The sequence below is a fragment of the Lactuca serriola genome, chromosome 4 (genome assembly GCF_051521515.1).
Source record: "Lactuca serriola cultivar US96UC23 chromosome 4, Lser_US96UC23_V15, whole genome shotgun sequence".
In the NCBI taxonomy this organism is placed as follows: Eukaryota; Viridiplantae; Streptophyta; class Magnoliopsida; order Asterales; family Asteraceae; genus Lactuca; species Lactuca serriola.
Window position 1 is genome coordinate 280,583,373 of NC_136411.1, and position 72,089 is coordinate 280,655,461.

Genomic DNA, 72,089 nt, shown 5'->3' on the forward strand with positions numbered 1-72,089 from the left:
TATCATGTCTTTATGTTAGACATCATGAATCGTGTCCCATATGCTTCGGATATAGGATCGATTACATGTGCTGTAATATCCATCTGTTCTAAATTTTTCAAAATGCCTAGGGCATTAAGAGGGAAAAAGTACTAGAACTGGATATGACTAAAATGATTAAGCAATTGTCGATGACAATCTGAGGTTTACCAAAGATTGGTTGCTCATGGACAATTGGAAGTATAATGTTAGTTTTGGAAGGACCATATTGACATATTCTGAAATAAGGCAACTCTTGTTCAGAAGTGATAGTCAAAATGGGAATGTGGAAATGTTTCCATAGGTGGAAGTTATTCATTAAATCCATGTAAGATTAGAAAAACTTAATGCAAGAAGGATGTTCAAAGGAATGTACTTTGAATGTGAGACTTCATTTCCATGGAATTGCTCTCCATTGGAATAATTTGTAAATTTCTGTTGCCAAGTCTTTGTGACTTTTGTGCATAGTCATTACAAGAGGATCAATGCATATAAGTTTAGAATCTAATAGATTACGGTAAATGGCAAGAATTTTGTATTCTTACATTTACGATAAGGATTTGGGATTGTGAAATGAGCATCCTTGGAATCATGTTTAATTAGTCTATTTCACAAAGTAAGGGTCATAGACAAACATAGTGTGCACACTTGGCGTATGGCATAACTATTGTTTGGACAAACATATTGTGCATGCTTGGAGCATGTCATGACTATTGTTTCGGTTCTGGTATTAAGTTGATTATTCGATGCATTATGCAATGAATAATTTGTAATCAATATGGTGATTAAATAAAAGGTGTTTTATTTATATTCATAAGTTCTGAGAGCATATTGGATTCGATTATTTTTGTGTTTCACTGTGCATGTTTTGACTTCCCGAATAACTAGGTTATTCAAACTCTCCATAGTCAATCATACTTTGGAAGTAGGTATGAATCAAGATTGTCATGAATTGGGCTTGTAGATGTCTAAGGTGTTTAGACATAGCAAAAGTTGATGCAATATTCATGAGTGCTCCTAGAATGAGATTCGAGTATTGGATTCAACCCACGCTCACTTGAATCACTTCATGGATTTTATCACGAGTGATCATGATACGATAATATCTTATATTCTTCAAACGAAGACGTGTGAGTTGTAGTTGCGCGTCAGTTGCACATTGAAATATGTAAATGCAACTAGTAACTTGGTTGTTATAAAACATATAGTTGTGTGTGATTTGATGAGTAAGTACAAGCGAACATTTGGGTCGAAGTTTATCCATTCCTTTTACCCTTGGAAGGATAAAATCTATATCTATGTGCCCCTCAATGATTTAGTGATGACAAACGTAAGTGCTTGACTGAGCTTGGACTGATTTGATTTGTTCAATTAGTCAGTGGTCATAAATTGGAAATCAGGAAACAACAAATGGATAGAGAGAATGATTATAATCCATGTCTCAGTCCATATGATATTGAGAATGGAAAAATATATGATCCATTATCTAATGGCACGTCATTGACTATGTCAGGGTTCGACAACGGCTTTTAAGAGCTATGATTGCTAGTCAGATTTGGGAGTCGTACTTGCAATTATAGTTTTAGACTTATCCGAGTGGGAGACTGTTGGATTAGATGTCTAAGCCCATAAATATTATTGGTATGTACTCGACCTGAGAGTAGCATGGTCCATTTGGGTTGCATAGCACCATGACAATTTGTTAGGATGGACTCTTGAGAGAAAGTTATATATGATTTGTTAATATATTATAAGTATATTAATATGAAATCATATGTTTTAATTAGTATTTATCAAGAATTAATTTGTAATTAATTTAGTGATCAAAAGAGACTAATTAAATCTATGGGGACTAATTATGGTAATTAGTTATATTTATATGTGTTGGGCTTATGATCCATGTTGGACCAAGTTTATGTATGGATACATAAAGAGTTGGGTCACATGAACCATGGATCATAAAACCCATGGGTATGGATTTGGGTTATACCCATGGCCCTTGGAATCCTACATATAAATATGTTCATTCATAGCCAAAAACGCCCAGAGATGTTCTTGGAGTTCATATGGATGGTTTTTGGTGTATGAAGATTCTCTCTCAAATGTCTACCTTTGTCCATGATGTGTTGTGACTTCATTTGAGGCTTCCACACTATTGGGGCTAAGCTCTTAAGGCCAAATACATCAAGACTTCAAGCTACATGAAAGGTATGTTACCCTAAATAGTATCTTATATGGTTTATGTCAAATGCATGCTAGTTATAGGTTTAATGCCTTGGAAACTATTTGCATGCATAATTAGTGAAAACATAGATCCAAGGTATTTAGGGTAGTATGTGCACCATAGGATATTGTAGTATACAAAACCCTTCAGAAACGACTATCAAGATCTGATACAATTGTTAAAGGAACACTGTGAAGTCTTACTACTTCCTTCATGTAAGCATTTGCAAGCTCATCCATAGACCATCTTTCATTGGCTGCTATGAAGTGTGCACTCTTAGTGAACCGATCAACAACCACCCAAACCATGTCGTGACTTTCCTTCATTTTGGGCAGTTTAGTGAAAAAAATACATGGTGATGTCTTCCCATTTATCCATGGGTACATGTAAAGGTTCTAAACTCCCATATGGTTTCTGATGTTGTGCCTTAACTCTCACCCAGGTTACACACTCGGCCACATACTTTGTAACATCGAGCTTCATCATCGGCCACCAGTAGTAGGGTTTCAGATCCCTATACATTTTAGTGATGCTGGGATGAATCGAGTACATGGTCTTGTGAGCTTCTTTCATCAAAAGATCTCTTACTCCTCCCATCTTAGGTACCCAAATCCTATCTGGGAATACGTTAAATCCTTGATTATTCGTACCGAACACGAACATTTTGACCAAACGTTCTTCCTTTCGGTCATATTTCTCTGAAGCTTCTTCTTGAGCTTTCTTGATGCTTTCCACAATCATTAAGAAAAATTCAATTCTTAACGCTCTTGGCCTTCTCCTTTCAAGGCTCACTTTTCGGCTTAGAGCATCAACTACGACATTTGCTTTACCAGGGTGGTAAAGTATATCACAGTCGTAATCTTTGAGTAACTCTATCCAACGTCATTGTCTCATATTCAATTCCTTCTAATTAAGGAGATACTGAAGACTCTTATGATCGGTGAAAATTTTTTACTTAAAGATAATGCCTTCATATCTTTAATGCAAATACCACCGCTACCAACTCCAGATCATGAGTGGGGTAGTTCTTCTCGTGCTCTTTCAGTTGTCTCGATGCATATGCTATCACCTTATCCCTTAGGGTTAGAACACAACCTAAACCAACTCCAGATGCATTGTTATAGACTACAAAATCTTCAACTCTGTCAGGTAAAGAAAGAATCGGTGCTTCACACAACTTCTTCTTTAGCGTCTCAAATGCTTCTTCGTGTTTCTTACTCCAAGTATAAGTAGCTCCTTTATGGGTCAGAGTTGTTAATGGAGCAGCTATCGAAGAAAAGCCTTGGATAAACCTATGGTAATATCCAGCTAATCCCAAAAAGCTTCGAATCTCCGTGGGGATTTTCGGTCGTTCCCACTTCATCACAGCTTCAATCGTTGTTAGATCAACCATTATTCCTTCTTGGTTAACCACATGACCCAAGAATTGGACTTCTCTAATCCAAAAATCACATTTGGAGAACTTTGCATACAACTTGTCCTTCTTCAAAACTTTTAACACTTCTCGCAAGTGCTTGCCATGCTCCTGCTGGCTCTTTGATTAAACCAGAATGTCGTCTATGAACACTATAACGGATTTATCAAGGAATGGTTTACAAATCCTGTTCATCAAATCCATGAATGATGTTGGAGCATTGGTTGGTGCAATTGACATAACCAAGAACTCCTAGTGTCTGTATGTTGTTCTGAATGCGGTTTTCTCAATATCCTGCTCTCTCACCTTCAGCTGATGGTATCCTGACCTAAGATCGATCTTTGAGAAATAGCTCAAACCTTGCAGCTGATCGAATAGGTCATCAATACTTGGCAATGGATATTTGTTCTTCATTGTTGTCTTGTTCAGCTCTCTATAGTCTATGCACATCCTCATGCTTCCATCCTTCTTCTTTACGAATAACACCAGAGCTCACCAGGGTGATGAACTAGGTCTAATGAAACTGTTGTCCACAACTCTTGAAATTGCATCATAAGCTCCTTCGTCTCCGTCAGTGCTAATCGGTATGGTGCTTTTGTTGTCAGTGTCGATTCTGGCAACAAGTCTATTCGAAACTCTACTTGTCTATCCAGGGGCAGTCCAGGAAGATCTTCGAGAAAGACTTTTGGATAGTCACACACCACGAGTATTCTTTGAATCTCCTTCTTCTCCTTCTTAGCATCGATCACAAATGCCAAGTATGATGTTTATCCTTTAGACAAACATTTTCTGGCTTTCATCAGGGAAATGATTCCAGAATTTACCTTGCGTTTGTCTTTGTTCACTATAAGTGACTCTCTTCTGGGTGGGTTTACCCTTACTATCTTCTTCATGCATATAATTTCGTCATCATTGGCGCTAAGCCAATCCATTCCTAGTACGATGTCGAAACCATTCAACTCAATGGGTAATAGCTCCTCATGGAATTTGTTTCCGTTCAAATCGATGACAATATTCTTAATGCAATCGCTCACAGTTATGAATTTTCCACTGATAACTTCTACAACTAGACCGTTATCAAGTTTTTCTATAGGCAACGCTAGTCTTCCATCAAATTTATGTCATATAAAGGAATAATTTTCTCTGTAATCAAACAATACATTGGCAGGCAATCTGTAACGCCCGTAGATCCGGGCTAGTCAATTTAGAGATGATAAGTGTCAAAAATGACTTTTTTATGAACGAGTTTTTAGAATTAATAGTCATAACCAAGTTGTAGTATATGTCACAAGGTTTCCGTGCATATAAAGAACGCCGAAATCCGAGTTATAACGAATAAGTTATGACCCGTCGAAGTTTCACGACAGAATCGACACGACACAGCGCGACGTAAATAGTGAATTTATGTTAGAGCGATATTTGGCCTTAGCGATCTAAATGAAAGTCGTAGAATACGTTAAACCGAGAGCATGCGTAAAAATAACGCCAAAATCTGACTTCGTATGAGGAAGTTATGATTTTCCGAAGTTTCAACTTTGCAGTATGTTGCCCGAATACACGATTTGAGATCGAGTTGTTTTTAGCCGAAACAATCTAAACGAGACTCGAAGATCTCATCATTAGTAGTGCATCGGTAAAAAGACAGACGAAAGCGGATGTCATATGAAGAAGTTATGAATTTATAACAGAGTTTTCCTATCCTGACCTACTAAAATAATATAATAAAAATAAATTCAAAATTAGCCGACGGAGCCTAAACGAAAAGTTGTAGAGCGTAGTCTCACCTACGCGTGGATATAAATAACGTCGAAAACGGAGTTCGTATGAGGAAAATATGAATTTTTGAAGTTTATTAAATAATTAAAATATTAAATTTAATTATAAATTTTGATATTATCCGAAGGTGGGGGGGGGGGGAGTCAGCGGCCTTATCCACACTACGCCCCACGTAGCTAAGCATTACGCCCAACGTAATGCATAGATCCAGCCCCTATAAAAGGGATGTGAGGGCAAACGAGTTCTTTGCTCCTTTTCTCCTCTCTCTCTCTCTCTCTCCTGTTTTACCTCGTTTTTCGTGCAAGAAATATCCCGAAGCCCCGGTATCATTCCCGAGCCCCGAAGCAAGTACAGAATCCCCGAAGATCCCGAGAAGTGAAATTTCCGAGCCAAAGCTCTGCCCGTGAGAAGCCCAGTTTTTGTGAAAATCTCACCGAAGAATACTACTTTTACAAGCCGTAGTGCTGTCCGATCATCTTCTAATCAAGTGAGTGTATAGTCCCTTTCATAAACACGAGTATAATACAATTATTGTTTGAATGTATTATGTATATGTTTGGGTGAGTGTGTAGTTACTTTCTTCTAATGCCTAGATATGGCGTATTTGCTATGAAACACGTGTTATGTGTTTATTCATTGTTTGTCTATTTGAGATGGTGTTGAAGGAATGTTTTGTAAAGGTATTAAATGATTTTAAACTGTATACGTATTTTAATATCTACAAATATGTTGGGGCAAATCATGGGTAGATGAAGTTGTTGGTGTGTGATGAAATAATGTGATGAGAGGAAGGTGATGATAGTAATGTGATAATAAATAGGTGATGATATAATGGTGATGATAATTAGGTAAGAATAGATAGGATATGATTTACGAGTCCAGGCGATGTTGTGACTATGTATTCATGTGATGATAGCCTAACCCTTACTATGAGTTACGAGTCCAGGCGATGTTGTGACTGCGTATTCATGCGATGATAGCCTAACCCTTACTATGAATTATGAGTCCAGGCGATGTTGTGTCTGCGTATTCATGCGATGATCCTTAGGAAAAAGTCCTTAGGAACAAACATATAAGGAAATGTGATGTAAGGAGATGAGAGGTAAATACGATGTAGGAGATGACCCTTAGGAAAATTCCTTAGGGAAGGTACTTAATAGATAAATGGAGATAATGGGGATGGGTAATTGGAATGATTGTTTGATGATTGAAGATATATATATATATATATATATATATATATATATATATATATATATATATATATATATATATATATATATATATATATAATATAACATTGTGGGTTGAAAACCCTATATGTTCACCAGACCCCCAAGCTTGACCCACTCAGTTTTCTTTGCATTACAGGTAATGGCACAAGGGTATAAGTTGGTGGACTTGACGAGAGATTTTGGATTATAGATCAGTAGTTATAAGTAACTGTTGTATGGTCTATTTTATATTGTTTATGCTTTTGGTCTGTATCGGAACATGACATCCCGAGATTTTGTTATTTAATGTAAATACATTTCTTTAAGAAATGCTTTGATAAATTTTATTTTATCATATTTTATTTTGGTAACAAATTCCGCAACTCTTTTAATCAAAGGATTACTCTGATTTTATAAAACAAAGCATAAAGAAATCGGTCTTTTCTGGCCGTGAAATTGGGGATGTCACAGTTGGTATCAGAACATTAGTTTAAGCGAACTAGGAATTTTGTAGGAAAAATTTTTAGACTTAAACTTAGAATGCTAAGTAATGATCGTGAGGAGTGTGTCTAAAATATGTTAGGTAGTACACTTAAATTGACACAAGCACTAGTATAATTTAGGAATGATGCCTAAAATGCTTTTATGTGCTAAATGTTATATGTTTTCCATATATAATGTTATTTGTTAATTCGGATCTATGGTCTGTTGCCAACCGGATCTGGAAACCTTATGTGTTTAGGATTCTAAGCGTACGATTACAATATTAGGACTTGCATGTAAACGTATCGGAGTGATAAGGATGATATATGTATCTATCGTGAATGAGGATCTAAATTCACCTTATTCGGTGTATAGATCAAAAATGGAAAGAACTAGAAGCGGAGTTGAAAACACAAATGAGAACAGGAATCAACCACCAGTGATTGAGCAAATACCTGTTGTAGCTGCAGCACCTGAGCCAATGACGATGGTTGGTGTACAAGCAATGATGCAGGCGATGTTGGATCGTTAAATGGAGGAGACCAGGTGGTTGCTTCGACAGAATCGTGAAGAACTGTCAATTCAAGTGGAAGAGCCCGTAGTAAATGGAGGGCATTCAGAAGGAGGGAACTACAGTGGGACCGTTGGTTAAGCCAACCCACCAATAGTTCGCCGAAACAACCAGGATGGAGGAAATGACGGACGTGGATGCAAGTACAAGGATTTCATGGCATCCAAACCACCGTGTTTTTCTGGGAGCCCGACACCGATGCAAGTCATGGACTGGATCTCCGAGGTGGAGACAATGTTTGAAAGTTGCGAGTGCAGCAACAGACAGAAGACCGCTCTTGCAATTCCTCTGTTAAAATCTGGAGTATTGAGCTGGTGGAAGTTACTGGCTGGTTCGATGCCCAATGGGAAAACTATCAAGATGTCTTGGGAAGAGTTCGTGATGCAACTAAAAATGCAATACTGCTCTGAGCAGGATCTTCTGGAAATCAACAATGAGTTCCAGAATCTGAAGAAGGGAAAATTGAGCGTCATTGAATACGCTACAAACTTTATGGAGAAGATGAAGCTTATTCCATACCTAATTCCAACTGAACTTTCCAAGGTCAACAAGTTTGCTAATAGATTACCAGCGGAATTTGGCCCGATAGTCAAGCAATCAACCACCTTGAAAGCAGCCATTTGGGTAGCCAGGAATGTTGAGACCCTAATAAAGGAAAAGAATCTAGAGAAGGCTGAAGTGGGCGAGAAAAGAAAGTTTGAAGGATCTTCACGGTCCAGCAAGGAGAGCAAATTTATGAAGCCAGGAGGAGAAAAAGGAAGTGAAGCAAGATGGTGTGAGAAGTACAAGAAGAAGCACTTCGGAAGATGCGATGGAGAAGTGACACGCTATAAGTGTGGTAGAACCGGTCACTATTCCAGAGATATTACATTTGACAACAAGAAGTGCTACGGATGTGAAGACGATGGGCATATTTCGAAGAACCATCCAAAGAAAAATAAAGCAGCAAGGCTAGAGGCACCGCCAAAGCCAAGGGCATTCCACATGCTCCTCGACGAAGCAGAAAACAATGGGAGGATTAAAAGATGAAGACTTCATACCTATATATAAAGTCTGTATCAGTAATTGTAGCCTATTAAAGGCATAGTATAGGGTGAACTTGAATCTTTGTGTAATCATTTCAAGAAATAATACAAACCCTGGTTTTGTTATCTGATGTGTTGAATGATTATATAATTTATGTATGGTGACTTGGTTGACTGCAAGACAATACTTGGGACGAGTATGAGTAGGTGTGAATGGTAGGAGAGATCTATACTACCGGAAGCACATGAGTCGCACTTGGATCAGGGAAAGTCACAAGGTTACCAAGAAGCTAGTAATTAATTTCGTTTTATTCAAGTATGTCATTACCCTTGTTTCGGTAATGGCTAGTAGGATGATGGTTATTCCGACCCTAGTGGTCATATTAAATTGAGTCTGACTATGATGAGTTGGTTACAAGGTCTAGAGGACCAAGTTTGATGTAACATCTGACTTAAGTTAGAAGAATGAAATCAATGCGATCGATAGCATTGCGCTCGTTGTAGATTCTTAATACATGATGTGATAAGATTACATTTTGATGTTTTGTAGGATCAAAGAAAAGAAAGGAAGATTAAAAGGAAGAGTGAGCTGATTCTAATCACGAAGAAATAGATTTCGATCACATGGTTTGATGATTGGATTTTTGAGCTGCTACTTAGAAGAGTTAGGATAGATTACTTAGGAATATTTACAAAGTTTTCATTTGTAATTGCGATTGTAAGAACAAGTTTTTCCTCATTTTTATAAATAAAATAAATTTTAGTTTTGTCTTATTTATATCCTTGAAATGGCATTTGTGAAAATTGATGTGTGTATGTTTCTATTGTTAGCAATACTGAAATGGATGTGATTCTTAATTCTGATATTTGTGGTAGTGTCAGAAATTTTCCAAATAAGGAAAGATTCTCATCACCCCATTTTCAATTGGACAGAAACTTGGAATCATGCGACTTGCATCGTATGATGAATGAGAACCTTCATCTTTTGGAAAATTAAGACTAATTCCTTGTTCACACAAGTATGTGAGTCAAGTGAAGGACTAAAGGGTCTAGTACACAATGTTTGGCATTGGTCAGGTCCACCACAAAGAACAATAAGACTATTCGTTGTGATTTACTAAAAGTTCAGTAAATATGGTTATACTTACAAGATTAAGTGTGATTTTGAATCATTGAAAAAGTTTCAACGTAAAGCAGAACGAATAGGAAGAATCAATTAGGCAGAAAGATAAAAGTTTCTCCAAACTGAAAAGAAGGGAGAGTACTTAATTATCGTGTTTTATGATTAACCTAGTGATTATGAAACCGTGTCAAAATTGATCCTCTAAGAACACCTTAGTGCACTAGTATGACTAAGAAGAGGCATCGGAAATTGTTGAATGGTTAAATCAAAAAGTGAATCATACTTCATTCCAAAATCAAGTCTTAGAGTCGTACTCCAAGATTGTGTATGAGTGACATGTCTTAAGTAGGTTTATAACACATCATCAAATGTGCAGCAGAACTGTTTATTAGTCCTGCACGTTTGAAATTGGTAAGTTGTGATGTCTTGGATAAGAAAAAGACCAACTAAGACCAATCGTGTGCTGTGGTTTTGCCTTGATAGGAACTCGCACTAACTCTTGAATATTTGTTTGTCAAGGAATGTTTATTGACAAGAGAATCTTATATGTCAAGAGGTTAATGGGAGTCTTAATGATCTTGAAACGTTTCAAGAACAAATCAAGAATAAACCTAATTATTCATCACTACCACACGACTTGAGGTTTATAACCTATCATGTTGACATATTCTTGTTTCTATGCCATTCCAATAAAGCTGACTATGCATGCGAGGTCTAAGAATTTTCAATTGATTGCACAAAGCAAAACACCTTGATTGGTGAAAGTTCATTGATTTGTATGGGTGAGCTGCTTGACTACTTGGAAGACATGGTAAGCCCTTGTGCTACCAGGTGGCAAGAAATAAAGATTAAACAAGTTCAATCCATATGAGTTTGGATTTGTCACAAACCTTGTCTTATGATTATGGTTATGACAAATTCACATGGATAAGGACACATACACCATAAAATCTAAGTGTCATAAGGTTTCTCTCCGCTTCATGAAAATGATTGTGAGGAAACGCTTACGCTAAGAAGATTTTAAGGAGATAGCATTATGTAAATTGCATTCTCAAATTCGATTATGATTACGGTATCCCTCTTCATAGTTCGAATTGTGAGATTTGGCAATTAGTCTGAACATTTGGGACTTATTGTTTTAAGTTCTGAACTAGTTCAAACAAACATACAAGTTATCTAAGGAAAGGTGTATGAGTTTAAGAAGCTTAGATAAAGTCTTATCAAAGCATCTCGTATAAAAAATATGAACTTTGGTAATGAAAGTCAATAAGTATTGATTCTAGAAGTCCAACTGATTTCTGAATACATGTCAAAGCTAGTGGGAGCATAAGTGTTATGCTGGTAAGGAAATAATTATCATGTTGGTGGGAGCATGATTATTATGTATTGCGAGTTAGCAAATTAATTATAGAAAAAAAAAGTTTCAATTCGCCAAGTTGCAGAGGTTGAGAAGTTGTTTTACCATATTTAAGGGAGAGGAACTTATATTTCATTTCAAGTCTGAAAGCTTAGATCAAGAAATTTAATCAAACTTAGTCATAGACATATATGAATTTTATGTTGAAAAGGTTCAACATAAGGGAATTTTATATATATATATATATATATATATATATATATATATATATATGGCAATATTATAGCAAGGGACTGGTAAAGTATCATGTGTTTATGTAAGACATTATGTATCGTATCCCATACGCTTCGGGTATAGGATCAATTACATATGCTGTAATATTCGACAATTCTGATTTTCCAAAATGCCTCGGTCATTAAGAGGAAAAAAGGACCAGAATCGGATATGACTAAAATAATTAAACAACTGTCAAGGACGGTCTAAGGTTCGCTAAGGATTGGTCGCTAGTGGGCAGTTGGAAGTAAAGTATTGAATGGAACATATTGGCATTATTATAAATAGATAGGATTCTATTAAGAATGAGTTGTCATATGGAAAATATGGAAATGTTTTCATAATGGGAGTTGGATATTAAGAATCTATGTGTAGATTAGAAACTTTTATGCAAGAAGGATGTTCAAAAGAATGTACTTTGAATGTGAGACTTCATGTCCATAGAGTTGTCTTATAACAATCTCCAATAGAGCACTTTGTAATGTCATTGGCAGAGTTTTGGTGACTTTGGTGCCATGGCGTTACAAAGGGATCATTGCATAAAATGTCAGAATCTAACATATTCTAATAGTGGAAAGAATTGGTATTCTTACACTTATGATAAGGATTAGGAATTTTGAAATGAGCATCATTGGAAATGTGTTCAATTGATCTATTTCATAAAGTAAAGATCATAGGTAAACATAGTGTGCATGCTTGGATCATGGGATGACTATTGTTTCAATTCAAGTATTAAGTTGATTACTCGAAACATTATACAATGAATAATGTGTAATCAATATCATGATTAAATAAAAGGTGTTTTATTTATATTCACAAGTTTTGAGGCCATACTGGATTCGATTATTCTTGTGTTTCGCTTTGCATGTTTTGAATTCCAGAATAACTAGGTTATTCAAACATCCACAGTTAATCATACTTTGGAAGTAGGTAATGAGGAAAGACTGTCATGAATCTAAGTGTAGATTGTCTAAAGCGTTTAGACATAGCAAAAGTTTGCTGCAGTGTTCTTGAGTGCTCCTAAAATAAGATTTGAGTATTATATTAAACCCATGCTCATGTAAATCACTTCATGGATTTTATCACGAGTGATTGTGAGACGATAATATCTTATATTCTTGAAACGGAGACATATAGTTGTAGTTTACGAGTTGGTTGCTCATTGATAATATGTAAACGCACTAGTAACCTGGTGTTATAAAACATATTGTTGTGTGTGATTTGATGAGTAAATAGAGCAAGCATATGAGTCAATTTTATCAGTTCTTTTTATCCAATGTGGGATAAAAGCGATATATGTGGGTCCCTCGATGATTTAGTGATGACACCCTAAAGCGCTTGGCCAATCCTGGACTGATTTGATTTGTTCAATTAGTTAGTCATCATAAATTGAAAATCAGGAAACAACTATTGGACAGAGATTGATTGTAATCCATGTCTCATGTCCATACGATATCTTGTAGAACGGATGAATATTTGATCCCTTATCTAAGGACACGTCACTGACTAGGTTAGAGTTCGACAACGACTTTGCTAGTCAATTTTTGAAGTTATACTTGCAACTATAGTTATTATACTTATCCAAGTGGGAGAATGTTGGATTAGGTGTCTAAGCCCATAACTATAATTGGTATGTACTTTAATTGATAGTAGCAATGTCCTTTTGGGTTGCCTTCAAACCTGGCAATTGAATATGATAATTATTGGAGAGAGAAGAATGATTTATTAATTTATTACTTGGTTAATAAATTATTTTTAAATCAAGATAAATGATTTATTAATGTATTATGGATACAATATGTTAATTAGAAATCATATTGTTTAATTAATATTTAATCAGAAATTAATTTGGAATTAATTTTTGGATTAAAGGAATAATTAAAACTGCAGGGACTAAATGTGACAATGTTCAAAAGTTGAGCATTGAAGCATTCTAGAACCTCCCTTAGAGGTAAGGAAAGAAATCTAGAGTTTCCTAGGGTTTCTTTGGGCTCTAAGGGTGCCTTGGAAGCCTTAGGGAGGAAGTTAAGGGATTAGGGTTATCTAAGTTACACCTGCCTTATCCTAAACCTTCCTTATCACCTATATAAACCCTTATAGGGTTGGATTCCGTCCCATGCACTCCAAGAAAGGCTTAGAGCCGAATTTTCAATTCCCTTCTCTCTCTCTCTCTCTCTCTCTCTCTCTCTCTCTTTCTCTCTCCATATTAATCCTTAGTTGCTAGGTTTGTTTCTGAGTCATTACAGGCACGACACTTGTGGCGCTTGCTACCAAAGTTCAAGATCTTCAAGGATTTAATTGTTATTATAATATAACAATAAATGTATGTATCCTAACCCTAATTATATGTTAATTTCGAAAATTACATGTGCCTCCTAAGGTTTCTAGTTTTTGTGTTCAATGCTTGTATGTCTAATAGTGAAAACATAGATCCTCAAATTAGGGTTGCATGCACACATAGATTTGTTTGCTATGTATAAAACCCAACTGTCTCGTACCCCTTCTTATAGTCGGCCGAGGCTTTAGAGCGCAGGGCGCTCCTTCTGTGCAGCGCGCTCATACGAACGCAAGGCGTTCCCAGGGGAAACTGTCTGAGATCTACTAGGGTGACGTGGAGCATCCGAGACCTAACATCCGAACGTTGCGCGTTCCTTCCCTCTGCGCAAGGCGTTCCTTGGACAGACTCGCAATTGACCAACTCGACTTCAAAAATTTATAACTCTCACATACAAGCTCCAGTTTCGACGTTATTTATATCCAAACGTAGGTGGGACCATACTCTATAACTTTTGTTTAGACTCCATCGGCTAATTTTGACTTTATTTTTAAAGTTATATTTTTAACAGGCCGGGACAGAAAAAGTCCGTTAAAAATTCATAACTTCTTCATCCAACGTCCATTTTCGTCTGTCTTTTTATCGTTGAGCTACTAGTAACGAGATCTTCGATCCTCGTTTAGGTTGTGTCGGCTAAAAATCAATCGATCTAATATTTGAACTCCGGGCTATATATTGCTATTCCGAAACTTAGAAAAATCATAACTTCCTCATATAAAGTCAGATTTGGGCGTTCTTTTTATGCACGCTCTTGGTTTAACATATGCTACTAATTTTGTTTAGATCGATAAGGCTAAAAACGCTTTATCGTAAACTCACTTTTTACGTCACGCAGCGTCGTGCCGGTTTTGTCGCAAAACTTCGACGTGTCATAACTTCTTCGTTATAGCTCGGATTTTGGCGTTCTTTATATCTCCGGAATCCTTGTCACGACCACTACAACTTCATAGATATCAGGTTTATCTAACATTTTATTTTTGACGCTTATTTTCATTCTTAATTCATTATATCATTATAAACAAGATAAAACACATAAATTCACATAATACTTGAATAATTCCTTTTTATTACTTCAAAATAAGTTACGTTTGTTGAACCTAACTATTACATCATCGCATCAATTCTTAGCCTCGAAACACGGGCGTTATAATCTCCGCTTCAAAAATTCTCTTATCTAAGGATTCCCACATATCATTGGAATTACCACATCCCTTGCTTGCACCATGACGAATCTCCTCTCGCCCTCGCTTATCTTCATTCACCATGATACTAGCATACCCAACAACATTCTTCTCCATTTCATTCACCATACCTTCCTTCAATTGCTTCGCTTTGATACCACTTGTCACAGACTTGAATCTTCAAGCTCACCGTGCGACACTTAGTTCTCAAACTAAGTCAGCCTAACTCGAAAATTCAACACAAGAACAAGGAAAGAAGGAAGTAACTCAACACGCGAAAGCTCTTTATTGCTCTAGAGAACTCAACTCAATTACAAGGTGAGGAGAAATGAAATGGGAGAGCCCTATTTATACAAGAGGGAAGAACTACTAAGAACTAAGGGACATCTTCTAGAATGTTTCTAGAAGATGTCTCTTCATGAGCCTTCCATGAAGTTTCTAGATATCTTTTAGAACATTTTTAGAAATGACTATTCTAGAAACAATAATAATTAGAGAAAATATCTAAATAAGACAGTTCGTTACATCAGCCTCATGCCACTTTGTCAGCTTTGAAAATTTATTTAATTCTTAAATAAATATAGCATAAGGCCCACTTTGGCCCACTTCAAAACATTCTTCTGTCTAGCCTAAAACCAAATTTTGAACAAATTTCACCTCAACCGGTCCTATACCCGACCATCAACCGGTCCCATACCCGACCAACCGACCAGGTTCAGAATTCAGATAAGGTCTTACCCGAGTTCACCATTACAGCTATTTCAAGTTCAAAATTACCCAATTCATTAGCTTAAGGATTTTCATGCATAATCAATAGTTTATCATTTGCCATAAAGAGGATTAATTTTCATCAACCAAAACCATGTATGACATAAATAAGTTACTTGTTGTAATTTAATGTTTCATAAAACCACAAAAATAATTTATAAAATAGTTTATAAGCTAATTTGAAATAACTTAATGTTGATAAACTAACTTATGAGCAAAAATAGTTTTTCAGTTAGGCAAAATGGTGTCGTAATATTTTTGCCTACGAAAAAAGTGTGCCACATAGGCGTTATGTAAGATTTTACCATTTTTGCCACAATTTATCTATGCATAGGGTGTGATGATGTTTTTACCTACCACTTTTTTTAAAAATATTAATTAATATAAATACAAAGTTTTCGATCTTTTATTTACAATAACAATTAATTTAAAATTTTATATAAAAGGCTATCATGACATTTGAAAATAAATATATAATTTACCTTTTGTTTTATTGTAATGCATGGCTACACTATACCAAATTCTAATTTTATGTCTTATTAAACTATAAATAATACTCCTCCCTTCCCAATATTATTGTCCACCGACAAAAAACACACAGATTAAGAAAAGCATTAATTACCACTAACTTTATATAATAAAATGACAGTTTTGTCCTTACTTTGCATTTAATACTCCATTAAATGTTTAGTTGGTTAAGTAATAATGAGGGGATATTTTGGTAAAAGTGTTATTTATTTTTAGAAGTGGACTATTATTTTGGGACAAACCAAAAAGGAAAGATGGACTATAATTTTGGGATGGAGGGAGTATATCTGACATTACATGTGAACAGAGAAAAATATATAATATATACAATGTACCACCTTTTTGTATAATTTACTTTCGGTCAAAGCTATAAAGAATTTGGAAAAATAAAGGTTTGGACAGCAAAAACATTGCTTTTGAGAGGTGAACGTTCACCGGCGGTACATTACCGCCCGCAAAAGAAGTGGTAGGGGTTGTGTTCACCGCCAGTAATGCTGTCAACGTCGGATTGTCACCGGTAAAAAACGCACCACACCGTGCAACCTTAGTGTGTCGTCAAATAGAGCCTAAGACTCTATTTGATGGATAAGTTGAAAAGTCAACCAACATGAAAAACTAATTTATCAAAAATTGATATTTGGTTAAACTACAAAATCATGTAAAAAGACATAAAGGGATATATAGAATATTAAAGTAGAGTTAGGCAAAAATCGATCCAACTCATCAATTTAACCCGAACCCAACCCAAAGTTAGCAGGTGGAGGTCAGATCTTCAGCACATTTAGGTTAAATGGGTCAACCCGTCTAACCCATTTAATTAAATAGGTTAGGTTGGGTAAAAATTATCAACCCATTTTCAACCCACAAACTCATTTAACTTTAATATATAATTAATTTAATAATTATTTAAATATTACCATGTATTAATCTAAGTATTAATTTATAAATTACAATGTTGTTTTTTTTATTTATTTCTTTTTAAATACAATCCTAATTTTTATCTTTTTTCTTTGCTCTAACAACACTAGTTACTCTTCAAAACTATTTCAAAATTACATATATTTAATGTTATTTGAACATTTTCTTTGTATTTGTGAATTGAAATTGTGTTTTTATTATACTTTCAAAGTATATTTAGATTTGGAACTATTTTAAGTTGTGTAATCTTTAGTTATTTTATTTATTTTTATATTTTATATGGGTTAACCCAAGTTTAACCCATTAATTTAATAAATTGGGTTAAAAATTTTATAAACGGGTCAACCCGGTGACAATCCATTTATCTGAAAGGTTGGGTTGGGTTGGAAATATCCACCCATTTAATAAAATGTTGGGTTGGATTGAAATATTCAACCCAATTAATAAATGTGTTGAACCCGAACACAACCGAGATCGACCTATTATCAGCTCTATATTAAAGCGTGTTTTGCACTAAAAAGCTATTGATAAGCCAACTTATAAATTAATTGTGTTTGATAAAAAATACTAATAAACAAGATTTAACATAAAAAGACATTTAGATATATAACTAAAATCTAGCATTACATAAAATTAAGGACATCTAAAATATTTTTGTATAATTGCTTTTGTAATTTTACCAAACAATAAATTATAATAAGCTAACTTATTTTTGCCAACCAGCACATAAGTTATTTTATATTTGATAATATTTAGAAGAATATTTGAAAAAGCTCAATGAACTTATTGAAAAGCAAGACTGAGTAGCTTTTTAAAAAATTAGCTTACGCTGCTTTTTGATTTATCAAACATCACAAACTAAAAAAATCAAAAAAAAAAGACAAAATTGCAAAAATGGTCCCTATGGTATGCATTTTTTTGGGTTTTAACCCAAACCACAACTTTTTTGGATTCGTGGTCCTTTTGATGTAGTTTTGTTGCGTTTTTGGTCCCTCAGTAAACTGAAATGACTGTAATGCCCTTCGGATATATATTTTTTTTATATTTGTTTTATTTAATTAAAAAGGAAAAAGAAAATAATTGATTAATTTAGCCCACATCTCTCTCTCTCTCACACACACACACATAGATGAGCATTGTTTAACGACCTAAGAACACAACACATATACACACAATGGTTTGTTCTTAGTTCTTAACTACAGATTTGAAACGAAAAATAATCAAGAAATCAAAGGAGGGTTTGTTCTTAATTCCAGACCTGAAACGGAGATGGAGAAAGGTAGATTTGAAACAAAAACCATACACAAAATCGCACCTTCTACTGCCCCTGATTTTTCATCACCACCCACCTTAACATACTCAGGTGGTGGTGGCTTAAGAACCAAATCCAAAAATCGATGGAAAAAGTAATCTCCATGGTGGTTTTTATGTTCACTAGTGGTGACAAATGCTGGAACACATAGCGACATTGTTCATCTTCTTCAATGACGCAACCATCTTCTACCAACCTTCTTGAAACGTTATTTCTTCACAAGAATCAAATGTAAGATTCAAATCGCGTTTGTATGTGTAAATTCTTCATCGATCTTCATAGTTGGGTTCTTATCTTCCAGATTTAAGAAACAAGTAGGTTGAGAGATCAAGATGTACAATTCAGGAACCAAACGACAAGACAATTTCAACAAGTTGTGCCCAAGAACCAAAAACAAATGAACAGTATCCCCACTGTATTATACATGTTGGAGATTATTAGTAGCTGAAACTTGATCCCACAACTAGAAACCACGAATCAAACCTCTCAATTGGAAATCAGGAACATAACCCCTAAACCGGTGTTGCAAATCACAATTCTCACTCCTTGTAGTTACCCAAATGGTTCGGATCTAGTGGAAGGAGATGAGATAGGATTCCATAGATTAAAAAAGAATTCGATGGTCTTTACAACAAAAAGGAAGAAAATGAGGACCTATACTCTTTATAGAAGTGTTGTGTACCCGGGGCGGGGAGAGAGAGAGAGAGATGTGGGCCAAATTAATCAATTATTTTATTTTTCCTTTTAAATTAAATAGAAAAAATGTAAACCGCAGGGTCTACCCCGAAACTCGAAAACCGAAGATCTCAACACCTCCCTTGTTTCCTGCAGGAAACAGAAATAACACCACCCAAATCTCAAGAGGTGACATCCACTATTGGTTGATTGCTCAACTCAGGCCATAATCCCCCATAAAAGCCATCTCTACTCCTCCTTGATTCTTGCGACCCCATCTAAAATCTCACCAACGTACCTTAGAATTATCCTGACCTCCCTCTCACGGGATGCTTCTTTGAACTCATTCATCATGGCCCTCTGTGCTCATACTCTATCGCATCTGATCTCCACTAAGTCAATCATGATTGGATAGATAGAGAACCCCAAGCATTATCTGCTACGAATCGTGGTACTCAAACCATGATATCACCTCTCAATATGCTACAGTGCATGGTACTCAAACCATAACATCACACTTCAATCTACTACAATGCATGGTACTCGAACCATAACATTACTCCTCAATCTGCTACAATGCATGGTACTCGAACCATAACATTACTCCTCAATCTGCTACAATGCATGGTACTCGAACCATAACATTACTCCTCAATCTGCTATAATGCATGGTACTTGAACCATAACATTACTCCTCAATCTGCTACAATGCATGGTACTCAAACCATAACATTACTCCCCAATCTGCTACAATGCATGGTACTCGAACCATAACATTACTCCACAATCTGCTACAATGCATGGTACTCGAACCATAACATTACTCCCCAATCTGCTACTTAGAACCCCTGGTATGCTCCCTGCATCAAGTATGGGTCCTATGCTTTCAGTAGTACGAGCCCATACTCCCTGCCACATCTACCCATACTCTCCACACGAAGCATCCCAGAGTTCCTAAGTAGCTGCTCTACCCTCTCAACTGCCAATCTCAATACGCGTGCTCGCTCCCCAGCGAAATGCTCTACTCTGCCAGCGCACTCATCTGACAATGGTCACCCCTAGGCCCTTCTTAGGTTCTCATACTCCTCATCCATCAGTTGCTGAGGAACTCCTAATGATGTCATCCATCTACCTCCTGAATATCGTCATATCACTTAGTAGCCGACTCCCATCATCGAGAATTCCACAAAGCACGGAGCAAGCAGCATTCAGACATCGGATAACCTCTACTAGCACATAAAACCTCTCTAGTTTATTGTCCCACTTGCTCTCCTCATACTCAGAAGATATCACCGTACACAAGCGTCTCCGCCCTGCGCGGCATCCGACTACCTCCTCTGAAGAATCCTCAATGCTCATCTATGTATCTCTCCTAGATTACTCTTCTACTCAAATCCATCTCAAGAAGGATTCCTACTAGGTAATCTTACTCAGTACATACTCGGAAGCACATCACAAATAACACCAATTCCTAGGCTAAGGCATCACAAATCAGGCCACTCTAGTCCTAAAATATGAAATACCAAGCCTATCTCTAGCATGTATAATATCTCATAGAATATATTATAACACAAAAGTAAGGTATTTTGGGAAATCACCATTCAGGCTCTGGCTGATTGTGCACACTGCTCCTTCTCGTTTTCTCTTAGAAACTCTTGTTCATTTTAGAAAAATCCTTTCTTTTGAAAATTCTTTCTTCAATCCTCAGTTTGAGTCCAGATTTACCCAAAGGTGCATCCGAATCCCTCAAACCAAGGCTCTGATACCAACTTGTAACACTTTAAATTTCAAAACAATTTTTCTTTTGAAAATATATAATTCTCAATGCATATTTCACAAAAACATCATTTATTAAAATCACAAAACATAGCTCCATGTTTAATTAAATGGTGATCCAGGATCCTCAAAGCATAATTTTTCTCTGATGTGTACAATCAAGCTGATGTCGTCCCGCGATCTTGAGAAAAACCTGAAACACATAACACATAACACGGTAAGCACGAAGCTTAGTGAGTTCCCCAAAATACCACACATAACACATAATAGCCACTCGAGGCTATAACTCTATGGGCCCTCTGTCCCTAACTCTGTGGACCCTCTGGTCCCAACTTTGTGGACCTTCCGGTTCTAACTCTGTAGGCTCTGGAACATACACACAACATAAATCACATAGAATAATGCAGTGCATCACATCACATAAATAACATACAAGATACTCTGACAAATACTCTAATTACCACTCTAGGTAAAGTATAGTGAGAAGACTCACCTCGGGTAACTCGGTAAATCTCGAACTTGAAAATATTGGTCTAGCCTCCGCCTAATCACATGAAATAATTTCTCTAATCAATACAACTCTCAAAGGCTAGGCTAATCCCTCTCTAAGTTCTCTCAGGAGGGTAAAAGACCATTTTACCCCTCTCATGGCTCAAAGATCAAAACATTGACTAAACCCTACAAGTCAACCCTCCGGGTTACGTTGCGCATACCAAACCAGTACGCTGGGCGTACCCGGCCACCTCACAGAATCGGGGAACGCGACCCCTATGCTGCGCGTACTGGGATTACGCCCCGCGTAACTCCCAGTTTCGTGCTCCTTTGATCTTTGGGTCTTAAACGGTTAAGACACACGTCCAACTTTCAGATCTGATTGTCCCTAAGCCTCCTAATCCATAAAGTAGGTGACTTTAAGCATTTGCATGGCTATAAAAGTCACCAACACCCAAACAATTCCATTTCCAACACTTAGAAGCCCATAACTCAAGTATGACTCCATAATGACGACCAAGTTGGGATTTTTATGGATCTACAACACATATATCACTGAAATGGGATAGATCTTGGTTCGTGGAGTCCCTTTTGCTCATAAAGTCTCCACCTTGGGACCAAAAACCCTAAAATTGGTCCAAGAAGCACAAATCACAAACAACAAGGAAAGCTTTGAGTTTTTTACCTCAGAAAGAAGCTCCAACCTCTGTAGAACTCGGATCTACTCTTGTCCACCAACTTCTAGTTCCTATAATGGCCTCCTCTTCTCCTTCACCACCTTGAGATGGCACTTTCAAGCTTAGAACACACACACACACATAAGCTAAGAACGAAGGGTAGCTCTCTATTAGGGTTTCACTCTCTGCAATGGTGGCTGAGGACAAGGCCTTATCATTCCTTTTATAGTGCACAAGCCACAATTAGGGTTTGCATCTGGGCCCGCTACGCCCAACCTAACCCTGGGTACGCCCAACGTACCTAGGCGAGTCCGCGTCCAACTTAAGCGCATGAGTACGCGCAGCGTACTCTTCAGTATGCCCAACGTATTCATTTGCCACAATATTTCTTTTAAGGGTTAAACTTGACAACTTGGAAAAGAATAAGGGTTTAAGAGATGCACCTGAATTTCAGGATGTTACAATAATGAATATTGCAAAGTAACTAACATGTTTTTACAAATTCCCAATCTTAGTTACTTTAGGGTAAAATGTGAAAATGATGCTATTCCATGGAATTACACTTTGTACCCTTGTCAAACGTTAGTGGAGCGTGCGTGGTTAACCGGCACACTAATTTGGGATTGACATTGGTGGCGAAGAGTGGCTCGATGTTGGTCATAGATCAATGGAGCGTGCGTGACTAACCGGCACATTGATCAGGTGATAGAGACATTGAGTGCACCATGTTGATTCGCATGGTTATTCACAACTTGTTTGCGATCCTCGGCATCCCAGTCGCAAATTTGAAGTGCATATCGAGATTTAAACATGCCATTGAAAAGTTCAATGAATCTCAAAATCTAGGAGTTTTCAAATATATTTAAAACTTAATCTCTTTTTCGTTTTTCACGGTGAAAATTAGTGAATCGTTATTCACTTACCTTCAAATGATTTACTTTTAGAGTACGACATTCCTTTCTAAGTTGTGAATAATGTTGTTGGATCCTAGCCCTAATTTCTCATTTGGGTGTTTAATTGGGGATTCATTTCTAATCAAACTTTGTTCCTTTCTATTTCAGATGCCTAACGTAAATGCAAACAACAATGCTCCTGGTTCATTCTCGCTAGTGAGCCTATGTCAAAAGGTGACATTTGATGGATCGAATTTCAACGAATGGATGAGATACATTCGCATGATTTCTCGTTACGAGGACAAAGAATATGTCCTCGACGAGAAGCTTGAAAAGATCAATCCAAATGTCGCTACTCCTAAAGAGTTGGCCGTCTTTGAGGCCCACGAGCATGATGCAACGAAAGTTCATTGCATTATGCTGGTCACCATGAATCTTGAACTCCAAAAGTCCTATGAGGACATGTATCCATATGAAATGCATCAAGATTTGCTGGAGAGGTACCACCTAAGCGCAAGGCAAGATCGCTATGAGATCATCACCAACATGATCACCGCTAAGATGGGGAGTGGGGAGTCCCTAACCTCGCATTTGCAGAAGATGCAGAGGTATGTTGATTGTCTTCGCAAGTTAAATGTTAACTTTGGGGAATATTTGGCTATCGACATCATTCTCCACTCCTTGCCCTCGTGCTACAACCAATTCAGGATGACCTACCATATGAATAAGGAAGAGGTTACCTTGAGCAAACTCCAAGGGCTCCTAAGGACTGCTGAGAGCAACCTTAAGGACAAATCTATTGCATCCTCTACTATGGCTGCTCCTGTGTTGGCAATCAGTCAAGGAAAAGGGCAAGAAGAGGAAGGCTCCTTGTAAGAGCCACCAAAAGGGTAAGCCCCATGATGGTTCCTCTTCTAGTGGAACATTAAATATATATTTATTAGGAACATGGATTTCTGATGGATTTGTGACGGAATTGGGATGGATTTTGACGAATTTACATTTAATTTTACATTAAACAGTAAAATTTGAGGGGTTGTCTGTGTCATCTCGGGACACCATGTAAATCTGTCCTTGGTTCATGGCTGTTATAAAAGAAATCATTAATTTTTGTTGGGTTGTAACCAAGAAAACGGAGAAGTTTGTTGGGGCAAGTGTACATATTATCAATCTCATAGGTTTTAAGATAACAAACATAAAAACCCGACTTGCATTAATTTATAACAAATTTATTGTATTTTCTAAGAATTAATTTTGATGTCGTCATGTTGGAGGCGTTGATTGGAATGCACTTGGTTATCCATGTGTGTCACTTTGCATCGATCCACATTTTGTAAAATTCAAGCAAGAGTATTTCCAAATTATATTCGTTAAATAACTAGGTGTGAGACCCATGTATTACATGAGTTTAATTAAAAAAAATAAATATAAAATTTTAATAATTTGAAAAGTTTAAATTTATAAGAAAAATGAGAAAAATTTGAATTATTAAAATTAATGAAACTTTAATGTATTGAATACATTACATATATAAACTCTTTCTAATAAATATTTTACATATATATTACCTTACACATTAAATGTGGAATTTTAATTTAATAAAATAAAAAATACAATAAAATGACAAGTGGAAAATAGAAATTTTAAAAAAATCTAGAAAATGGCATGTGTCCAAAATGAATGAGAAGAGGACATGTGGCAAAAAAACCTTCATTTATTATAATAGATCTCGATTATAACACTGTAAAAAGTAACTCACAATTAAATACATTTTTATAAAACTGTATCCATAAAGACTGACAACTTTTGATCAAACTTTTGAGATTCAAAATCAACTTAAGGAAATAATCTTTATAGATTATTGAGATCATCTATATGTAAGATTTTTTTACCTGACAAAACTTTTGATCAAACTTTTGAAATTTAAAATCAACTTAAGAAACCTAATTTATTTGGGCCCTTGAGTTTGACTGGATATTTGGTGAGGTAACATAATTTCATGCGATGAAAGTATATCAAAGGGGAACGGAAAGGAGATAAATGAGTAGCGTCCATCTTATTTTTATAAAGTAGGGGTACGCTTGTTAAATTACTTAGAAAATCAGTGGAAGTATCAAAACAATCGGTGAATATATCACCTCGGGAAAATGACTCTTGAGGGTAATTAACTTTTGCGTTTGTACTCATTTGGTCCCTTTTCTTTTTTTGTATTCAATATACCATCGAACTTGTTGTTGGTGTTTACCATAGCCCTTTTGACCGGCTTTTGACCTGTGATAGCCGGTCAAAGGGTTATGGTGAACACAGACAACAAGTTCGATGGTATATTGAGTACAAAAAAAAGAAAAGGGACCAAATGAGAACAAACGCAACAGTTGGTTACCCTCCGGATTCATTTTCCCTTTACTCATTTACAACAAATCCCACATCATTTCCTACTGATATTAATGACTTTTATGAGATTCATTCTTGCTTCTCTTCAAAACATAACCTACGAAAGGACATTATTCATACATGTACAACTTTGTAATGCACTTGAATATTTATTAGGGGAATCTTGACTAAGCAGGCGCATTTCATGACTACATTTACATTTCCAATCAAATGATTTATCGTATCATGGATTCTAGACAAGTCTACAAACGAGTGGAATCACAAGTGCTATGATTTTTTAGTTTACTTAGCTTTAAGATCGAACTCATGGGATAAGATACAACATCAGTATGTACAATACACCATTGTATTGTACATACTGATGTTGTATCTTATCCCATGAGTTCGATCTTAAAGCTAAGTAAACTCAAAAATCATAGCACTTGTGATTCCACTCGTTTGTAGACTTGTCTAGAATCCATGATACGATAAATCATTTGATTGGAAATGTAAATGTAGTCATGAAATGCGCCTGCTTAGTCAAGATTCCCCTAATAAATATTCAAGTGCATTACAAAGTTGTACATGTATGAATAATGTCCTTTCGTAGGTTATGTTTTGAAGAGAAGCAAGAATGAATCTCATAAAAGTCATTAATATCAGTAGGAAATGATGTGGGATTTGTTGTAAATGAGTAAAGGGAAAATGAATCAGAAGGGTAACCAACTGTTGCGTTTGTTCTCATTTGGTCCCTTTTCTTTTTTTTGTACTCAATATACCATCGAACTTGTTGTCTGTGTTCACCATAACCCTTTGACCGGCTATCACAGGTCAAAAGCCGGTCAAAAGGGCTATGGTAAACACCAACAACAAGTTCGATGGTATATTGAATACAAAAAAAAGAAAAGGGACCAAATGAGTACAAATGCAAAAGTTAATTACCCTCAAGAGTCATTTTCCCTATCACCTCCCGTTTGGTTGAGGATTTCGTAGTGAATTTTCTTTCTAAGTACATGGTTTAGTTGGGGTTTTCTACATTTATTTTCAAGCATCGAGAACCAACCCTTATCAAATAAAGAAACAAAAATTTGATATATTATTATTATTATTTTTATTATTTTTATTATTATTATTATTATTATTAATTGATCACAATAAGAAAGGGTTACCATAGCTAAATTTGATCTAATCTTGATTACTTATATAAACATATGATTAGGTTCAATAGAGAACCATTATTATCAAGGAACCAAATAACCAATCGTTAGCGTCAAAATTTAAAGCGATCAACGGCCAAGGGAATGGATATATACTTGTATATTGGACACAAATACACTGAATTATACCATAAAACCCACATCTTTACCAAAAATAACTCACCTCTCTTTTTTTCGTTTAAAATTTTTCTCAAGCCATGTTTTTTATCGAAAAAAAAACGGAATATACCGTTGTTCACGATTTTTCATTTTATTTCCATAGAGATCTTTGTAAATATTAAAAAAACATTTGTTTTGAAAAAAAATCCACTTCTTTTGTTGTTTTTTTTCATTATATAAGTTTATTTTTATTAAAAAAACAATTATACCAAAAATTCTCGATTTTTTGTCATCTATTAATAAACATCATCAACGATTAATAATTTATATATATAAAAAAAGAACATACTCGATTAGTTAGATTCAAATTGTGAATCTAAACTGTAAATATTACAATTTTAACACTCACAATGTGAATCTGACTTACTTATATTCACATTGTGAATATAAGTAGATTTACAATGTGAATCTATACTGAAATTTCGTTTTTTAATGAATATATGTTTAAAGAGTACTAAAAAATATGAATTTTGATATATTTATTAAACTTTTTCGATAAAATATGCCTTGACTTTTCGAAAAACAAAGAAATGAAATGAGTTTTTTTGAAAAAAAATAAGTTTTGTATATCAATTTCGATATTTATGGAAAGATGACAAAAAATCATGAATAATGGTATATTCAGTTTTTTTTTTGTTTTTTTTTTTGATAAAAAATATGGGCTAAAAAAATTAAACGAAAAAAAAATGAGTTTTGTTATAATCCGGTATATTTGCATCCATTGTAAAAGTCTTCAACCTTCCTTTTGCTATTGATCGTTTTCCGACGTTTTAGTTTGGTTCCTTGATTGATAATGGCTGTCTATTGAATTTTTCCCCAATTTATCATTAGGACACTTCTAACAAATCAATTTAAATTAGAAGAAAAAAGGTAAGAAAAAATGGATACCTTTATTTATTAATTATTATTATTTGAAGAAAACGGATTCAACTTTGTGGTAAGCATTGCCATTGTGTTAAGCACGTTCTTGTATGACCAACAAAGGGGCTAAGGGACATTCAATATCTAATCAGACGTTACATTTATAAGATTACTGATGTATTTGTATCAGGTGAGATAACTATCTTTCTTATTGGTGTAAGCATTGAATTAAATTAAACACATGGAATTAATGGGTTCTAAAGACATACATATTTTTTTTTCCATTACCATTGTATATTTATATTTAAAGATGAGGTGAGCATGAGTCATTTATGTTTTTTAAAGACAAAATTGCAAAAATGTTCCCTGTGTTTGGCAAAATTATGCGACTTTGGTCCAAAATGATACTTTGATGCACCACTGGTCCAAAATTGGATTTTTCCATTGTTTTTGGTCCCTCCCACTAACTTCCGTCCATATACTCCGTTACATGCAACAAAGACGGGGGTATTTTCGTCTTTCCACCTCCATATCATCGATTACCGCCATATTGAATGATATACACAGTTAATGACCCTTCACTCTACGCACTAAACCCACTTCGTTGATCGAAAACCCTAATCGTTCATTGAAATCTTGCATTTGGTCATCAACCGCAATCGTAAGTTTGAATCCACGAGTATGGTCCAAATGTGGGAAATCAGGCCAAGAAATCAGTGTTTTGATGCAATCCGAATTTACGGTAACGTACTCTGTTTCTTACATATTTCTTTGAAACAAAAAAAAAATCTTTTACAATCCATATAAAGTAATGTTTTTTTGGTTTGGTTCATGATTTTTACAGAAGGACATCCCACGATGTTCACTATTGAGCTCCATCATGGAGGGAGGTTCACAAAATTTCCAGGGATAAGCTATAATGAAGGAAAATTAGACCACATTGACTTGGTAGACATGGATGAGTTCTCTGTGCATGAGTTGGACGAGGTGATGCTGAAGCTTGGTTATGATGTACCACCAGTCATTTACTACCACTATCAATTGCCAAATAGAGATTTGGAGTTTGGTCTTAGAGCTCTAGGGAATGATATTGATGTACTTAGTCTTGCACAGTACATTGAACATCATAAGATCATCAAGATATACACTGAACATAATGAAACTAAGTTCCTTACATACTTTATGTCTCCAAGAGTTAAACCTAGGGTCATAATTGAGGAAATAGCAGATGATGTGCCCACTGCAACTATTGGTGATCAAGATGTCCCAAATCTTGAATTGTGTTTAGTAACATATGAGACACCCAAATACAATTCAAATAAGAGATTGAGGTTAGTTGATGGGAGTCAATCATGTAGTAAGAAATTGTGTTTCAACTTGGAACACACTGCAGCTGTTGGTGATCAAGATGCAGATGTTGAAATTGGTAATGAAGGTGCAAATATTAGTGAGCAAGGTGCAACTGTTGGTGATCAAGATATTAGTGAGCAAGGTGCAACTGTTGGTGATCAAGATGCACGTGTTGAAATTGGTAATGAAGGTGCAAATATTAGTGATCAAGGTGCACCTGTTGGTGATCAAGAGACAGAAGTTCATGATCAAGCTGCAAATCTTGGTGACCAAGAAGTAAATACAAGAGAGTTTGATACCTTTGATGGCCAACCATTTCAATTTGAAGACTTTGATCCTTTCTTTGATGCAGATGATGTGCCCACTGCAACTGTTGGTGCAGAACTTGGCACAGGATTAGGTGAAGTTCAATTTGAAAGTGAGGGAGTTTGTGAAGGACTTGGTGAAGGAGGTAGTGAAGGGGGTAGTGAAGGGAGTGAGGAAGACAGTGACTTTCTTGAAGATGAAGAAAACTATGTAAGTGATATTGAGGTGGACATGAGTGATTTCTATATGAATGTTGATCTAGATGTTGAATATGTTGACAGAGGAAAAGGTGTTGAGACTGAAAATGAAGTTGTTGATACAGAAGATGTTGAAGATGTTGAAGTAATTGATAATGATGAATGGGACTCATTAGGTGAAGATAGTGATGATGAAAGAAGGAAAGCAATATTAAAACAGATGGTGAAGGAGAAGAAGTGCTCTCTTGGTGAAGTCCATGCAGTTACTTTTCAAGTGGGTCAAAAGTATAAAAGTAAAAAGGAAATTAAGGACAAAGTCAACAAACTTGCCATTGAGACTAGAAGGAATCTTGGCTTCAAGAAAAACGACAAAACAAGGCTTAGGGTTGTGTGTAAAGGTAATGTACCTAATGTAAATGCAAGTGGGGTAGGTAAGGGCAATAAATTTAATTGTTCTTGGTCAATGCAGACTTCACGGTCAAAAGATAGCGATTATTGGTATGTGAAAACTTTACTGGACAAACATACTTGTGTTCAAACTAGAAAACTTAGGGCTTGCACTGCGAAGTATATATCTGCAGAAATCTTAGACATGGTTGAGTCTAACCCTACAGTACCCCTTCGAAGCATTCAAGAGCAAGTTCAGAAGAGGCTACAAGTTGGTGTGTCCATACACAAAGTATAGAGAGCAAAAGCAACAGCTACAAAGCAAGTGAGTGGTGACTACACAAAGCAATACGAGGTGTTAAGAGATTATCTTATGGAACTACAAGCAACTAATGTGGGTACAACTGTGAAGCTTGAGGTTGTTAATGAGCCTAACAGTACTAGAGAAACAAGGCAGTTTAAAAGGGTGTATATTTGCTTAGGGGCATTAAAGAAAGGGTTTAAAGCAGGCTTAAGAGATATTCTGGGACTAGATGGTGCTTTTATGAAAGGACCCTTTCCAGGCCAAGTACTCACAGCAGTTGGATTGGATTCAAACAACGGCATATACCCACTTGCATATGCCATTGTTGAGACTGAAAATATGAGTAGCTGGAAATGGTTTCTAGAATGCTTGGGAGATGACTTAGAGTTGCACTCAAATTCTAACTTTACTTTCATGAGTGATAGACAAAAGGTACTATTTTCTTCTTTTTGTATTACTAATAGTTTATTTGTATATGATTGTTGCAATGATTATGTAGAATGCTTGGGAGATGACTTAGAGTTGCACTCAAATTCTATACAGGGACTCTTACCTGCTATTGCACAACTATACCCACAGGCTGAGCATCGATTCTGTCTAAGACATATTTATGAGAACATGAGGAAAAAATGGAAAACAAAAGAGTATAAAGATCACTTATGGCAGTGTGCAATAGCAACCACAATACCAGAATTTGAACACTACATGAATGAACTTAACAAGTTTGATAAGGATGCTTTTGAGTGGTTGAAGAAAATCCCCCCTCACCATTGGGCCAGAAGCCACTTTTCAGGTTATATTCCCTAGCTTAGGTGAAGCTTTACTATTCCTCTTTGTATATGATTTAGTTCATATAATTTTCTTGTTTAATACAGGCAGAGCAGGATCAGATATATTGCTCAACAATTTATGTGAAGTTTTCAACAGTAAGCTTATTCATGGTAGGAATAAGCCCATCATAAGTTGTCTTGAGTACATCAGGCAGTACCTAATGAAGAGGATCTGCAATGTGAAGAAAGTGATGTCCAAAGCTCCAGGTCCACTCACTCCAACAACATCAAAGTTACTTGAGAGAAATAGGGAAGCTTCAGTCCAATATAGAGCTAGATGGAATGGGACTGCAAAGTATGAAGTTTATGGTCCTTGGCATGACCAGCATGTGGTTGACATGACAAATATGTCATGTACATGTAGAAGGTGGGAATTGAATGGGATTACATGCAGGCATGCCATAGCTACAATACATGAAATGGCTGATAGTGGAGACAATGTTGGGGAGCTTTACACTTATGTCAACAAAGTGTATTGGCTTCAAACATGGAATGAAGCTTACTCTTACACTGTGGACCCTATAAAGGGTAGAGCCATGTGGCCAAAAAGTACATGTCCATTTCAATTAACACCACCACCACATCACAATCAACCTGGAAGACCTAAGACCAAGAGAAAGAGAAGTGCAGATGAAAAATATGATAAACAGATGCAAAATCATGGTGCAGGTGAACCTGAAAAACTTACCAGAAAGTTTGTTAGTGTCAGGTGTGGGAAATGCAACAATAGGGGTCATAACTCAAGGACGTGCAAGGGTCAAGGTGGGAATGCAGGAAGCAATGAAGGAGGGAATGCAGGAAGCAGTCAAGGAGGGAATACATGATGCAGTCAAGGAGGGAATGGAGGTAGCAGTCAATGCAGAAATTAGTGTATTTTGTTTAAAAACTTATCTTTTGGTTTAGCACAACTTTTGTGCATTTGGATGTAATGGTTTAAAACTAGTTTGTTGTAATGGTTTTATTTTGGTCTTTTAGCCCTTTTGGTCATGAAACTAATGTCAACCTTTTGTCATTGTTGAAGAATGATGTTTATGGTTTATACCAACTGTTGGTTGTCATGTTTATGGAACACATTTATGGTTATTACAACTTTTTTCTGAAACAACAAATAAACATTAACATTAGGTGATAACTGCAATACATTGTCATTATATCCTTGAAAAGGGTACAAAATTCTGAAGTTGTCCAAAATAACCCTAAACTGATATTACATTATCAAATACCAAAAACTACCACATTCCCTTGTTACAATTTCATAAGAACAAAAACCCCCAAAATTACATGCAACTACAGGGGTCCCTAATTGCTTATTACTAAATGAAAAGCACCCAAACCACCACAAATAGTAACCAACTTGCAAACAAACACATCTTCAATCTTGCCACTTGATAGTTTACATTGTTGATATTCCTCAATAATCCGGGTATTATCAACATAGATCTTGCACACATGGGAGGATCAATCCATCCTAAGAATCGGCATCTGGAACCCTTCACGTAAAAAAATAAACCCTAAACATGAGGGTGATTTTCCAAAATGAGGGTAAAATAGCAAAATCGAACACTTACCTTTTGAGGGCAGGAAAGAAACCTCCGACCAGGGTTTGCTGATGTCCAGGAGGTGCGAACGACCGCTTCCCTACCACAAAAACACATCACCATTTTAATTTTGATCTCTAAGAAATTGTGAACACAGAGTAGGAAGACTATGAAGCTCGTGAAGTTGAAGATGGAAGAGTGATGTAGCTCTGCTTTTATTTTGAATAAGGTTGCAAAAAAAGTCCCTGTAAGTGGAAAGACGAAAATACCCCCGTCTTTGTTGCATGTAATGGAGTATATGGACGGAAGTTAGTGGGAGGGACCAAAAACAATGGAAAAATCCAATTTTGGACCAGTGGTGCATCAAAGTATCGTTTTGGACCAAAGTCGCATAATTTTGCCAAACACAGGGACCATTTTTGCAATTTTGTCTTTTTTAAATCATATTATTCAGTTTAGCCTCATGTCTCTTTGTAAGCTTTGAGAACTTATTTAATTCTTAACATAAGGCCCACTTTGGCCCACAGGAACAAAATTCACCTCAAGCGGTCTCATACCCGACCAGCCGATTTGGTTCAGACATAAGGTCTTACCCGAGTTCACCATTATAGCTATTTCAAGTTCAAAATTACCCGATTCGGGGAATTTCATGCATAATGTAAGGCTATCATTCGGCATAAAGAGTATTGATTTTCATCAACCAAAACCATATATGGCATAAATAACTTACTTATTGTAATTTAACGTTTCATCAAAATATCTTATAAAATAGTTTATAAGCTAATTTGAGATAAATTAATGTTGATAAGCTAACTTATGAGCTAAAAGAGTTTTAAACAGAGCCTAAGACTATATTTGATGGATCAGCTGAAAAGTCAACTAATATGAAAAGCTAACTTATCAAAAGTTGACATTTTGTTAAACTACAAAACCATGTAAAAAGACATAAAGGGATATGTAGAATATTAAGTTCTGTTTTACACTAAAAAGCTATTGATAAGCTAGCTTATAAATTAATTGTGTTTGGGAAAAAATAATAAACAAGATTTGACATAAAAAGACATTTAAATATATAACTAAAATCTAGCATTAGATAAAATTAAGGACAGATTTAGCATATTTTTGAAAAACTTGTATAAGCTTCTCAAAAGCTATTTAAAAGTAGCTTATCAAAAGTTGGCTTATAAGCCACACTAAATTATTTTTGTGATTTTACCCAACAACAAATTATAATAAATCAACTTATTTTTGCCAATCAGGGCATAAGTTATTCTATATTTGATAATATTAGAAGAATATTAGAGAAAGCTCAATGAACTCGTCTAAAAGCTAGTCTGAATAGCTTTTTAAAAAATTAGTTTACGTTACTTTTTGACTTACCAAACATAACAAACAAAAAAACTCAGGAAAAAAAAAGCTAGTTTGGGGTGCCATACATAACTTAACACACAGGCTCATGTTTGGACCTAAAAGATTTGGATCATCAAACCAAAAACCCTAGAAATAGTTTTATGCAAATTCACCGTTCTTGATTACCACACCAAAAAACAAAAGATGGTAAATTGATCAAAAACCAAGTAAATAATTCAAACAACAAATTAGAAATGGTAATAATAGTTATTTTTTGTTGACCTTTTTGACCTAAATGTGCAGATACCAGTATACCACATAATACAAGAGAACCGATCAAATTGACCTTGCAACAGCCAACTCAAAGATAGTTTCGACACACATGTAATATGTTATTCTCGATACAGTAACAAACATAAAACGGATTTGTGTGTGTATATAATATAAGTGATAAAAAAAACCATGTAATGTTACTAGAAACATACGCGAACACCAAGCAATGACATGAACTGAGAAACAAACTGAGGGTGACCTGGCCAGGCTGCTCCGGTTACAAGATTTCCATCCGTAAAGCAACGATCAATTGGGTCCGGTTCTAACCATGTTCCACCACCCAACACCACATTCAGTTTCACAGCAGGATATGCAGTACATTTCTTCCCCTTTTATATCATATCCAACAGTAAAAAGTCAAAACAACTCATCATCATCATTGGTTGGTTACTCAAAGTAAAAAAAAAAAAAAAAAAAAAAACCCTATTATTTATATATAAATATTCCCCTTACCTTGAGAACACCAGCAGCAGATAGAATCTGTTGACCATGGCAGATGGAAGCTATAGGTTTTCCAGCATCCATGAAATGTTTGACCAGCTTAATAACATTTTGGTCTAGTGCTAGGTATTCTGGAGCTCGGCCTCCAGGGATGACAAGGCCATCATAACTTGAAGCATCTGTGTCTTTGAAATTTGCTGTTAGTTTGAAATCATGCCCTGTTTTTTCACTGTATGTTTGGTCCCCCTCAAAATCATGGACAGCTGTAGGACACGTGTCGCCTGCTGATTTGTTGGGGCAAATGGCGTCTACGTGGCATTCAAGAGCTTGTAATGACTGAAATGGAACTAATACTTCATAGTCTTCCATGTAATCCTGTACAACAACAAAAATAGTCACAATTACTAATTATGAGAGTATAATGACCTTTTTTTTTAGCTTTTTATGTTTTAAAAAAAAGTGTTCCATGAACAAAGGTTGTTTCTTTTTTTTAGTGATGAGAGTAGATGACTGGTTTACCCTTCTCTCTGTTTGAAAAAGAAATTTCATATGAACGAAGGTTGTTTCTTCTTTCTACTGATGAGAGTAAATGACCATTTTACCCTCATGTCTGATTGAAAAAAAAACATAGACTGTTTCTTTTTACGACTGAAAGAGAGTAAATGACTGTTTTAGCTTTTTGTCTTGAAAGAAATGTTGTATAAACAAAGGCCGTTTCTTATCTGTATTGAATGAGACTAAAGGACCACTTTACCCTTCTGTGTCAAAACAAAATACCCTTGTAATATTTGGAAACACAGAAAATGGAAAATGAAAAGTGATAGAAAATGTATAACCAAAAACGTTTTCTAAATTTGTCATTGAAAACTGAAAATGAAAACTCAGTTCCTTTTTTTTTTGAAAACGTTTTTTTCTAGGAAAATAAAAACAATTTTCCACAACCAAACGCATCCTTAATGTCTTAATAAGAAAAAAAAAATGAAAGTAGAATGCTATAATTGGGTAAAATTTTAAAAGTATGGTGTCTTAATGAGAAAAAGAACAAGGTATAATGTTGTAATAGAAAGAAACAAAGTAGGATGCTATGATACACAAATAAATGATAGTACGTTGCCATTTCTTGCATTTTTACCCCTATAAGATTTAGCTAAAAACTCATGTAAATAGAGTTAGGGATAAATGCAAGAAATATTAATGTACTCTTCACTTTTTTTTTTATTATAGCATTGTACTTTCGAATTGTTACTACTGACTAGGGTGTTGTACTTTCACATGTCTACCCAATTATATCAATGTCAGACAAATAAAAAGTAATCTTCACTGCTATGAGTGGGTTCCCTTATTTAAATATAATGTCATAATAAGAAAAAAAAAAAAAAAAAAAAAAAAAAAAAAAAAAAAAACTTGAAAGTACAACGCTATAACTGTGTAAATTTTTCATACAGTGTCTTAATAAGAAAAGAAAAAAAAAAATACAATGTTGTAATAAAAAGAAATGGAACTGTGATTCTTTAATACACAACAAATAAATAAAAGTATGTTACTGTATGTTGACTTCTTGTATTTAGCCCTATAAGATATAACCAAAAACTCATGAATATAATAGTAGAGAAAAAAGCAAGAAACAGCAAAGTAAGTCTCAACTTTTTTGTTACAGCATTATACTTCCTTTTTTTTTCTTATTACATCATTGTACTTTAAAATAATTTCTAATTATGCATTGTACTTTGAAAAATCTACAGAATTATAGCAATGGCAACTTAGTTTTTGCTTATATAAAGTAGGGAAGGAAACACAACTTACCCCACAGAGGAATAGAATCCGTTTATTGGAACCAGTGAGAGTACCTCCTAATGCCTTGATGAAATGATTGATATACTCAGCATGCCCATCATAAGCAGCTCCAGTGATTATATTTCCATCAACACAGCATGATGCCATTGTCTCAGGTTCCACCCAATGAGCACCTGCAGCAACAAGCATGGGTCCCACAGTAGGGTATGCTGTAACTTTTCGACCTTTCACAACATCAGCAGCTGCCAAGATAAGTTGTCCATGGCAGATGGAAGCAATGGGCTTTTCAGATTTGACAAAATGTTTCACGAGGTCTAGAACAGATTCATTCATTGACAGATATTCAGGAGCTCTTCCACCTGGTATAATTAAGCCATCATATGTGCTTGAATCGATTTCATCAAAAGTTGCATTGAGACTGAAGTTGTGTCCACGAGACTCGGAATATGTCTGCTAAAATGTAGTAAAGCATAATAAGATTACTAATACACAAGAAACAGAGCAATCTTATGGGTTTGTGACATCATATGTGCTTTATTTCTATTCATATGTTTTCACATTTCACAAAAGGCAAAAAAATTAAATTTGTGATATTTTGTCGCTTTATGTTATAACTATACATGTATTCAGTAAGTTAGTGCAGCTTGATGTTCTGTTTGGTGACAAAATTAACACCATACAATGAGCTATGCAGTTTAAATATGTAAAAGATGATGGTATCATATAGTATAGTAGTAATATATTAAAATGTAGCACCCCTAACTTCTGCAACTAGGACATATTACATTGTTAATTTATAAACATTACTATCAATTGAAATGGTTAAAGTTACCCAAATATAATCAATTTGAAAAGTAAGGTAGTTTTAGTAACCATTTCTAAAGCCCGTTGTGATAGAAATTAGAAATGAAGCAATTTCCCCTTAGTAGAACTTAGGATTCATATCATGGATAATCGTAAGATGACAAGATAATAGTTAATTTATTTAAATCAAAAGATTTTGCTAAAAGTAAGAAATTGTATGGGACTTGAATTTGTTGACGTTTATGCAACCTTAGGAGTTATTACCAATTTGTATGGAAAGTCTGCAGATTAAGTGAGAGGAGGACCTGATGAGGAGAACCTTGATGAATAGCAGTGCGACAAATGTCGCCGGATTTTTTACCGGGGCAAACAGCATCGACGGACAATCCGTAAGCTTGCAACGCTTGAAACGGAACCATCGCCTGCCAAACCGAATTAATTTGATCAGAATACTAAATTTTACTTCGAGAACTATATGTTATCAATTCAATCACAAACTCGAAGTAAACATCGAGATCTGTGTGTTTATAGCAGCGAAAGTCAAAAGTTAAGAGTCAAAATAAACAAAAGAAACCTCAGCGTCTTCCATGTAATCGCCACATAACATCAAGACCTTCTTTGGAGAACCCAAATTCGCCATTAGAGATAATCCTCAAACGAAAATGTGGCGGAGAAGCCTTAGGAAATGATGTAGAATGTTCGAAGAAGTGTGTGTCTGTTTATGGGATACTACTACTTCTTCACTACTGTAACTTCCGTTCAGCCCCTTTCAATTATTTGACCAAACTGATACACCCCCTTTGTATATAAAATTAGACACAATAGCCATTTTTTAATAAAATTTAAGGGGGTCCGAGGAGAGGGGGAGGCAAGGTTGGCACGTGGCAAGAACGAGAAAGAGGGAAAACACGTTGGCACTGCTATTTGTTTTATGGCCGCACTGCTAGGTACTCAACCCATCTCCCACGTTGAGTAGATTTTTCTTTTTAGAAACGGGCAAATGATTTCAATGAGCAAGATTAACTTTTTTAGAGGGCCAGCCCTCATAAAAATTTCTTAAGAGGCATCCAAATTGAGTTTTGCAGGGATTGAAGATCTCATGTTGGCATTAAACCCGATAGGGTGATGCTATTCGCACCCGATTTGGGTGGTCAAAACCGCTTACCATTTTGACTTTGGTTAAAACCCAATTTGATGGGACTTATCTTAATAATTACATATTATACAATTGCACATTATCTGTCGATTATTTTTTAACGATTTTTTACATCCCATTAAACAATCACTTTATCAAACAATTTTTACATCTATAATCCTCCAGTTAATATTTATTTTCAATTTTTATCCTTTTTTATTTTGAAAATTTACTTTCAATCCTTATTACTTCAAAATATATATATATATATATATATATATATATATATATATATATATATATATATATATATATATATATATATATATATATATATAGGACGGTTCACTTAAGATGTAAAAAAGAATTAGAGATCTTGAGATTCATCTCAGCCACATATTTCTCAATTGTCGTTCTAACACTTCAGCGTACCGGCAGTAGCAGGGTGTGCCTAATCATAATGATTATATAACAGAAAGATATAAGCATATATAATTATACATATTTATATGCATATCTAATCATAAATGATTATACATATACGTTTGTTCACATATTAAGTAATCATATATGATTATGAAAGTTGGTAGCAAAAGAGGCGGTAATGGCAGATGTGACAGTGGTAAAAAAATAGTTGTAGTTGTGCATTTTTAATATGTTTTTGTTTAAAGTTAATAATAATAAAAGAAAAAGACTAAGTCATATCGATATAACGAATATCATAATTTTATGAATTATCTATGTAAAAATTAATCAACTAGGTGGGATCGAGACAACCCTTATCAGTTAAGGATTAACTGTAGATTAATACGAGCTTAATCAATATTGAAATTAAAACAAAATATTAATATGAAAATAATCAAAGATAAATAAAAATGCAATAAGTGAAACCCTAAATATAGAAAAAAAAATGTTATATAATGTGACCAAACAAATTGTAAAAAATAATAATATTAAATTGTATATTCAAATAAGATGCCAAAAATATTAAAAGATTTTAAACCACAAGGGCAACACCGGAGGAAGAGCATGTGTTGGCGGTGGCTTGATGCGGTACTTCAAAACAACCAACTTTGGGGAAAGATACGAAGAGAGTTGCTTTTTGGGATGTCGTGATTGTAAAATTCCGCACAATTTTGAACAAGGGTGACACATATCACAATAATGATATTTGGTGTTGCCCATTTCCACATTTGGTGTTATAACACCAAATTGTGACTATGATGATGATATAGTTTTTGATTATGAATACCCCCATATCTGAAGCTACATCTGTGTGTGTTATGAGGTTGAAATCGATTTTAGAACCCTAAAATCAGAATTCAAATCGATTCTAGAACTCAGTCCAGCTAAAGCACCCACCTGTACCTTTACTGCCACCATTGACCGGTTGTAACATCCCTATCGACCACCCCTCGTCGCTCCTCTCGCTTCTGTTTCTCAGCTTTAGTCCTCCATCAAAATCCCACAGAGGCAAACGGATTTCCCATGTTGCTTTACATCCATCTTCGTCGGTGAAGAGGTCGAGTCTCGTTCCCCTTAAGTGTTCAATTGCAAGCAAGATTGGTACAAGCAGGCATTAAATAAAGTCGATTTCTTGCTCATTTTCTTCTCTTTGGTTCTCACATCTGGTTCTGGGTTGATTGTAATAAATAAACTTTAGGTTACGAAAACCTTCACATATCTTTGTTTCCATGATCATTATTTGGAACTTTCTTGGTTCGTGGGAGGAGGAGAAATCAGGGGCGATGGTGATTAAGGAGTAAGGTGTTCATCTAACCACTGCAAATTTCAATCTGCCATTGACAACATAAATGGTTTAGCGGAAATGGCAGCAACATGGTTTAATAAACATTCGGGGAAGGAATTGAGACGCTGAGCTGAGAGAGAGAGGGGGGGGGGACCCTTTATATATCAAATAATTATATTTATTTTTTTTAAATAACCAAAAACATCATAAATGGTCCTTGTAGCAGTGAAATGACGAAAATGTCATTCAGTTAACGGACAAAACTTAACAGAGTGAACAATAAGAATCAAACATCAAAAGTTTTGAAAGCAAAGGGACCACGACCATCTATGATGTTTTAAAAGCACATGGATCAAACTTTAGATCTGAGGAAACCATAGGGACCATTTATAATGTTTTTTCAAGTTTTTATTTAGGTTTTTTTTTAAAGGGCAAACATAAAAATACAATCCTAATCTACTCATCTTTTCCACATATATCCAAAACGGAACTTGAATATCCAACCTTATTGAGCGATGGCATATAACTATACTGCTAAAGACAAAGACATTCTTATCTAAGTTAGTAAACGAATATGAAGTTTTTCTATCAAAAATTTAAAATACTTGAAAGTATTTGTTAGAAGTTTCGAATCATAATAATAATATAAACAGTTAAAATAGTGTAATTTTAAAAGTCTTGAAAATATCATGCAAATAATAAGACCATGACATAAATACATAGCAAAATATTAATAATAAAAAATATTACCACCATGTTAAAAAAAATCATACAAATAGTATCAACATGACAGAAAATACCATATAATTTTTTTTTAAGATTATGACATAAATAAGGAGAGGAAAATAAGTGTAATAATTATTAAAACTAAAATTGCAATTATAAACATTGATATAGAAGTTATTTAATCAAAATCAAAAATAAAATAAAAAAATATTTAATTGTGTCGAAATGAATAGAAAAGTTGACGTTAGGATGGATGACTATTGCATTATTATATATATATATATATATATATATATATATATATATATATATATATATATATATATATATATATATATATATATATATATATATATATATATATATATTATTTGATTTGATTGCCGGTGGTTTTGACCATTGTAAATGGTTTTCAACCATGGTGTCTTTAGAATTCCCCCAACCCGATATCTCTTTCCAGCTAGGCTGGAAGTCATGGGTATTTTACCCAGAGTATATAGAAATCTATTTTTCACATCAATTTCTATTTAATTAAATTAAAAAATATAAAATAAAATAAACCATAACATTTTTTCATTTCAAAATAAAATTTTGCTAAAACAAAAAAATAAATTTTAAAATAATATTAAAAATAACATTTAATTAAAAACCACAATACAAATACAAAAATACATGATGATTAAAAAACTACCCTTAAAGAAATAACATAATGTAAATCCTAAAATGACAAATAAAATTAACTAGTCATTATCCAGAATTGAAATGTAGATATGCATGCAATTTTTAATGTGATCAGTAAGATCAGATTGGAGCTAGTGGTGGGTTTCAGCATTGCGCAATTCATATACTATTTCTTGGTCATCGACTTCGTGAAGAGGTGGGGGGGGGGGGGGGAGGGGAGGGGAGGGGGCTGATTAAATTAAAAAATATAAAATAAAATAAACCATAACATTTTTTCATTTCAAAATAAAATTTTGCTAAAACAAAAAAATAAATTTTAAAATAATATTAAAAATAACATTTAATTAAAAACCACAATACAAATACAAAAATACATGATGATTAAAAAACTACCCTTAAAAAAATAACATAATGTAAATCCTAAAATGACAAATAAAATTAACTAGTCATTATCTAGAATTGAAATGTAGATATGCATGCAATTTTTAATGTGATCAGTAAGATCAGATTGGAGCTAGTGGTGGGTTTCAGCATTGCGCAATTCATATACTATTTCTTGGTCATCGACTTCATGAAGAGGTGGTGGGGGGGGGGGGGAGGGGGAGGGGAGGGGGCTGATGTAGATGAGATATCGCAGCACCCTTATCTTTTAGTATTTAGTATCATATTGTGTAGTATAACACAAACATATATTATATTTTTTGTTTTCATTGTCACAGCTCGTGCATGCATTTTTAATATGTCTCAACGTTCTTTAAGGACCCCAAAAGCACGTTCTATGTCATTTCTTGCTGATTTTTGTGTCGCATTGAACCGTTTCTTTTTGTCGGTTACTAGATATGGACATGCATTCACAAATCCAACCCACAATAGATATATTTCATCCGCAAGATAATAACCATGCTTGTAGTGTTCATCATATAAATTGAACAATCAAGTCCTGTTTTATGATATTTCTCATCAAACAGTGGTGATTGGTAGAAGACATTTAAATCATTATTCGAACCAGTTACACCATAGAATGCATGCCAAAACCATAAATCTTGTAACGTCACCACTTCTAGTATCATTGTTGGATATTGATAGTAACCTTTCATGTATTGGCCTCTCAATTCCGTTAGACAATTCCTCCAATTCCAATATGCACAATCAATACTACCGAACATTCCTAGGAATTCATATCTAGCATCATGTGTTTCATACAAAAGTTGAATGCCATTGGAGTTAGACAGCGTAAATATTCAGCCTTATACATTTGGACAACACCGTAGCAAAAGTTTTCAAGAGCTTCGCGAGAAGTTCTGTGACATCCCCAAATTCACGGTAATTTTAAAATTTTTATTTATGCTTATTTAAAAAATCAGAGTATCCATTTTAAAGAATAATATTGCAGAATTTGTTCCCAGAAAACATGATAAATATTTTATCAAAGCATTTCCGAAGAAATGTATTTTGTTTATATTAAAACTTTGGGATGTCATTGTCAATATAAAAACATAAGCATAAACAGACCTTACATTCATTTACACTAATGATTTACATCTCCTTTAATCTCTCAGTATAATGTGTCTTCGTATCGATATTGTGATATAAATAAACTAAGCGGGTCAAGTTGAGAAACCTGGTGAGTACATAGGATTTTCAACCCACAATAATAAAATTATTATGTTTCATCATCAAACAATTAACCCAATTACCCATCATCGTTATCTTCTTTATTCTTAAGTATCTTCCCTAAGAATCATCTATTCCTCAATATTTATTCCTAAGGATTGTCCTAAAAAATAGGCACGAAGTCCATCGCTGTCAGGGTTTATATAACATGCACTAAGTCCATAGTTACTAAGGTTATTGTTAGGCACTAAGTCCATAGCTGCTAGGGTTTATCTCCTTTATTGACGGTATTATTTTAGGGAGTCCACCCACAATACATGTCAATGGGTTTTTAGAGTACATCTAATGAACATATCGTTCACAACACCTACATGTTGCGAGCCTGCTAGTGTTCCGTTGGACTGTTTAGAATAATTCGTTGTTGTCATCTATACTCTGCTAGATGACTGGGCCATCGCTTGGGTTAAGGCTTCTCATCATCTATATCATCTTTTATCTCTCATCATTCATCTCATCTTTCATCTCTCATCTCATCTTTCACCTAGCCATCTTTACCCATCATAATTATAGGTATAAAATATGTATACAATTTAAATCGAATAAAACATGTATATCTTGTTCATCCAGCATAGATATCAAGAACACAGATAATATGCACACATAGCACGTAATTTATATTAAATACTTCATATCTATGTGTAAGATGAAAGTAACTATCCACTCACTTGTTAAAGTGATGATTCCAAACTCGGGTAGCGCTTCGCTTCTAACAATTTTATTTTCCTTCAACGAAATCTGGTATTGTTACTACTAGATTTTAGTCCAATGTTTATTGCGACTATTTACGAGCCATATTATTTTATAAGTGTTAAACAATACTTTTCAACTACTATGTACAGATAGGGGCCATACATGAAACACTAGAGGGCAAGACCATTTTGGCATTTAAGCTGTTCTGAAGTCCAACAACCCTATACGGCCCTTCAAACCAGATTCTCCGTACCACAAGTAATTAAAAGATATTATAATAACACTTTGTATATTATTTTTTATAATACATATATTGTTTGTAGGTTCATAATAACGATATTGAACTTAAACATAAGTTAAACTTAAAGTAGGTTAAACATAATGTAACACCGTAAATTTCAAAACAATTTTTTGCATTTATAAAAACATAATTCATTTAATATTCATAAAAACATCAATGTTTGAAACTCAATCCATGCCATATAAAAATCCCAAGATCTCATAACATAAAAATCACGTGTGTGTGTGTGTGTACTGATCAAGCCGACGCCTTCCCACAGTCGTCACTAGTACCTGAAACAAATAACACCAAACACTGTAAGCACAAAGCTTAGTGAGTTCCCCAAAATACCACACATAACACATATTAGCCACTCGAGGCTATAACTTTGTGAGTCCGTGGACCCTACTCTGTGAACCCTCTGGTTCTATCTCTGTGAACCTTCCGGTTCCAACTCTATAAGCATGCACAGCATAAATCATATAGAAATAATGCAGTACAACACATAACATACATACAACAATCAAATACTCTGTCACATAACTCTGATTAGCTACTCAAGGTAAAGTATAGTGAGAAGACTCACCTCGCGTATCTCGATAACTCGCAAATCCCGGAAATCACTCGCGCTCGATCCCCCGAGCTATAATCCTCCTATAGCATAATATATCTCTAATTAACACTTTCACATCTAAGGTTGACTAGCCCTATCAAGTCAACACTGGTCAACTATGGTCAATGGTCAACGGTCAACTTTGACTGGACTCGGCGAGTGCACTAGAGCGACTCGGCGAGTCTATACGTGTTCACTGACTCCCTCGGATCCTCTCTTGACACGTCGAGTACTTCCCTAACTCGACGAGTTCCACCTGGCATTAATCGCGGGGCCACCACGACTCAACTCGCCGAGTCTCAAGAACAACCCGGCGAGTTTCGGCTTGACTCAGCCCCTATTGACTCTCCCTGACTCACTGGGTCATCCCCCAACCCGGCGAGTCTACTCGCTGAACAATTTACGTGAAACCCCGACCCTACTCGCCGAGTCTCAAGAACAACTCGGCGAGTTCATGCCATGCACAAACTCTATTGACCTTCTGAGGTCAGATCTGCTTCCCCAAACCATAGATCTGGCCTTCCCAAGCATGAATGTCACGTAAAGTTCGAAACTTGATGCTTGTATAACCCCCACAAGGCATCAAAAGGAGATTTGGTCCCAAAAATGACAACCTAGGTCCAATAATTCCATAATAACCCAAAAAGCTCCAAGGGTTAAGGTCTCTGGACCTCTTTGAGTCCAGATCCAAGGCACAAACTCGAAGAGGGACCATTTGCTCCACATAATCACTCTCCAAAGGGGTTAGAAAACCCTAACTCTAAAGATCAACTCTAAAACTGAAGGAGGTTCGAACTATTACCTCAAAATGAAGCCTCTGGACTCTGAATCTGCTGGAATCTCACCTCCTCCTTGCTCTTGCCACCTTCTTCTTGCTAAACAAGGAATACAAAGGCCCAAAAGTGACTTCCTCTCTCCCAAAACGATTTATCTCTCTTAGGGTTCTCTCAAGGGACTGGTAGCCGCAATGGGAGGCTATAAGTGCCCTTAAATAGGCTCCAAACCTGGGGAATTAGGGTTTCATTAAACAGCATGGACTCGCCGAGTCCATACGCGAACCCGTGCCCATAGCCGCGATCATACTCGACGAGTTTGAGCTCCAACTCGCCGAGTCTCCTCACAAATCACCAAAATATAAGAATGAATAATACCTGGGAATCCGGGCTGTTACAATTCTCCCCCACTAGAACTAGACTTCGCCCTCGAAGTCTCGCTCTGCGAATAACTCCGGATGTTGCTCACGCATCTCACGCTCCGGCTCCCAAGTCATCTCGGACCCCTTCCGATGCTGCCACTGAACCAAAACCAAGGGTACCTCCTTGTTCCTCAGAACCTTGATTTTCCGATCTCTGATTGCCACTGGTCTCTCAGCATAATTCAGGCTCGCATCCACCTGAATATCCTCTAATGGAACCACTGCCGACTCATCGGCTATACACTTCCGCAATTACGACACGTGGAAAGTGTCGTGAATCTGCCCCAACTCTGCTGGCAATTCCAAACGATATGCTACCCTGCCTGCCCTCGCTGTAACAGCCCGGATTTCCAGGTATCTTTTATTCATATATTTTGGTGTTTTGTGAGGGGACTCGGCGAGTTGGAGCTCAAACTCGCCGAGTAGGATCACGGTTCTGGACGCGGGTTCGCGCCTGGACTCGGCGAGTCCAAGGAATGGACTCGGCGAGTCCGCGCTGTTTAATGAAACCCTAATTTCCCGGTCCTAAGCCCTATTTAAAGGACCTTATGGCCCTTCATTGCGGCTACCTTGACATTGAGAGCACCTAATCAGCTGAGGGTTCTTGTGAGTAAGAAAAGAGGCCATTATTCACCAATTTTGTGTGTATTTGCAAGAAAGGAAGGGGAAAATCAAGCTAGGAGAGTTGGGGAGCTTGGATCTACTTCCATTTCGTCAGAGGAAGCTTCTTGAGGTATCATTCAGAGCTTATTCTCGTATTTTTGTTGATATGGTCAAATCTAGGGTTTCTTCATGCCTTGTTTGCCTTGTATTTGGAGTGTGAGAGGTCCCATGGGGATATGGTACCTAGATCTGGACCTTAGCAGGTCCAGAGAGTCCCAAATGCCATGCTTTATGTCCTTCCTTTTGGGTTGGAGACTTAGGTTGCCATCTTAGAGGTCATTTCTTCAAAAGGAGCCTTGTAGGTGTTGCATGGTAGCCAAGACTGTGACTTTACGTGATGAATGAGCTTGGGAGGGCCAGATCTATGAGTTGATGGAGCGGATCTGACCTTAGAAGCGAGATTGAGTTGATGCATGGCATGGACTCGCCGAGTCCGAAGAACAGACTCAGCGAGTAGCATGAAGATTGTCCTTAACCACTCAGCGAGTGGTCTTGCCGAGTTAAGGGTTGACTCAGTGAGCCAGGGAGAGTTAGAGAGGGTTGACAGGTGGACTGAGTCGAGCTGGAACTCGCCGAGTTGTTCTTGAGACTCGGCGAGTTGAGTCGTGGTGGCCCCGCGATTCATGCCAGGTGGGACTTGTCGAGTTGGGGGTGTACTCGACGTGTCAGGAGAGGATCCTAGGGAGTCAGTGAACACGTATAGACTCGCCGAGTCGCCCTAGTGCACTCGTCGAGTCCGGTCAAAGTTGACCGTTGACTGTTGACCGGAGTTGACCAATGTTGACTTGATAGGGGTAGTCAACCTTAGTGGTAAAAGTGTTAATTAGAGATATATGATGTTATAGGAGGATTATAGCTCTAAGGATCGAGCACGAGTGATTTCCAGGATTCGCGAGTTATCGAGATATACGAGGTGAGTCTTCTCACTATACTTTACCTTGAGTAGGTAATCAGAGTTATGTGACAGAGTATTTGTATGCTATATGTTTGTTATGTGTTGTACTGCATTATTTCTATGTGATTTATGCTGTGCATGTTTACAGAGTTGGAACCGGAAGGTTCCCAGAGTTAGAACCAGTGGGTTCACAGAGTAGGGTCTACGGACCCACAGAGTTATAGCCTCGAGTGGCTAATATGTGTTATGTGTGGTATATTGGGGAACTCACTAAGCTTTGTGCTTACAGTGTTAGTGTTGTTTGTTTCAGGTACTAGTGATGACCGTGGGAAGGCGCCGACTTGATCTGTCGACACGCATGGGGTTTTTATGATATGTGATCTTGGGATTTTATATGATATGGATTGGAGTTTTAAACTTGATGTTTTATGAAAATTAAATGAAAATGTTTTTATATTATGCGAAAAATTATTTTGAAATTCATGGTGTTACACTCGCGACCACCCGGAATGGACCAATATATTGGGGCCCCAACTTGCCCCTCTTCCTGAATCAAATCACTCCTTTCCAAGGAGAGACCTTCAGGACCACAAAATCGTCGACCTGAAACTCAAGCTCGGACCGGCGTCTGTCCGCATAACTCTTCTGACGACTCTGAGCGGTCAACAACCTCTGTCTGACCTGCTGGATCTGCTCTGTTGTCTTAAGCACGATCTCTGTACTGCCCATCACACGCTGTCCGACCTCTCCCCAGCAAATGGGGGTCCGACACCTCCTCCCATACAACAGGTCAATCTGGTGAGTGGCACTGCGATCTTAGAGAAATCCTTGATAAACCTCCGATAATAACCTGCCAACCCTAGGAAACTCCTGATCTCGGAGGGTGACCTCGGCACCTCCCAACTCATCACCGCCTCAACTTTGGCCGGGTCGACCAATATCCCTTTCTGGTTAACGAGATGACCCAGGAACTGGACCTCTCGCAACCAGAAATCACACTTGGAGAATTTGGCATAAAGCCTCTCCGATCTCAGAACTCCGAGGATCTCCCTCAAATGCTCCTCATGCTGCTCTCTAGATCTCGAATATACCAAAATGTCGTCGATGAAAACAATCACCGACCGATCCAGCATCGGCCTGCACACTCAGTTCATGAGATCCATGAACACTGTCGGGGCATTGGTGAGCCCGAAAGGCATCACCACAAACTCGTAATGCCCATAACGCATCCTGAACGCTGTCTTCTGGATGTCCTCATCTCGCACCCTCACCTGATGATATCCAGACCTCAAATCGATCTTGGAGAACCAATATGCTCCCTGTAACTGATCGTACAAATCGTCGATCCTCGGCAACGAGTAACGGTTCTTGACCGTCAGCTTGTTCAACTCCCGGTAATCAATGCACATCCGGTGTGAACCATCCTTCTTCTTGACAAACAGGATAGGTACTCCCCACGGCGAGCTGCTTGGTCGAATAAACCCCTTTCCCAGCAGCTCCTGAAGCTGCGAGGATAACTCTTGCATCTCTGGAGGTGCAAGGCGATAAGGCACCTTAGCGATAGGCGCGGCCCCCGGAACCAAATCGATACCGAACTCCACTTGCTTCACCGGAGGCACACCCGGCAACTCCTCTGGAAATACATCTGGGAACTCACGCACTATCGGAACCTCCTCAACTGACCTCGGCCTCTCGGAATCCACTCGCGTATCCATCACATATGCCACAAAACCCTTACAACCTTGCTGAAGACACTGCCTCACCCTAGCGGCCAAACAAAACGCTGAGCCAGAACGTGTACCCTCTCCGTACACCGTAAGGACTCCCCCACTAGGGTCTCGTATGGTCACCAGTTGTCGCTCGCAGTCGATAACCGCACCGAATCTGCTCAACCAGTCCATGCCCACAATGACACAGACATCACCCATCGCAATAGGAACCAAATCAATCGGGAACTCAACACCGAAAATCTCGAACACGCACCCCCAGAGAACCTCCGTGGCATATATCACCCTCTCTTCAGCTATAGATACTCTCAGAGGCCGACTCAACGCCTCACGACTAACACTGATATGCTGACTAAAAGCCAAAGATACAAAAGACCGACTCGCACCCGAGTCAAATAACACCAAGGTAGGTACATAATTCACAAGAAAAGTACCTACGCATAACATAATATAAGCATAATATCTCAACATCAAAATAAATACACGAAAGAATACATACCAGCCACGACATCGGGCACTGCGCGGACCTCCTCCGCGGTCAACTGAAAGGCTCTCCCTCGTGCCCTCGGTGCCTCGGCCTTCACTGGCCGACTCTCGGTAGCTCTGTTGGCGGCATGGGCAGATCCCTGAGGTGCTCCCTGAGCTGATCCCCGCAACTGCGGACACTCTGCCTTCCGGTGTCTGGTCTAGTTGCAGTGGAAACACACTGCAAACCCCTTGGGGCAGTCCTTGGCCATATGCCCCTCCTTGCCACACTTGTAGCAAGATCCCACTCTATACACTCCATCATGACCCTTGCCGCACTTTCCACAAGTGTGGCCCTTCTAGCTCCCCGATTTGGGATCAGCGGGCTTGGCCCGCTTGGCTGCCGGCTGGGACTGTGCCGGTCGCCGATCCCTCCCTTGAGACTCCGCCTCCTCCCTGGCCTGAGTCTCTAGCTCAATCTCCCTCTTCTGGGAATTTGCCTGAAGCTCGGAAAATTTCCGGTACGAGGAGTTCGCCACGAACTCCCGAATGTCTCGCCTCAAAATACTCAAATATCGACTCATACGTGCCTGCTCAGTGGACACGTGCTCAGGGCAGAACATCGCCCTCTCGTGGAACATCCTGGTAATCACTGTAACAGACTCAGTACCCTGCTTGAGGGTCAGAAACTCCTGGGCTAAACGCTCCCTCTCCACCTGGGGAACGTACTCATCTCGGAACATGGCAGTGAACTTCTCCCAGGTCACTGCCGCAAGCTCAGCAGGCGTAAAGTGCGCCGTCACAAACTTCCACCAGTCCTTCGCTCTCAAGCGAAGCTGGTTCAGCGCGAACTGAACTCTCAAATGCTCAGGAGATGAGCAAGTGAAGAAACACCCCTCTATGTCAGAAATCCATCTCATCGCCGCCACCGGGTCCTGGGTCCCATCAAACTCCGGCGGTTTTGTGTTGCTGAAATCTCGGAACAGCAACGCATCACCACCCTGCGGCCTCGCGGCAGCAATAGCTGCGGTGGCTGCTGCAACAGCAGCCTCAGAAAGAGCAGCATAACGCTCGTCGAAAGTCTCAATCAACGTGGTGTTAATAGACCCGAACATCTCTGGTATCTCTGCCCTGATGGCCGCAGCTGATGGGTTTTGAGCATTCTAACACTTTCTAAGTGTACATGCAACCCTAATAAACCTTGGATCTATGTTTGTCTAAGATACATGCAAATAATTATTTTTCCAAGGTTCATATCCTAACTAGCATGGCATGGGGAACATGAATCAAATAAAGCTTGTAGAAATACTTACCTTGTAGTTGTAGTTGATTGTTTGGAGTTTTAGAGCCTAGCACCAATAGTGTGGATGCCTCAAATGGAAATCACAAATCACCACAAACTTGGAACTTTGAGAGAATAGTCACTACTATCTTGAAATCGGCCCTCACCTCAACAAGTGTCAACTAGTGTGATTTCAAGAACCAAAGCCTTCTTTATATAGTGTGGTGGATTAGGGTTACATCCATGTAAACCCTAATACCCATGTCTCTTCATTTCCATGAAATCCATGGGTTAAAGCTCCATGGAGTATCCATGGACTTTTCCATGCAAGCCTAGCCCATTCCAAATAAGCCTTAGCCCACACTATATAAATATAAAAGCCCATATTTAATTAGTAATATCTTTGATCTCTAAATTAATCCTAGATTAATTATAGATCAATACTAATTAAATAATATGATCTTATATTAATATATTAGAACTTATAATATATTAATAAATCATAACTTGTACTATTCTCAACAGATTATCCATAAATTGTTCGGGTGAAGTGCAACCCAAGTGGACCATGCCGGGTCCGGTCAAGTACATACCAAATATAGTTATGGACTTAGACACTATATCCAACAGTCTCCCACTTGGATAAGTCTAATAACTATAGTTGCAAGTATGACTTCAGGAACCGATCAGCAATCGTAGCTCTTTAAACTCTGTTGAACTAGAATGCACCATTTTAGTTAAGTGATCATATCATCCTCTGTTCTAGATATTAGCCGGACAAATACATGGAACATGGTCTTACTTATTGCCCAACATTTGTTTCCCGATTTCCGATTTGTTTGACATAGAACTTAACTGAACACATCAATTTAGTTCTGATCGGGCCCGGTACATAGGTCAAAACAAAATCATCGAGGGGCCCAGATATCAGCTTCTAATCCAAGAAGGAACATATAAACTTTGAATCATATGTTTGTTCTACCACTCATTGAATTATACACAAAGGCACGTTTTATAACATCGAGTTACCAATGCGTTTTCGTACAATCAATGCATAACCAACTCGTAAGTAACAAATCATATCTCTAGGTTTGAAGACTTATATGATATTACCGTCTCACGATCACTCGAGATAAAATTCCATGAAGTGATTCCAGTGAGCGTGGGTTGAGTCCAATGCTCAGAACTTATGAGCACTCATGATTGTTGTAGCCATGTCCAACACCTTAGACCTCTGCAACCAATCATGACAATCTTGATTCATACCTACTTCCGACATATGACCGACTGTGGAGGTTTGAATAATATGATATACCAAACATAATTATTCTGGAAGTCAAAACATGCAAAAGAAATATAGTAAACGATCGACAAGAGATAGCAACACTTTACTCATAAATAAAACACCTTTTATTCATCATCTAATGTCAATTACACTTTACAAATTTCATAATTTATCTAACTACTAAAACTTATATCATCCTTCAGCCCTATGCTCCGAGCATGCTGGAGATGCTTAACCCTACTCAGTCCCTTCGTGAGGGGATCTGCTGGATTCTCATCTGATGATACCCTCTTTGCCACGAGGATTCCTTCTTCTATTCGATGTCTGATGAAGTGATATTTTCTGTCAATGTGCCTGGACCTCCCATGATCTCTTGGTTCCTTGGCTAAGGCAACCGCACTATTGCTGTCACAGAAAATCTCCATTGGCTCTTTTATAGCTGGTACAACTCCAAGGTCTCCGATGAAGTTCTTTAGCCATATAGCCTCCTTTGCTGCCTCGCTTGCTGCTATATACTTTGATTCACAAGTGGAATCAACCACTGTCTCCTGCTTGGAACTCTTCCAAGTGATTGCTCCTCCGTTTAAGGTAAAGACCCAGCCCGACTGAGAGCGGAAATTATCTCTATCAGTCTGGAAGCTAGCATCACTATACCCTACAACTCTCAAGTCATCACTCCCACCGAGGGTAAGGACCCAGTCCTTAGTCCTCCGCAGGTACTTGAGGATATTCTTTACCGCAGTCCAGTGTGCCTTGCCAGGGTTCCCCTGGTACGTGCTAACCATGCTCAAAGCAAAGGCTACATCAGGTCGAGTACACGTCATAGCATACATGATCGATCCTACAACTGAAGCATAAGGTAGTCGACTCATTTCTGCTATCTCAACCTCAGTACTAGGGCTTTGTGTCTTACTCAATCTGGCATTACTCTGAATGGGTAACTCACCTTTCTTGGAGTTATGCATGTTGAATATTTTCAACACTTTGTCCACATAGGTGCTTTGACTAAGTCCAATTAGTCTTTTACTCCTGTTTCTCAAAATCCTTATCCCTAGGATATAGGCAGCTTCACCAAGGTCCTTCATAGCGAAACACTTCCCAAGCCAGGACTTAACTTCCTGCAGGGTTGGGATGTCATTTCCTATGAATAGTATGTCATCCACATATAGTACCAAAAAACTAACTATGCTCCCACTAGCCTTGATATAGACACAAGATTCATCTTCACTCCTTGAAAAAGCCAAATTCCTTGACTTTCTCATCAAAGCAAAGATTCCATCTGCGAGGTGCCTGTTTCAATCCATAAATGGATTTCTCGAGTTTACACACTCTATTGGGGTACTCTGTACTGACAAAACCCTCTGGCTGAACCATGTAAACATCTTCAGCCAACTTTCCATTAAGGAAAGCGGTTTTGACATCCATTTGCCATATTTCATAGTCATGAAATGCAACAATGGCTAACAGAACCCTAATAGACTTTATCTTGGCCACTGGTGAAAAGGTTTCATCATAATCAACTCCCGGAGTTTGAGAATAACCTTTTGCAACTAGTCGAGCCTTATAAGTGTGTACATTACCATCTATGTCGGTCTTCTTCTTGAAGATCCATTTGCACCCTACAGTCTTATGACCTGGTACATTTTCAACCAAGTTCCAAACTTGATTGTCATACATGGACTGTATCTCGCTATCCATAGCCTCTTTCCATTTAGCAGCCTCAGGGCCTGCCATGGCTTCCGTGTAACTGTTAGGCTCATCCAGACCTACTAGTGTCTCATCACTACTAAGTGTCTCACCTTCCGCAGTAATATGGAAACCATAGTAATGCTCAAGTGCATTCCTAACTCTCGTGGAACGCCTCAGAGGTACAGATTCGTCAATTGGCTCAACAGGAGTTTCCTCCTCAAGTTGAGGGCTAGTGTTTGAAGTTCCTTCACCACTTGACTCTTGAATTTCTTCAAGATCAATTTGCCTCCCACTGTCTCCTTGGCTTATAAACTCTCTCTCTCGAAAGGCTCCTCTTCTTGCTACAAAGACCACATTATCACTAGGTCTGTAGAAGAGGTAACCAAAGGATCTTTGTGGGTAGCCGATGAAAATACACCTCTCGCTTCGGGGTTCTAGCTTGTCATGAGTCTCACGCCTCACAAAAGCCTCGCAACCCCAAATCTTGATGTGGTCTAGGTTGGGTACTTTACCAGTCCACATCTCGTGAGGAGTTTTGGCAACTTTCTTTGTAGGGACTAGATTAAGAATATGGGCGGCAGTCTCTAAGGCATACCCCCAGAATGAGATTGGTAGCGAAGCTCGACTCATCATGGAACGAACCATATCCAACAAGGTTCGATTATGCCTCTCAGCTACACCATTCAACTGTGGTGTCCTGGGAGGTGTCAATTGTGAGACAATCCCACATTCCCTTAGATAGTCAAGGAACTCTGAACTAAGATACTCACCACCACGATCGGATCGAAGCATCTTAATGTTCCTGCCCAATTGATTCTCGACTTCCTGTTTAAATTCCTTAAACCTTTCGAAAGTCTCTGACTTATGCTTGATCAAGTAGACATATCCATATCTACTGTAATCATCAGTAAAAGTCAAATAATAACGATTAGCATCCCTTGTGGCATGTTTGAATGGTCCACACACATTCGTGTGTACAAGGTCCAACAAACCTTCACCCCTCTCACACGAGCCTATGAAGGGTGACTTTGTCATTTTTCCAAGTAAGCATGATTCACAACTATCATCTGACTTTAGGTCAAATGACTCCAAGACTCCATCCTTTTGGAGTTGGCCTATGCGTTTCTTGCTTATATGTCCAAGACGACAATGCCATAATGATGCTTTATCCAAGTTATTATTAACAGAATCAATACACAATACATTATTTCCTAAGTTATCAACCACAGATACTGTTTCATACACGTCATCACAAGATAATGCTTTAAAATAAAGAACATTATTAAAGAAAGCATTAATCGAACCAACTTCATTATCAAATGAAAAGGTGAAACCTTGTTTATACAATGCATGAAAGGAAATAATATTTCTTGCCATTTCTGGCGAATAACAACACTTATTCAAATCTAAACTAAACCCACTACTTAGCGATACAGTATAAACTCCAATCTTGGTGACAGATGAAGCTTTCCTGTTTCCCATGATCAAGTTTATTCTTCCTTGCTCCACATTCTCACTTCTTCTTAGTCCCTGTAAATCAGAACATATATGAATACCACAACCGGTATCAAGGACCCAATAATTAGAATGGGGTGAGTTATTAGATAAGATAGTGTAAATACCTGCATGGTTGGGTTTAACTTTCCCATCCTTCACATCTTGCTGGTACTTTGGGCAGTTCCGCTTCCAATGTGCCTTTTCATGGCAATAGAAGCATTCAGCCTCTTTTGGGTCAGAAGAAGGAGTGATGAAACTTTTCTTGGTTCCACTTGAAGAAGAGCCATCAAGGGTCCTAACCTTGGTACCCTTCGAAGAAATCTTTCTCTTCTTCCCTCGTCCTTTCCCGATTGCCAAGACAGGGGCGGAGTTGGTAGGAGTAGGAGTAGTAACAACCGCCTTACCCTTAAGACCACTTTCCGCGGTCTTTAAGAGTCCTTGAAGTTTGTTGAGAGTGACCTCTTCCTTGTTCATGTGGTATGTCATGCGGAATTGATCATAACATGAAGGTAAGGAGTGGAAAATAATATCTATTGCTAGCTCCTCCGGGAAGTTCACATTAAGCTTCAGCAAACGGTCCACAAATCTTTGCATTTTCTGCATGTGGCCCGTGATGGGTTCACCATCCTTCATGCGAGTTGTTATCATGGAGGAGATGATTTCATACCTCTCTTGACGAGCACTTTGATGGTATATTTCCATCAAGTCTTGGTGCATCTCATAGGGGTAGAAATCTTCATAGGATTTTTGGAGATCCGCGGTCATAGTGGCCATCATGATGCATGCCACTTTGGTGGCATCCCTTTCATGTGCCCTAAACTCAACGATCTCATGAGGAGTAGCAACTGTCTCATCAATCTCCTTAAGCTCCTTATCGAGGACATATTCCTTGTCCTCGTAGCGAGTAATCATTCTGATGTTTCTGATCCATTCATTAAAGTTGGATCCATCAAAAGTGACTTTCCCACACAAGTTCATAAGAGAAAAGGAGCCACTAGGATTAGAGCCAGAAGTAGCATTGTTTGCAGACATCTATTAAGAGAAAAAAGAAAGAATTAGTTTAGATATAGAGATAGTCCTTAATAAAACACCCAAATGTAATATTAAGGCTAGGACCCAATCACAATATATTATACTTAGAAGAGGTATGCCGTAATCTAAGTAATAACATATTTGAAAGGTAGGTGAATGACGATTCACCAATTTCCACCAAAGTCGAAATATTAAAATATTTAATTTGGTTCTCAGAAACTCCTAGATTCTTTTGAGATTGAATGAACTTTTCAAAGGCATGTTTCAATCTCGAGTGTTCCCTCCAAGTTTTGTGACTGGGATGCCGAGGATCACAAAACGAGGTGTGAAGTAACCATGCAAATTACTTGGTACCCTTAATAAATTACCCCTCAATCGATGTGCCGGTTAACCACACACGCTCCATCGATACTATGATAAATATTAAGTCACCCGTTACCTACCTTGTTAAGTCCAAGTTAGTGTGCCGGTTAACCACACACGCTCCACTAACGACTTAGACAAAGTGTAAAGTGTAATTTCATGGATTAGCACCTTATTCACATTTTCCTAAAGTAACTAAGATTGGGAATTTAATAAAACATTTAGTTACTTTATAATATTCATCATACTTTTAATGAGAATTTATAAGTCCTTGTCTTACCCGTTCGGCTAACGACCCTCCACCAGTCAAGCAAGCAGTGGGTGAGAGTGGACACCCATTAATTTGCCATTTTATAGGCAACAACCTTATACCCACCTTATAGACCGGCTTCGTGAATGAGGTGTACTAGCGGTAAGACGACTTTAATCTTATACATATATATATTATTAACTTATAATATTATAAGTATAAGGGTTGAATTTTAACTTTTAAAATTCTAAGGGTTGGAACTAAAGTTTTTAATATGACTTTACTTGTTCCAAAACTTGAGGGCAAGTTTTGTAAACTTTCAAAACTTTTCATTTCTTGTAACTTATGAGTTTAATAGAGTAACAAAAATGAAGACTCTTCATTTTTCTAACTCTTGTGTTCTTTTAATGATTTTTTTTAATTCAAGTGACTTTTGGTTTTCCGTAACTTGAGGACAAGTTATGGACTCCATTAAAACACATTATGATCAAGAATTATACTACCACATAGGTTACAAATAATTCCTTATGATCATCTAAACATCATAAGATCAGGAACATGAATATGAACACTTTCATGAATCAAAAATTACACATAAAACTTTGCAATTTTGATAGCAAGTTGTTGTAAATGGATTAGCAAAGACATTACACCATCTAAAACAAGTTTTCAAGTACCAAAAAAGTTTAGGGTAATGTTTCTAGTCCATTTCCAGCAACTAAAGTCGAAAATCTGCACTCTGTGGCTCCTACTCGCCGAGTGCATGAACCTACTCGGCGAGTAGGTTGAAGATACACATGAACTCGGCGAGTCCCCCCATGGACTCGGCGAGTTCATCAGGCAGACAACAAGTTTTTCGACTTTTTCAACTATTTTGCATCAAGTATCAAACAAACAAGCCTAGGCTCTGATACCACTGATGGGTTTTGAGCATTCTAACACTTCCTAAGTGTACATGCAACCCTAATAAACCTTGGATCTATGTTTGTCTAAGATACATGCAAATAATTATTTTTCCAAGGTTCATATCCTAACTAGCATGGCATGGGGAACATGAATCAAATAAAGCTAGTAGAAATACTTACCTTGTAGTTGTAGTTGATTGTTTGGAGTTTTAGAGCCTAGCACCAATAGTGTGGATGCCTCAAATGGAAATCACAAATCACCACAAACTTGGAACTTTGAGAGAATAGTCACTACTATCTTGAAATCAGCCCTCACCTCAACAAGTGTCAACTAGTGTGATTTCAAGAACCAAAGCCTTCTTTATATAGTGTGGTGGATTAGGGTTACATCCATGTAAACCCTAATACCCATGTCTCTTCATTTCCATGAAATCCATGGGTTAAAGCTGTTGGATTAGTGTCTAAGTTCCTAACTATTTTGGTATGTACTTGACCCGATGGTGCATGGTCCTTTTGGGTTGCCTTCACCAAAGCAACTTGATTGGAGAAATAAATAAAGAGAGAGGTTATTATGATTTATTAATATGTTATAAGAATAATATATTAAGGGAGTAATCATATTTGTTTAATTAATATTGGTCAATAATTAATTAGGAACTAATTTTGTGATCAAGTGTAATTAATTAAACTAGAGGGGCTGAATTGTAATTATGTGATAGTTACAAAATAAGGTAAGGATTATCTTATTAATAGGTTGGACGAATTTAAGGTGATAAGGCCTTAGAATTCGACTATGATAAGGGTATTCAAGGCTTATCTTATGGTTACTTGATGGGCAAGCAACTAGATAAGGATAAGGACTAAAACCCTAATCTCTACACCTATATAAAGACCCCCCAAGGCTCATGAATTCGTCCATGCCTTCCCAAGAGGTCCTAGACACGAATTCTTATACCTCTCCTCTCTCTTTATACCTTCTCCACTTGCTTATGGTGTTTGTAAGCCATTAGAGGCACTACACTTGTGGTGCCTGCTTTCAAGACTTTGGGTTTGAAGATTTAAGTTGTTATTACAATATAACAACAAGAGGTATGTAATCTAACCTTCTTGGTTAATTTCGAAAATAGCAATCATGATTAGGGTTTAATTATGTGTTCATAATGTTGTGTATCTAATAGTGAAAACATAGATCCAATGCTAGGGTTGCATGTACACATAGGATTGTTTGTAACAAACCCATCAAAAGCTCCATGGAGTATCCATGGACTTTTCCATGCAAGCCTAGCCCATTCCAAATAAGCCTTAGCCCACACTATATAAATATAGAAGCCCATATTTAATTAGTAATATCTTTGATCTCTAAATTAATCCTAGATTAATTATAGATCAATACTAATTAAATAATATGATCTTATATTAATATATTAGAACTTATAATATATTAATAAATCATAGCTTGTACTATTCTCAACAGATTATCCATAAATTATTCGGGTGAAGTGCAACCCAAATGGACCATGCCGGGTCGGGTCAAGTACATACCAAATATAGTTATGGACTTAGACACTATATCCAACAACAGCCACCTCCTCATGGATGATCCGGCGGATCTCCTCATCACTGGCCCCACTGCTCTCAGGCATAAGACGTGTCCTAACCATGATCTACCTCGGAAATACAACATACGATAAATTAGAATCCATTCGAGCATACTCACACTCGACAACCCATTCCTCCTTGATCCTTGGTATTCTAAAGATTCTTACTTGGGCTGTACACTGCCTCGGTGCTTTCAGTAGTACGGGCCCAATACTACTGTCCGCACCGTATCAGAATACACCCCAAGTTCTCCTCTTCGAATCCCAAATTCCAAGTACTCTATTATGCATAATCCACTCTCTAACAGATCTCTCATAAATCCCTCGCTGCTACCTACTCACTCTCAAGCATCTCATAGCAGCTCACCTCTCCCTAGGCTAAGGCATCACAAATCAGGCCACTCTAGTCCTAATAGGAGTACCTAGCCTACTCTAGCATGAGAATACATCATATCCATATCAATATCACATAACATGAGGGTATTTCGGGAAATCACCGTTCGGGCGCGGACTGATCGTACACACAACTCTGCTCTGCATTTTTCCAAAAATCTTTTACTCTTTTTGAAAATACTTCTCAAATCCTCAGTTTGAGTTCAAATACGCCCGAAGGTGTACTCGAATCCCTCAAAACAAGGCTCTGATACCAACTTGTAACACCGTAAATTTCAAAACAATTTTTCGCATTTATAAAAACATAATTCATTTAATATTCATAAAAACATCAATGTTTGAAACTCAATCCATGCCATATAAAAATCCCAAGATCTCATAACATAAAAATCCCGTGTGTGTGTACTGATCAAGCCGGCGCCTTCCCACGGTCATCACTAGACATGAAACAAATAACACCAAACACTGTAAGCACAAAGCTTAGTGAGTTCCCCAAAATACCACACATAACACATATTAGCCACTCGAGGCTATAACTCTGTGGGTTCGTGGACCCTACTCTGTGAACCCTCTGGTTCTATCTCTGTGAACCTTCCGGTTCCAACTCTATAAGCATGCACAGCATAAATCAAAAGAAATAATGCAGTACAACACATAACATACATACAACATACAAATACTCTGTCACATAACTCTGATTACCTACTCAAGGTAAAGTATAGTGAGAAGACTCACCTCGCGTATCTCGATAACTCGTAAATCCTGGAAATCACTCGCGCTCGATCCCCTGAGCTATAACCCTCCTATAGCACAACATATCTCTAATTAACACTTTCACAACTAAGGTTGACTAGCCCTATCAAGTCAACACTGGTCAACTCTGGTCAATGGTCAACGGTCAACTTTGACCGGACTCGGCGAGTGCACTAGAGTGACTTGGTGAGTCTATACGTGTTCACTGACTCCCTCGGATCCTCTCTTGACACGTCGAGTACTTCCCTAACTCGACGAGTTCCACCTGGCATGAATCGTGGGGCCACCACGACTCAACTCGACGAGTTCCGGCTTGACTCAGCCCCCTATTGACTCTCCCTGACTCACTGGGTCATCCCCCAACCCGGCGAGTCTACTCGCTGAACAATTTACGTGAAACCCCGACCCTACTAGCCGAGTCTCAAGAACAACTCGGCGAGTTCATGCCATGCACAAACTCTATTGACCTTCTGAGGTCAGATCTGCTTCCCCAAACCATAGATCTGGCCTTCCCAAGCATGAATGTCACGTAAAGTTCGAAACTTGATGCTTGTATAACCCCCACAAGGCATCAAAAGGAGATTTGGTCCCAAAAATGACAACCTAGGTCCAATAATTCCATAATAACCCAAAAAGCTCCAAGGGTTAAGGTCTCTGGACCTCTTTGAGTCCAGATCCAAGGCACAAACTCGAAGAGGGACCATTTGCTCCACATAATCACTCTCCAAAGGGGTTAGAAAACCCTAACTCTAAAGATCAACTCTAAAACTGAAGGAGGTTCGAACTATTACCTCAAAATGAAGCCTCTGGACTCTGAATCTGCTGGAATCTCACCTCCTCCTTGCTCTTGCCACCTTCTTCTTGCTAAACAAGGAATACAAAGGCCCAAAAGTGACTTCCTCTCTCCCAAAACGATTTAGCTCTCTGAGGGTTTTCTCAAGGGACTGGTAGCCGCAATGGGAGGCTATTAGTGCCCTTAAATAGGCTCCAAACCCGGGGAATTAGGGTTTCATTAAACAGCGTGGACTCGTCGAGTCCATACGCGAACCCGTGCCCATAGCCGCGATTATACTCGGCGAGTTTGAGCTCCAACTCGCCAAGTCTCTCACAAATCACCAAAATATAAGAATGAATAATACCTGGGAATCCGGGCTGTTACACATAACTCACTTACTAGGAGATTTGGCTAGGAACCGGGCTCTGCGGGGGCAGAACTTCGGAGCCGAAAGCTCTTCTTCTCGGAGCCTTCTGGCGCTCCGGACTTACCTCTTAGGACTTGGGAAGTACTAGGGATTGGAGGGGTTTAGATAGACGTTTAAGAGAGAAAGAAAGGTTGAGGTGTGAAGAAATGAGGCTTCCCTCGTATCTATTTATAAATGAGGTCCTGGGACTACGCGGGGCATAATCCTCGAGGTACACTGCGTGTACTCTATATGCTATGCGTACTAGTAGCTTTGGTCATCCGAAGTGAGGCCGTGGGGAGCAAGCAAGAGTTGAGATTAAGCCACATCACCCTCCTCGCATCAGTACATTCCCAACTTCTAAATTTCGTAACTTTTGCATACGATCTCCGTTTTTGACACTCTTTATATCCACATGTAGGTGGAGACATGATTTACGAATTTCGTTTAGACTTCGTCGGCTAATTCTGACTTTATTTTTAAAGTTATATTTTAACAAGCTTAGAAAGGTAAAGTCCGTTAAAAATTCATAACTTTGTCATCTGACATCCATTTTCGTCTGCATTTATATTGTTGAGCTCCTATTAACAAGATCTTTGACTCTTGTTTAGATTGCGTCGGCTAAAAAACGGTCGATCTAAAATTCGAATTATGGGTTGTGCGTTGTTATGCTAAATCTTAGAAAGATCATAACTTCCTCATACTAAGTCAAATTTTGATGTTCTTTTTATGCACACTCTCGGTATAACGTATACCACGACTTTCATTTAGATCGCTAAGACTAAAAAGTATTTTATCAAAAATTCATTTCTTACATTACGCAGTGTCGTGCCGGTTTAGCCGTAAAACTTCGACGGGTCATAACTTCTTCGTTATAACTCGAATTTCAACGTTCTTTATATACACAAAACCCTTGTGACATATACTATAACTTGGTTAAGATTATTTATTCTAAATAATCTTCTATCAAAAAGTAGTTTTTGATGCTTATTGTCTCTAAATTAATTAGCCTGAATCTACGGGCGTTACAAGTTCTTTATGACATATTCAGATACTCATCTAACGAGTATGGGTTAGAACTCTTCACTAATTTACGTATTGTTGATGTGCATTTTTGTAGCGCACTAAACATCCTCTTATTTTTTTTATCCCATGTTGTTTGAAAAATAAGTATAATTTATCTCCAGGTCACCAACAAGTCGCATAAAATTAAACAAACCTTTGATTATACGGAACCTTCTGCAGAATTATACATGACCATTGGTTGAATCATCCACAAAATAATATCTGATCAGCAGTCGTTCAACCTCTAAATTATCTCTTTAGATTGTGTTTCTCATTTGAATGTTGTTTTGTAACATCTCGATTTCCAGGTATTTTGCATTTTGACCCTTGGTATGAGAATTTCTTACAAAATTGGTTGGAATGACATTTAAATGAAAAGTGCGGGTGCATATGTAACGCCCGCAGATTCAAGCTAGTCAATTTGGAGACAATAAGGTGATGTTTGTTTTTTCGCCGCAGATCTTCTTGGCCTCTTCTGTCTGCGCGACGCAGACCACACGCAGACATTAGCCTTCGCAGACTGTTTGTTTTTCTGAAGACTACAGACCTAAAAATGTTTGTGCACCATTTTCTTGACACAGATGAGGACCAGAGTCTTCTAACATCTTCAGACATCTTCTAGTCTAAAAAATCACATATATATCTTTACTTTTTTTTAGTTTTTTTGAATTTATATTTATTCCAACTTCATTAATGATAAACAATTTTAAAAAAAAATTACAATAGTTAAAAAAAAATCGACAACACAAACATGATATTTTTGACAGATTTATAAATAAAAATTTATTACAATAATGATCGTTGAATTGTTTATATAAATATGAAAAAAATAATATATTCTTATAATTTTTATGCCAAATTTTATAAAATATTATTTAATACAGTATCGTCAATTTCTTTAAAATATATTTATGGCACGTTTTTAATTGATTTAATTGAATAAATCGAAGTTTATTTCTATCCATTTATGTATAAAATTCTTTGATTTCTAATCAAGTATAATTTTGCTACCAAAATTGTTAGTTTTTATTAAATATATACGTTAATTTATATCATTTTTATTTTCATTTTTATACAATAATATATATAAAAGTTGATTTAGATTTGTTAATTATTTATAACAAAGTCATAAATATATTTAAAAAAAAATACTATGTAGTTTTAAAAAATCAGTTTATTTAGATTTTATATTATTTTAGTAGCATGCAGATGTTAAAAAAACAAACAATCTTCTTTTTTCAGACTGCAAACGTTTGGTCCACCTCTTCTGCTGCAGAAGTCTACAGATATGGTCCACATACTGCAGACATTTTGCCTCAGAAAAAACAAACATCACCTAAGCGTCAAAAATGACTTTTTCATAGAAGATTATTTAAAATAAATAATCTTAACTAAGTTATAGTATATGTCACAAGGGTTTTGTACATATAAAGGACGCTGAAATCCGAGTTATAACAAAGAAGTTATGACTCGTCGAAGTTTTACAGCTAAACCGGCACGGCACCGCGTAACCTAAAAAGTGGATTTTTGATAAATTACTTTTTAGCCTTAGCAATCTAAAAGAAATTCATAATATACGTTAAACCAGGAATGTGCATAAAAAGAACGTCCAAATCTGACTTCGTATGAGGAAGTTATGATTTTTCTAAAATTTAGCATAACAGTGCACATCCTGAAATTCGAATTTTAGATCGAGCGATTTTTAGCCGAAACAACCTGAATGAGAATTGAATATCTCATTAATAGGAGCTCAATGATAAAAAAGACAGGCGAAAACGGAGTCTGTATGTAGAAGTTATGAATTTTACATGGTCGTTAACAGTCTAATATTCTCATACTGTTAAATTTAAAATCGGTCGAAAATTAGTTGACGGAGTTTAAACTAAAGTTGTAGATTCTAACTCCACCTATGTGTGGATATAAAGAATGTTAAAAATGGAGCTTGTATGCGAAAGTTAGGGGGTTTAGAAGTCGACAGGGTGCTGCTGCGAAGAGGGTGACGTGGCTGAATCTGGACCATTTCTTTCTCCCCAAGTCTTGCCACCATATGGTGACATGTGGCACCAAGTTGATCCATATTTAACCCTATAAATAGAAGCCCTTCCACCCTCATTTCTTCACACCTCCACTGTAACGCCCGTAGATCCGGGCTAGTTAATTTAAAGATAATAGGGGTCGAAAACGACTTTTTGACAAAAGATTATTTAGAATAAGTAATCTTAACCAAGTTGTAGAATATGTCTCAAGGTTTCCGTACATATAAAGAAGGCCGAAATCCGAGTTATAACGAAGAAGTTATGGCCCGTCGAAGTTTTTCTGCAAAACCGGCACGGTACCGGGAAACGCAAATAGTGAATTTACGATGGAGGACTTTTTAGCCTTAGTGATCTAAACTAAAGTCGTAGAATATGTTAAACCTAGAAAATCCATAAAAATAACGCCCAAATCTGACTTCGTATGAAGAAGTTATGATTTTTCTGAGATTCGGCTTAGCAGTGCACGACCCGAAACTCGAATTTTAGTTCGAGCGGTTTTTGGCTTACGCGACCTAAATGAGAGTTGAAGATCTCATTAATAGGAACTTAATGGTAAAAAGATAGACAAAAACGGTGTTCGTATGAAGGAGTTATGAATTCTTCGCGGTCATTTAGCAGTCTAAACGCCTCCTACTGTTAAATTTAAGATCGGTTGAGAATTAACCGACGGAGTCTAAATGAAAGTTGTAGATCTTGTTTTTACCTACGCGTGGAAAAAAAAACGTCAAAAAACGAAGCTCATATGCGAGAGTTATGATTTTTCTAAGTCGGGAGGCTGCTGTGCGAAATCGAGTGACGTGGCGCAATCCTGGCCATTGCTTCCTCCCCAAGGCTAGCCATCAGATGGTGACACCTGGCCTGGAACTCGACGATTTTGAGGCCAACTCGATGAGTTTTTGGCATTTCTAGCCTATAAAAAGGGAGCCGGGGCACCCTCATTTCTCACACCTTCCAACTTCTCTTTCTCTTTCTAGAATCTCTCTCTAAGCCTCCTTAAGCCCCCTAAAGTCTAGGAAAACCCCCTAGCACCCGAAGGAAGCTCCGAGGCTCCCGGAGTTCTGAGAAAAAAGCCTTTCGGCTCAGGAACGCTACTCCAACGAAGCCCGGTTTTCGAGAAAACCCGCTGTAAGTGAGTTGTACCTATCCTATCTTTAGTATAGCTTATGTTACAATATAGTAATGTTATTAGGACCTTATAAGGAGTGTTTGGGCTATTATTATGGGTTATATAAGTATTGTTTAATGCTTATATAATAGTAATAATAGCTAGACTATTAATTAGTCGTGGTGAATATTAGACTAAACCCTAGTGGCAATGATACTAGGTTTCGCCGAAGGAAAAATGTGTTAAGAGTAACGAAGTGTTGTCCAAGTGCCGAGTCACCACCTAATCAGGTGAGTGCATAGTTACTTTCATCTTACACATAGATATGAAGTATTTTATATAAACTACGTGCTATGTGTGCATGTTATCTGAATACTTGTTGTCTATGCTGGATGAACGTTTTATACATGTTTTAAATGATTTAAACTGTGTACGTATTTTATATATACGAATATGTTGGGTATGAAATGGGTAGAAGAATGATGAGAGATAAAAGATGATGTGAGTAAACATAGGCAGCTATAGACTTGGTGCCTAATAAATAACCTCGACAGCTATGGACTTAGTGCCTATTGGACAAACACTGGTAGCTATGGATTTAGTACCTATTAGGAATTGGTAGCTATGGAATTAGTACCTATTAGTTAAACACTGGTAGCTATGGACTTAGTACCTGTTAGGAATTGGTAGCTATGGACTTAGTACCTATTAGATAAACATTGGTAGCTATGGATTTAGTACCCGATGAATAAACTATAGCAGCTATGGAATTAGTGCTTTACGAACGAGCATTGGCAGCTATGGATTTAGTGCCAGTCCTATAACCCTGGAAGTAAGGGACTTTGGAATAAACGAATGCATGATAGATAGGCCTGGCAATGGAGCGGGTTTTGACCTTGATCCGATCCAAACCCTTAACAATTATATGGGTTTGGAGCATAGTTCTTGATCCATTTACCCGTTAACGACCCATACCCGCTAACCCTTTTATTAAAAGGGTCAGGTATGGATCATCACCGATCCGCTCCATTTATAACCCGCCCCATATAAATTTTAGAAATATAAATTTATATTTTATATTGTCTAAAGTTTACATTAAATTCTAATCAGAAGTCCAAAGAGAAAAGGCCAAAGACTAAATTGTTTTTACATAGGACTCGAGAAATCACCTTTTAGACTTCCAGTTTTCTCCCAAGAGTCATGATTTCATTTCATTTACATTTCATTGTGTAATCACCAATTTCATTTATAAATCAATAAGTTCATTTATCAACCGGAAGAAAGTTTGTAATTGCTATTCTCTGTCAATGCAATCGACGGTCAAAAACCAATCGGAAGTAACTAAAATAATGATTTTAATTCCAACAGAAAGCCCTCGAGTACATAATGTGTTTTCTAAATCAAAACTTAGTTTTATTTAATAAATGTGATTTTATGATTTAAGTAAAATGTGTTTGATTATTCAAAAAACCTATGGGTTACGGGGCGGATTTGGATATTTGCTGATTCGGTGGATAAGGGTATGGGTTTGATTATTCAAAACCCTGCGGGTTACGGAGCGGGTTTGGATCGGATTTTGAAATTTGTTAAAAGAGTTTGGATCAAGGTTGATTCGCTCCAAACCCGCCCCATTGCCAGGTCTAATGATAGATGACTCTTAGGATAAATCCTTAAGAGTAAAGAAGATAATGGGGATGGGTAATTGGGTTGATTGTTTGATTGTTTAAACATAATAACTATATTATTGTGGGTTGAAAACCCTATGTACTCACCAGGTTTCCCAACCTGACCCACTCAGTTTATTTATATCACAGGTGTCGATATGAAGTGACATTACACTGAGAGATTAAAGAGATATAGATCACTAGTGTAAATAAATGTAAGTACCGTTTATGCTTATGTTCCTGTATTGACGATGACATCCCAAACGTTTTAAAATGAATAAAATACGTTTCTTAGAAAATGTTTTGATAATGTATTTATCGTATTTTTCTGGGAGCAAATTCCGCAACATTTATATGAAAAGAAGTACTCTGATTTTTATAAAGCATAAACAAAATCGGTCTTTTCTGACCGTGAAAATGGGGATGTCACATCCACCTTTCTCTTTCTCTCTCTAACTTCTCTCTAAACCTACCAAAACCCCCTAAAGCCCTAGGAAACTCCCCTAGTGCCTGAAGAAAGCTCCGGAGCGCCAGACGGCTCCGAGAAAAAAAATATTTTCAGCTTAGAAGCTCTGCTCCAATGGAGCCCGGTTTTTAGCAAAACCGGCTGTAAGTGAGATACACTTACACTACTTTAAATATAACTTATATTTAAATATAATATCGTTATTATGAACCTATAAACAAGATTTATCAATGATTCCAAGTCGTTATAGTGATTGATCTACTTGTGGGGATGATGTTTAGGCTGTCATTTAGTGAGGTGCTTAAAGTGGGATTTCCAAACAGTATACTTCGTATACCAAACAGACCCTACCTCCATTATGATCCTACCTAGTTGTTCCTTACTTGATTGATCATGAAAGTAGACTTTGAGTTAATGATGAATCTAGACTAATAAGTAGTGGCAATAAAGATTAGACTAAAACTTAACAATAATAATGCTAGGTTTCGTCGGAGGAAAATAGAATCGTTAGAAGTGAAGCGCTGCCCGAGTTTGGAATCATCACTTTAACATGTGAGTGCGTAGTCCCTTTCATGAACATGATTTTAATACAACTATTGACTGAAGTATTAAATATATGTTTATGTGCGAATTATTTGATGTTGCCTGAAATACGTGTTAAAGAACATACCTGATAATATATGATGATTTAGGATAAAGAGTAAACCAAAATTAATTATGAGGCATATTGGGTACTATCTTCTTATGAGTACGAGTGAGATATACATGGAGAATAGAACTTTATAATATGTCATTGATCTGGGAGCATGGATTTGACATGGTTATTTGTCCTTAGTCCGAGAGTATGGATAGGACATAGTTATTTGTCATTAATCTGGGAGTATGGATTTAGACATAGACAATTGTCCTTAGTCCGAGAGTATGGATAGGACATAGTTATTTATCATTAATCCGGGAGTATGGATTGAGGCATAGTCAATTGTCCCTAATCCGAGAGTATGGAATAGGTACAGTTATTGATCTGAGAGGATGGATTAGACATACTTGATCCGGGAGTATGGGTAAGTAAAAAGGTAAATTTAGATCCGAGAGTATGGACAATGTCGTTGAGAGGATTGACTGGGTGGGGTAAGAGTTGTTTATACATGGTGAACTTGTATACTTGTGAGTTCTAATATATATATATATATATATATATATATATATATATATATATATATATATATATGTGTGTGTGTGTGTGTATGTGTGTGTGTGTAATATAACATTGTGGGATTGAAATCCCTATGTACTCACCAAATTTCCCAACCTGACCCACTCAATTTATTTGTATCATAGGTGTCGATGTGAAGCTACATTACACTGAGAGATTAAGGAGATGTAGATCACCATTGTAAATGAATGTAAGGTCTGTTTATCCTTATGTTTCTGTAACGGGCCCCGCTCTTATTCGCAAAACATGCCCCGCCCACTGAGATACGTGCCCCACCCACACTCACATAATGGGCCCTGCCAACTAAGATACGGGCCCTACCAACACTGTAACATCCCAAAAATCAAGACCATAATTTTCATTTTTAATTTAATAATTATAAAACCATTTGTCTGAAAACTTCTACAGTATCAACTCATATAAAAAAACAATGTATCAATAATCAAAATATGTCATGATAAAACAATATCAGAGTATAACTCCTAAAGATCTCATGTGCGGAAATCCTGGTGTGATGTGTTGTTATCATGTCGGATCCTTTCCTTTTGAAGGAGAGGTACCTGAAACCAAAACTGAAAACTGTAAGCACAAAGCTTAGTGAGTTCCCCCATCATACCACATACCATACAATAAACATACTGCTTAACATATCTAGGTGCTGGCCTACCCCTTCGGTCTCTTTTAACCAGTAACCGCCAAGCATATATGGGTGTCGGCCTACCCCTTCGGTCTCTTTCTACCGGTAACCGCCTAGCATATTTGGGTGCAGGCCTACCCCTTTGGTCTCTTTCAACCGGTAACTGCCTAGCATATCTGGGTGCTAGCCTACCCCTTCGGTCTCTTTCAACCAGCTACGGGGACTATTTCACCCCTACCACTACCGTATAATATCCTAGCATAAAAACGCATATATCACCTACTGCCTAGCATATATGGGTGCTGGCCTACCCATTCGATCCTTTCGACCGGATTTGGGGTCTAATCCACCCCTCCTACCACTATCACATAATATCATAGCATACTAGCACATAAAGCATAACAGATAATGGCATACCAGACAATTATCAGAAAGACAATAATCTCTACTATAATCAGCTACTAGTGGGCCGACATTGGTGCCTTCGACCCACTTCTACAGGAAGGTAACTCACCTTGAATGTTGTAAAGTGGCTGAAAAATCTCCAGCTTTGAAATCAACCTAGCTTAGTCCCTACACATGAAAGATTCCCTTAATTCCCCTTTCATACCCACAACCCATTAAGGGTCAACTTTGGTCAAAGTCAAAGTCAACATCGTGCTCAAAGTCAACATTCTAATCAAAGTCAACATTCTGGGTTGGCTCAAGTCGCCGAGTTGACCCATTCAACTCGCTGAGTTCCATAAATCATAAAACCCTGAAATTGTGATCCAACTCGTCGAGTTCTTTCATGAACTTGTCGAGTTCCTCCCTATAAACAGATTCGAGACTTCTTAAGTCAACTCGTCGAGTCCATCCTTGAACTCATTGAGTTCTTCCTTTTACATAATCGGGACACATTGTTCCAACTCGTTGAGTTCCTCTATGAACTCGTCGAGTTCTTCAATCTGTTAAGCTTTCTTAATGTATTAAGCCATTATTTTTCGAATCTAAGTCCAATGTTCCAGATCTGGGCTGAATACACATCTAGGAGGGTAAAGTTTCCTACTTTACCCATTAAGATCCATCCTATAAGAAATGAGCTATAACCCCAACTAAATGGATTGGATCCAACTCCAAAAATCATCAAAACTTCAAAATAAACCATGGGGTCACAGATCTGGACTCTAAGGAAGATTTGGTCATGTAAAGTTCCTATCTTTACTTACATGCATGACCTACTTGGCTCAAAAGATCAAAAGATGGTCTAAAAGTTGCATGGGACTTCCATGGCCATAAAGTTGGCACCTTTATGCCATGAAGTCCCCTCAAGACCTTAGATTTGAAGGGTTTTCCCACATAGGATGTCCAAATCTCAAAACCAACATACTTGGACCAAAACATGAAGGAAGCATCCTAAAACTATATCTAAACATTCTATAGACAAGGTAGGAGCTTTATACCACAGATTAACCAGAAATGAAGCCCAACTTCTGGATATACTCTCATCCTACACGTCCTTGCTCCTTCTTCAAGTACCTTCTTCTTCAAAATCACCAAGAATACACAAAAGTTGGCTCAAACTCTCAAAAATGAATTAGGGTTTCATGGTTAGTGTTTGGGGCAATAGAGGCTGGAAATGAGGCCAACTTATGGGGGTTAAGGTGTTTAAATAGGGTGCAAAAACCTGAAAATTAGGATTTCATTCTGCCAGCCTACTCGTCAATTTGAGGCTTCTCAACTCGTCGAGTAGACTTTTTAATCCGTGTCCAAAATCCGTCTCTACTCGAGGAGTTTGGGGCCTCCAACTCGTCGAGTTTCTATACAAAAATAAATAATTATGAATTAAATACATACCAGGAACCAGGTGTTACACGCACTCACATAACGGGCCCCGCCTACTGAGATATGGTCCCCGCCCACAC

General features: G+C 37.3%; 2 protein-coding genes across 8 annotated transcripts; one reads left to right on the forward strand and one right to left on the reverse strand.

The window, feature by feature from the left end:
* Positions 1-31,178: 31,178 nt before the first annotated feature.
* Positions 31,179-31,841, forward strand: LOC145099381 (uncharacterized). Its single transcript, XM_079036970.1, has one exon. It carries the CDS (start codon positions 31,179-31,181, stop codon positions 31,839-31,841), a length of 663 nt encoding a protein of 220 aa, XP_078893096.1.
* Positions 31,842-32,138: 297 nt separating this feature from the next.
* Positions 32,139-38,061, reverse strand: DJ1D (Class I glutamine amidotransferase-like superfamily protein). Of its 7 annotated transcripts, none has more exons than XM_079034565.1 (7): positions 37,852-38,061; positions 37,583-37,699; positions 36,483-36,923; positions 34,692-35,054; positions 34,438-34,567; positions 32,586-32,655; positions 32,139-32,499 (listed from the first exon to the last, which is right to left on the reverse strand). In XM_079034565.1, the coding sequence occupies exons 1-7, from the start codon at positions 37,915-37,917 to the stop codon at positions 32,331-32,333; spliced, it is 1,356 nt and encodes a 451-aa protein (XP_078890691.1). In that variant the 5' UTR covers positions 37,918-38,061; the 3' UTR covers positions 32,139-32,330. The 7 variants fall into 7 exon arrangements, with proteins under 7 accessions (XP_078890691.1, XP_078890690.1, XP_078890692.1 ...); XM_079034564.1 differs by having other exon boundaries at positions 32,586-32,650; positions 34,391-34,567; XM_079034566.1 differs by having other exon boundaries at positions 32,332-32,507; positions 34,391-34,567; positions 37,852-38,059.
* Between the last annotated feature and the right edge of the window lie 34,028 nt (positions 38,062-72,089).

Coding starts and splice junctions, on each gene's coding strand:
- LOC145099381 (XM_079036970.1), top strand. CDS start 31,179: ATGAAGAGGATCTGCAATGTGAAGAAAGTGATGTCCAAAGCTCCAGGT.
- DJ1D (XM_079034564.1), bottom strand. CDS start 37,917: ATGGCGAATTTGGGTTCTCCAAAGAAGGTCTTGATGTTATGTGGCGAT. Junction 36,924..37,582: donor ATCAAGGTTCTCCTCATCAG/GTCCTCCTCTCA, acceptor ACATTTTAGCAG/ACATATTCCGAGTCTCGTGG. Junction 32,651..34,390: donor TGTCATTGCTTGGTGTTCGC/GTATGTTTCTAG, acceptor GTGGTAGGGAAG/CGGTCGTTCGCACCTCCTGG.